Below are 72,089 nucleotides of genomic sequence, written 5' to 3'. Positions count from 1 at the left end.
GATTTTTGTGGGGGTGGGAATAGCCTATGTTCCCATGAGTAAATTTTTCATATCATTCATTTAGTTGCATGGATTGCATTAAAATTTTTATGGTATTCTTTGTTTTTAATTAATATTTTTTTAATTTTGGATTAATATTTTTAAGTCATTTGATTCTACTTATGTTATTAATATCACATTTTTACACCTTTTTAAGAAAAAAAATTAATATTTTATTTTTTAAAGTAAGAATGTCCATTTTCACTTTCTTTTTTTTTATGTTTTCTAGCCATTAAACATTTTGCTATGATTTATGATTTTGTTGATAAAAATGTAATTTTTAATTTTCTAAATTTAATTGTTGAATCTATAAATGGATTTAATTTCTTGAATAATTCTAATTCTACCTGCAAAAATTCTTCTAGCTTAATTTTTGTTAAAACCAATTTTAAAAATGTAATCAAAAATGTTTGAAAAGTATAATATATGGACTACTAGAAAGAAAAAGACAAGTATAAACATTTTATATTTTATACCTTTAAAATATGATGATCTAACTATGTGTGACATTGTAATTGTCAATTTATAAACTACATTTTTGAATGCGTAAATGGATTTAGCACCATTAAAAACAACCATTGCACTTTAATGAAAAAAAATAGTGAAAAAATACTCCAATAAAAGTTAAGAACAATAATGTTAAAATATTACAAAGAAAACAAAAATTCCTACACATTTTTTTTTTTTATTTTTTTCTTACTATCAATGGTGAAATCTAGCTATCCATTTGATGGTAAAAATGTAATTTTATCTTTCTTTAATTACATTTTTGCATGCATAAATTAATTCATCACCCTTAAAAATATTTATTTGATCACTATTATGTAATCTCAAACATTAATATCTTGAATTTTAGCAATTATTTTAATTTTTCCGCCAGAAGTTGTCAGCAAAAAAATGTCTAAGCTGTTACAAATCAAATGAAAATTTAAAACATTTTATATTCTAAACTATTTTAACTATTATTTTTGAAATCCAACTAAATTTTTATTTTCCATTGTTTAAATTACATTTATTATTATTAGTAGTATGTATAAACCAATTCATAATCCTAAAAATCCTCTATTTTACCAAAATTTACCTTCAACCACAAATATCTACAATTATGAAAATTTATATAATTTTTGGACCTAATTTTGAGAAAACTTATGTAGAAAAATATTCCCATAAAAAAATTCAAAAAATAAGATTTTTATCTTGCTACAAAGAGAAGGAAAAATATAACATTCTATTGTATAACATTTTATAATGATATATAATGAAATCCTGCTATTTTCTAACCATATATAATGAAATTCGACTATGTAACAGTTTGAAATATGATAATTTTCATTGAATAAAGTAGACCTTCTTTCACTTATATTATCTAATCTCAACCAGTGATATAAGTAAATTCCAAAAACTATTTTCACTATTTTCGACATTTTGGAAAAACGTAGTTGGAAATATGATGTATGAGGTTGGTGAAAATGGGGTGGTAGTTTGGAATTAGACTACTAGCTAACATTGTAACCAATGAGATGCACGTTGATGGATCTTATATGTGGAATTTCCCCCTGAGGGTCCCGCTTATCTGACCAATCACTATCAGCCCTTCTCTCACTTTCCCTTTTGTTAAGAGCTTCAATCTGTGCCATTGATCTCACTTCACGAGATCCAATAGATATCGCATCGTTCTCTCACCAACTTACTTGAATGATATCCACCGTAGATGTCACGTAATCTCACGTGGATTCTTGCACGAATGATATAAGGACGAGAGTGCGCAAGAAAAGTGGTTTTCTTGTGCTACGTGTCGACCGCTAAGGTTGATTGCGTGAATTTTCCAAATACCATTTACGATCTTTTGGGCGCATGAGATGCCACTTCCCGTTTATCAAATACAACCCACGTGCTTAATTCATACTTTAAGGAAGATGCGTAAGGAAAGGTTTAGCGCTTAAGCTCAATATTAACTCTTAATACTAATTGACTGTGAATTATAAATAAAATGTTTAAACAGAGGAAAATACCCAATTAGGGTCTAGAATTCCATTACACAGTCATAAGAGAATTTATACACCAGAACAATGCTTCCACACCACACTTCAATCAATTATTCAACAAAATCAAAATTAGAGAGTCTTGGCCCTCCTGGCTCGATTACAATAGTCTGTTTGACTTCTGTTCAATCTCAAACCCTATCTCTCACTCAAAAACTCTCGCTTACTCACCATGTTATCGATTATCTAATCTCTATCATTACATTCTTTCTTCTTTTATGAATCAAATCCTATCCTAACTTCATTTACAACTCGATCCCTATTTTTAATAGTCTAACAATCAAATCCCTATTTGCAAGCTTAGTGACACACCTATACTAACAAATTATCTCCTATTCTAAAAATAATACAATAATCTAATTATTACAATAATTGAGATAAAGATTAATTCAAGAGTTCCAACCCTCTCTACTTATAATTGATTTTGACCACTCAGGTCAATGAAATTGATTTCTTGTTAGCCACAAAATGTGAACATACAATCATTTTGCTAGCTAAGTCCATATGCTCCTGCATTAGACTCCTGAGGAAGGAAATAATCCTTCAGACTTTTAGGATTTACTCCATACTTTTATAACTTTGGTGCTGTCAACCAACTAACATCCTTTATTGGTTGTCCATTCCATTTGACTAAATACTTAAAATAAACATGTCCTTTTGTTCTTTTAGTAACTATTTTCTCCAAAATAGCTTCCACCTCTTTCTTGACTGTCTTTGGCATTTGTTCTTCCCAATTTAAAGTTTGAACTTTATCTCCTGCATGTTCCTTTTATAGTTCTGACTCTGTCTCCTTGTACGGATATAAATCTACAACATTGAAGGTAGGTGATATTCCAATCCCTTCTGGAAATTCAATTTCATAAGCATTAGTTGAAAGCATCCTCACAATTCTACATGGCTCTATCTTTTTCATCTTTAGTTTATTGCAAGTCCCAACAGGAAATCTTTATTTTCTCAAGTATACCATCACTAGATCTCCCACTTGGAATTCTTTTTCTTTCCTCATCATATCAACTCTCTCTTTGTATTTGCTGCTACTTTGCTGCAATCTAGCTTTCACATCTTCTTGTAGTCTTTGCATCTGCTCTGCAAACTCTTCAACATTTTCATTTCTTGTCTCCTGTTTTCCAAAACTTTTGAGCTCATATGCGCCTCTTGGATTCATTCAAAAAATAATATGAAATGGCCTCATCCTAGTACTGCGGTTTGGAGTGTCACTATAAGCAAACTCATCTTGAGCGAGTGCTAAATCCCAATGCTTAGGATTGTTATATGCTATACTTATCAATATGTTTCCCAAGCTTTTGTTTACCACTTCGGTCTGTCCATCTATTTTAGGGTGATATGGTGAACTAAAACTAAGGTTGGCACCTAGTTTATCCTAAGAGTTCTCCAGCAATTCCCAACAAACTTTGTATCTCTATCAGACACAATACTTATAGTTAATACATGTAACCTTACAACTTCTGAAAAAAATAGATTGGCAAGATGTGTTGCATCACTTGTCTCTTTACATTCAATGAAACGTGCCATTTTAGAAAATCTATCTATCGCAACATAAATGGAATCATTCCCTCTTTGGGTTCTAGGTAATCCAAAAACAAAATCCATACTAATTACATCCCATGGTCGGTCTGGTATTGGAAATGGTTGATACAATCTTGTATTTTGGCTTCTCCCTTTAGCATGCTGACAGATCCTGCATTTCTCGACAAATCTCTTAACATCAGTTTTCATCTTTGGCCAATAGTAAAAATCATTTACCTGCGCAAATTATTTGTCTTATCTAATGTGACCAGATAATACTCCACTGTGTTTCTCCTTGATTATGTTTTCCCTCATAGAACATTTGGGAATGCACAATTTGTTACCTTTAAACAATAAACCTCCTTGGATAAGATAATCTAACCACTGGCTTCTATTATGAACTACCGGATTTTGTACAACTACATAAATATCTTTGAATTCTGCATCATCTTTATATGTATCAACCATTTCTTCAAATCCTACAATGCCAACTCTTAATTCTTACAAAATGAAATTTACCCTGCTCAAAGCATCAACAACTTTGTTCAACTTAACACTTGTGTGTTTTATCACTAAAGTAAAACTTTGTAAAAACTCTACCCACTTGGCATGATTCTGGTTAAATTTTGGTTGATTGTTTATGAACTATAATGCATGATTGTTAGAATACAATACAAACTCCTTTGGTAGCAAATAATGCCTCCATTTTTTTAAAGCTTGCACAATAACATAGAATTCTTTGTCATAAGAAGAATACATCTTCTTAGGTTAATTTAGTTTCTCACTAATGTAGGCTATTGGTCTTCATTCTTGACTCAAAACTGCTCCTATTACAACTCCACTAGCATAAGTTTCAACTTGGAAAACATTCCCAAAATTAGGTAAAGCTAAAACTGTTTTCTCTATAATTTTCTTCTTCATCAACTTAACATTTTAGTCTACTGCTTCTGTCCACTTGAATGGCGAATTAGTCTCTTTTATTGTTTCAAAAATTGGTGCACAAATCTGACTAAAACTTCTGATAAACTTTTTATAAAAACTTGCAAGACCATGAAAGCTTCTTACCTCAAATATGTTTCTTGAAATAGGTCAGTTCCAAATTTGCTTGGACTTTCTCTAGATCCATTTTCAAACCTTCTTTAGAAACTACAAATCCAAAATAGATTAATTCTTCTTTCATGAAACTACATTTCTTCAGATTTATCAGCAATTTCTCTTTCTGCAGATTTCTTAAAACCAACTTAAGGAGCTCCAGATGTTCTTTTCTTTTAGTAAAAAGTAAAATATCATCAAGATAAACAATGACAGAATTTCCTGCATATTCTTTCAAGACTCCATTCATCAATCTCATGAATGTGCTATGTGCATTGGTGAGTCCCAAAGGCATCACTAACCACTCATATAGCCCACTGTTTGTTTTAAATGCCGTCTTCCATTCACCTCCTTCTATAATCCTTATTTGATGATACCCACTCTTCAGGTCTATCTTAGTAAAATATGTTGACCCATTTAAACAATCCATCAAATCATCCATGTGTGGTAAAGGAAAATGATACATGATTGGGATTTTGTTTATCACTCTGGAATCTGTACACATATGACATTCACCACCTTTCTTTTTACTGAGTATTGTTGGTACAGAACATGGACTGAGACTCTCTTTGATTAATCCCTTATCCATTAGTTCATGTATTTGTCTTCCAATTTCTACATTTTCTTGAGGAGTTAACTTGTATGTTGCTCTATTTGGAAAACTTTCTTGAGGTATTAGATCAATATGATAACTAATACTCTTGACTGATGGCAATGCATTTGGCAACTCATGCACAATAATATCAACAAAATCATTCAACAGAGTTTTGATTTCTTTAGATAAATCATCTATGTTTGTGGAAGTTAAAATTACCTTAGGTCTCATCGTGATAGTAAAATGCATTTGTTCATCCTTCTTGACTTCTTGCAGCAATTCTTTCCCATTCATCATGATAACATTGTTTCCAAGTGCTTCTTTGTCTACCTCATCCTTCAATGGCAGTAGTGTGTGTTTATTTCCATCCTTCTCGAGAGTGTAAGTATTTCTTCTCCCATCATGAATAGCTTTTTGATCAAACTGCCAAGGTCTTCCCAGAAACACATGGCATACATCCATTAGCGTTACATCACATAATATCACATCCTTGTAAGTACCAATCTGTATCTCTACCTTGCATTTTTTTGTCACAATAAGTTGATGTCCTTTTTGCGACCATGATACTTTGTAAGGAGTAGGGTGTATTGTTCTCACTAGTCCTAACTTGTCCACCATTTTTGTAGAAATAAGGTTATCAGTGTTTCCACTTTCAATTATCACTTTACAACATTTTCCCAGTTTCCGTATATGCACACATCTTCCGTATATGCCCAGTTTCCGTATATGCGCACATCTTCCGTATATGCCCAGTTTCCGTATATGCACACATCTTCCGTATATGCCCAGTTTCCGCATATGCGCACATCTTCCGTATATGCCCACATCTTCCGTATATGCCCAGTTTCAGTATATGCCCAGTTTCCGTATATGCGCACATCTTCCGTATATGCCCAGTTTCCGTATATGCTCACATCTTCCGTATATGCCCAGTTTCCGTATATGCACACATCTTCCGTATATGCCCATTTTCCGTATATGCACACATCTTCCGTATATGCCCAGTTTCCGTATACGCCCAGTTTCCGTATATGCACACATCTTCCGTATACGCCCAGTTTCCGTATATGCACACATCTTCCGTATATGCCCAGTTTCTGTATATGTGCACATCTTCCATATATGCCCAGTTTTTGTATATGCGCACATCTTCCGTATATGCCCAGTTTCCGTATATGCACACATCTTCCGTATATGCCCAGTTTCCGTATATGCGCACATCTTCCGTATACGCCCAGTTTCCTTATACGCCCAGTTTCAGTATATGCCCAGATCTTCCGTATATGCCCAGTTTCCGTATATGCCCACATCTTCCGTATATGCCCAATTTCTGTATATGCGCACATCTTCCGTCTATGCCCAGTTTCCGTATATGCACACATCTTCCGTATATGCCCAGTTTCCGTATATGTACACATCTTCCGTATATGCACACATCTTCCGTATATGCCCACATCTTCTGTATATGCCCAGTTTACGTATATGCGCACATCTTCCGTATATGCCCAGTTTCCGTATATGCGCACATCTTCCGTATATGCCCAGTTTCCGTATATGCACACATCTTCCGTATATGCCCAGTTTCCGTATATGCGCACATCTTCCGTATATGCCCAGTTTCCGTATATGCGCACATCTTCTGTATATGCCCAGTTTCCGTATATGCGCACATCTTCCGTATATGCCCAGTTTCCGTATATGCCCAGTTTTCGTATATGCGCACATCTTCCGTATATGCGCACATCTTCCGTATATGCCCAGTTTCCGTATATGCACACATCTTCCGTATATGCCCAGTTTCCGTATATGCACACATCTTCCGTATATGCCCACATCTTCCGTATATGCCCAATTTACGTATATGCGCACATCTTCCGTATATGCCCAGTTTCCGTATATGCGCACATCTTCCGTATATGCCCAGTTTCCATATATGCACACATCTTCCGTATATGCCTAGTTTCCGTATATGCACACATCTTCCGTATATGCCCAGTTTCCGTATATGCGCACATCTTCCGTATATGCCCACATCTTCCGTATATGCCCAGCTTCCGTATATGCGCACATCTTCTGTATATGCCCAGTTTCCGTATATGTTCACATCTTTCGTATATGCCCAGTTTCCGTATATGCACACATCTTCCGTATATGCCCAGTTTTCGTATATGCACACATCTTCCGTATATGCCCAGTTTCCGTATATGCACACATCTTCCGTATATGCCTAGTTTCTGTATATGTGCACATCTTCCGTATATGCCCAGTTTCCGTATATGCGCACATCTTCCGTATATGCCCAGTTTCCGTATATGCACACATCTTACGTATATGCCCAGTTTCCGTATATGCACACATCTTCCGTATATGCCCAATTTCCGTATATGCGCACATCTTCCGTATATGCCCAGTTTCCGTATATGCCCAGATCTTCCGTATATGCCCAGTTTCCGTATATGCGCACATTTTCCGTATATGCCCAGTTTCCGTATATGCGCACATCTTCCGTATATGCCCAGTTTCCGTATATGCGGACATCTTCCGTATATGCCCAGTTTCCGTATATGCGCACATCTTCCGTATATGCTCAGTTTCCGTATATGCGCACATCTTCCGTATATGCTCAGTTTCCGTATATGCACACATCTTCCGTATATGCCCAGTTTCCGTATATGCACACATCTTCCGTATATGCCCAGTTTCCGTATATGCACACATCTTCCGTATATGCGCACATCTTCCGTATATGCCCAGTTTACGTATATGCGCACATCTTCCGTATATGCCCAGTTTCCGTATATGCGCCCAGTTTCCGTATATGCGCACATCTTCCGTATATGCCCAGTTTCCGTATATGCGCACATTTCCGTATATGCCCAGTTTCCGTATATGCACACATCTTCCGTATATGCCCAATTTCCGTATATGCCCAGTTTCCGTATATGCACACATCTTCCGTATATGCCCAGTTTCCGTATATGCGCACATCTTCCGTATATGCCCAGTTTCCGTATATGCGCACATCTTCCGTATATGCCCAGTTTCCGTATATGCACACATCTTCCGTATATGCCCAGTTTCCGTATGTGCGCACACCTTCCGTATATGCCCAGTTTCCGTATATGCACACACCTTCCGTATATGCCCAGTTTCCGTATGTGCGCACACCTTCCGTATATGCCCAGTTTCCGTATATGCGCACACCTTCCGTATATGCCCAGTTTCCGTATATGCGCACACCTTCCGTATATGCCCAGTTTCCGTATATGCGCACACCTTCCGTATATGCCCAGTTTCCGTATATGCGCACACCTTCCGTATATGCCCAGTTTCCGTATATGCCCACATCTTCCGTATATGCCCAGTTTCCGTATATGCCCACATCTTCCGTATATGCCCAGTTTCTGTATATGCGCACATCTTCCGTATATGCCAAGTTTCCGTATATGCCAAGTTTCCGTATATGCACACATCTTCCGTATATGCCCAGTTTCCGTATATGCCCAGTTTCCATATATGCGCACATCTTCCGTATATGCCCAGTTTCCGTATATGCACACATCTTTCGTATATGCCCAGTTTCCGTATATGCGAACATCTTCCGTATATGCCCAGTTTCCGTATATGCGCACATCTTCCGTATATGCCTAGTTTCCGTATATGCGCGCATCTTCCATATATGCCCAGTTTCCGTATATGCACACATCTTCCGTATATGCCCAGTTTCCGTATATGCACACATCTTCCGTATATGCCCACATCTTCCGTATATGCCCAGTTTCCGTATATGCCCAGTTTCCGTATATGCCCACATCTTCCGTATATGCCCAGTTTCCGTATATGCGCACATCTTCCGTATATGCCCAGTTTCCGTATATGCGCACATCTTCCGTATATGCCCAGTTTTCGTATATGCGCACATCTTCCGTATATGCACACATCTTTCGTATATGCCCAGGTTCCGTATATGCGCACATCTTCTGTATATGCACCATGTTCCTTTCACCATAAATCCGATGTATGATACTAATTACCAATTAGAATGATATCATAATAGTCAATTGATTCATATGCAACAAACACCATTAGCCTCTATCATGCAAAGCATAACTTATACTAGTTAATGATACCAATTCTCAATGCATAATCTCATACTCAAATATTGACTTGAGTATACTCCCCTTGTGGTCATGCTCCCTCTTTGTGTTAGGAATAAGACCTCTTTGTGTTAGGTCCCTTTTGTTGGCACCTTTCCTGTTATCCACCATAAGACCGAGTCATGGCGACCATTGGCTTAGGCCCTAGGCACTAAGCCCTTTTAAGTCCTATAGGAGGCCTTTTTGCTTTGTTAATGGCTCCACGTCATTGGTCACGTTTTTAGACGAATGACCACCCATCAACCCAAAGGACGAAGCTCCCTATTTGATAGCCCCTTTATTTATTATGTGTTTCACTCCTTCCTTTCTACGCGAAACAATCCAAGGAGCTAGTGCTTAGATGCTCCTAGAGCCTCTGCGACTCTTTTCTCTATGCCCAAGATATTATTTCTATGTGAAACAAGTCGAGGGTAGTGTCCAGGTGCTAAGCTCGAAACTCCCTTATCCACGCACTTCCCTCTTGTGCATGTTAACAAACTCATCGGGGTTTGCCTTCCGAGTTGACATGTCCCATGGGGACTGCCCGAAACGCTCCCCATTGGCCATCATTGTTGCCTGTTGGTGCTGACGTATCCCAATGCCTTTTCTCTTGACACTTTCATTTTCATGACCTCCATACCTCCCTTGGGGTCGATCTGTGGGTCGATGTGTCCAATGGAGACCGCTTGGTGATATGTGATTGGTTGTCTCCCTCCGTATATGTCAATTGTCGTGTTTGGTTATTCTACCAACTTTGGCTATGCGCTAAAGGATCCTCCATTCACCTTTAACCATGTTATTTTACTTTGGGTTCATATAGCTTTGGCTCGCTCTATCTTTCAATCCAAGAGGCCATTTTAGGGCTTCCAAACCATTGGAAAGCTCCTTAGAGATCTATCCAACTTGCTAGGTTACACCTGCATTTGAGATGATATGGTGCTAAAAAACTGGCTCTGAAGTATATGTACTATTCCTTTGCCACCAATGATTACCATGCTTTCCTCTGCCTTTGCTTTGCCTATGCCACCTCTACTATTGCTTTTTCCATAAATCTTTACCTTGATCACTAATGAAAAAATATTTACCAATGCAATTTTCTTTACCAATCTTTGCCATTTCCTTTGCCTTTGCCTTTTCCATCAATGACAACATATGTCCAACAAAGGGAGGACCTGGTTAGAAGGGTAAGGAAAGGACCTGTTGAGACCACCCCAAGTTAAGGAGTTTCGTCTCCAAATTTATTGAAGAAAGCCTCAAGCAACGTGTAGAATCTTAATGAGGCATCCATCGATGACTCACCATTGAATGTGATGGAATGGACAGGATTGTTGTGGGATGGCTTCTGTGTGAGCATAGTACTGTAACCCATTACTTGCCTTGGTATATCTCTTGAATTTCTTGTTCACATGGGTGGCCCACTATGGCAATGAATGTAGAAAAGGCATGTCGAGTGGCACCTTGCAATGACAATTTTGTTATACATCGCTTAATTGCTATCCAGGGGGCATGTTGTCATGCCCTACCAAGTCGTGGGCAAGTGGGGGTCTACCTGGATTCCAACGCTAGTGTTTGTGGAAGAGGTGGTGCTCCCGTTCCTTTGCTCCGGCAAATCACAATCCTCACGATCTCCGTTACTCAGTTTTTCCACCCGGCGACCTATGGTACATTCCCTCACTTTCCAAAACGCAGATTGGAAATAATGGTTGCCGTTAACTAACATCTCTTTTGTGGATGCTCCGCGCCTGCAGAATTCATTCCCATCATTGCGTGAAGGCCTTTAAGTTTCCGGGAGCCCCAGGATCGAATCTCGTCGGCCTAAATCGATTCATTTTAAGTTTCGAGAGCCCCAGGATCGAGTCTCGTCGGCTTAAGTCGGTCCAGTTTATGCTTCAGGGACGCCCAGGATCAAATCTGGTTGGCCTAAATCGGTTCATATGTTACATGGGAATCGGGGCAAACAAAGTTGCCCCGGTCGACTTAGAAATTATCACCAAAAGGATACCGACTTAGAATTTGTATACATACTTCTTCATTTGAAGTATTTTGGGTGGATTAAAAAACATTTCTGTTGACTTTTGTTTTGAACTAAAGGAGCTATTGTAATCAAGGCTGGGACTAGTTTACTGGATTGAATAAAGCTGAGGACATTTCACTCGATTCATGTGCACTGTGGGAAACAAGTAAGTATCATTTCTCTGAGTTTGATTATTTTTTTCCTTTATGTTATGAAATATCACATGTGTTTCTTATAAATAGTAAAAGAAAACAAGTAATATCATCAAAATTAGCTTAAGTTCTCTCTATTTTAACTATTTGATTATTTAATGTTTTCTACTAAATTGATTAAGTTTCGAAATTCTTAGTTTCTCTCTTACTTCTGTAATTCATTCCCTATATTGGCCCCTAGTATAGGATTCTTAATTTCCCTTGCTACTTGCCAAACCTCCCTTCTTCATCTTAACCCCTATTAAAGATTCTTCATTGCCTTTAGCCCTGGTTAAGATTTTTATCCATTAAGACTTTCAGATTTGTCCTTGTTGTGCTAGCTTGCCTTGTGAACTCTTACCTCGGTGATTAATAAAATCGTGATAAACCTTTCCTACTTGACTCCATAGCCCAATGGCCTAAATATTTGCTCTTCCCATCTATTCCCTTAATTCCACCAAACAAATCAAAACAAATTCATTAAGCATTAATAACTAGCCTAATATCATATCAAAACAACACTAAATCATAAAGAGAGAACCCTCTCTGAGTGTATATTGGCTAGGATATATACTCAAAATATTGGTTTGTGGTTACCTCAGAAATTTCTTTCTTTAACCTTGAGAAAAATCTGAGTGATAACAGGGTATTGGTTAAGGAAGAGAAAGAGATAGGAGAACCAGCTCAGAGGAAGAGTTTATTCAGAACCACATGCAAGTCCAATGGAAAATGTTGTAAAGTGATAATTGAAAGTGGAAACACTGATAACCTTATTTCTACAAAAATGGTGGACAAGTTAGGACTAGTGAGAACAATACACCCTACTCCTTACAAAGTATCATGGTCGCAAAAAGGACATCAACTTATTGTGACAGAAAAATGGAAGGTAGAGATACAGATTGGTACTTACAAGGATGTGATATTATGTGATGTAACGCTAATGGATGTATGCCATGTGTTTCTGGGAAGACCTTGGCAGATTGATAAAAAAGCTATTCATGATGGGAGAAGAAATACTTACACTCTCGAGAAGGATGGAAATAAACACACACTACTGCCATTGAAGGATGAGGTAGACAAAGAAGCACTTGGAAACAATGTTATCATGATGAATGGGAAAGAATTGCTGCAAGAAGTCAAGAAGGATGAACAAATGCATTTTACTATCACGATGAGACCTAAGGTAATTTTAACTTCCACAAACATAGATGATTTATCTAAAGAAATCAAAACTCTGTTGAATGATTTTGTTGATATTATTGTGCATGAGTTGCCAAATACATTGCCATCAGTCAAGAGTATTAGTTATCATATTGATCTAATACCTCAAGAAAGTTTTCCAAATAGAGCAACATACAAGTTAACTCCTCAAGAAAATGTAGAAATTGGAAGACAAATACATGAACTAATGGATAAGGGATTAATCAAAGAGAGTCTCAGTCCATGTTCTGTACCAACAATACTCTATAAAAAGAAAGGTGGTGAATGTCATATGTGTACAGATTCCAGAGTGATAAACAAAATCCCAATCATGTATCATTTTCCTTTACCACACATGGATGATTTGATGGATTGTTTAAATGGGTCAACATATTTTACTAAGATAGACCTGAAGAGTGGGTATCATCAAATAAGGATTATAGAAGGAGGTGAATGGAAGACGGCATTTAAAACAAACAGTGGGCTATATGAGTGGTTAGTGATGCCTTTGGGACTCACCAATGCACATAGCACATTCATGAGATTGATGAATGGAGTCTTGAAAGAATATGCAGGAAATTCTGTCATTGTTTATCTTGATGATATTTTACTTTTTACTAAAAGAAAAGAACATCTGGAGCTCCTTAAGTTGGTTTTAAGAAATCTGCAGAAAGAGAAATTGCTGATAAATCTGAAGAAATGTAGTTTCATGAAAAAAGAATTAATCTATTTTGGATTTGTAGTTTCTAAAGAAGGTTTGAAAATGGATCTAGAGAAAGTCCAAGCAAATTTGGAACTGACCTATTTCAAGAAACATATTTGAGGTAAGAAGCTTTCATGGTCTTGCAAGTTTTTATAAAAAGTTTATCAGAAGTTTTAGTCAGATTTGTGCACCAATTTTTGAAACAATAAAAGAGACTAATTCGCCATTCAAGTGGACAGAAGCAGTAGACTAAAATGTTAAGTTGATGAAGAAGAAAATTATAGAGAAAACAGTTTTAGCTTTACCTAATTTTGGGAATGTTTTCCAAGTTGAAACTTATGCTAGTGGAGTTGTAATAGGAGCAGTTTTGAGTCAAGAATGAAGACCAATAGCCTACATTAGTGAGAAACTAAATTAACCTAAGAAAATGTATTCTTCTTATGACAAAGAATTCTATGTTATTGTGCAAGCTTTAAAAAAATGGAGACATTATTTGCTACCAAAGGAGTTTGTATTGTATTCTAACAATCATGCATTATAGTTCATAAACAATAAACCAAAATTTAACCAGAATCATGCCAAGTGGGTAGAGTTTTTACAAAGTTTTACTTTAGTGATAAAACACACAAGTGTTAAGTTGAACAAAGTTGTTGATGCTTTGAGCAGGGTAAATTTCATTTTGTAAGAATTAAGAGTTGGCATTGTAGGATTTGAAGAAATGGTTGATACATATAAAGATGATGCAGAATTCAAAGATATTTATGTAGTTGTACAAAATCCGGTAGTTCATAATAGAAGCCAGTGGTTAGATTATCTTATCCAAGGAGGTTTATTGTTTAAAGGTAACAAATTGTGCATTCCCAAATGTTCTATGAGGGAAAACATAATCAAGGAGAAACACAGTGGAGTATTATCTGGTCACATTAGATAAGACAAATAATTTGCGCAGGTAAATGATTTTTACTATTGGCCAAAGATGAAAACGGATGTTAAGAGATTTGTCGAGAAATGCAGGATCTGTCAGCATGCTAAAGGGAGAAGCCAAAATACAAGATTGTACCAACCATTTCCAATACCAGACCGACCATGGGATGTAATTAGTATGGATTTTGTTTTTGGATTACCTAGAACCCAAAGAGGGAATGATTCCATTTATTTTGTGATAGATAGATTTTCTAAAATGGCACGTTTCATTGAATGTAAAGAGACAAGTGATGCAACACATCTTGCCAATCTATTTTTTTCAGAAGTTGTAAGGTTACATGTATTAACTATAAGTATTGTGTCTGATAGAGATACAAAGTTTGTTGGGAATTGCTGGAGAACTCTTAGGATAAACTAGGTGCCAACCTTAGTTTTAGTTCACCATATCACCCTAAAATAGATGGACAGACCGAAGTGGTAAACAAAAGCTTGGGAAACATATTGATAAGTATAGCATATAACAATCCTAAGCATTGGGATTTAGCACTCGCTCAAGATGAGTTTGCTTATAGTGACACTCCAAACCGCAGTACTAGGATGAGGCCATTTCATATTATTTTTTGAATGAATCCAAGAGGCGCATATGAGCTCAAAAGTTTTGGAAAACAGGAGACAAGAAATGAAAATGTTGAAGAGTTTGCAGAGCAGATGCAAAGACTACAAGAAGATGTGAAAGCTAGATTGCAGCAAAGTAGCAGCAAATACAAAGAGAGAGTTGATATGATGAGGAAAGAAAAAGAATTCCAAGTGGGAGATCTAGTGATGGTATACTTGAGAAAATAAAGATTTCCTGTTGGGACTTGCAATAAACTAAAGATGAAAAAGATAGAGCCATGTAGAATTGTGAGGATGCTTTCAACTAATGCTTATGAAATTGAATTTCCAGAAGGGATTGGAATATCACCTACCTTCAATGTTGTAGATTTATATCCGTACAAGGAGACAGAGTCAGAACTATAAAAGGAACATGCAGGAGATAAAGTTCAAACTTTAAATTGGGAAGAACAAATGCCAAAGACAGTCAAGAAAGAGGTGGAAGCTATTTTGGAGAAAATAGTTACTAAAAGAACAAAAGGACATGTTTATTTTAAGTATTTAGTCAAATGGAATGGACAACCAATAAAGGATGTTAGTTGGTTGACAGCACCAAAGTTATAAAAGTATGGAGTAAATCCTAAAAGTCTGAAGGATTATTTCCTTCCTCGGGAGTCTAATGCAGGAGCATATGGACTTAGCTAGCAAAATGATTGTATGTTCACATGTTGTGGCTAACAAGAAATGAATTTCATTGACCTGAGTGGTCAAAATCAATTATAAGTAGAGAGGGTTGGAACTCTTGAATTAATCTTTATCTCAATTATTGTAATAATTAGATTATTGTATTATTTTTAGAATAGGAGATAAGTTGTTAGTATAGGTGTGTCACTAAGCTTGCAAATAGGGATTTGATTGTTAGACTATTAAAAATAGGGATCGAGTTGTAAATGAAGTTAGGATAGGATTTGATTCATAAAAGAAGAAAGAATGTAATGATAGAGATTAGATAATCGATAACATGGTGAGTAAGCGAGAGTTTTTGAGTGAGAGATAGGGTTTGAGATTGAACAGAAGTCAAACAGACTATTGTAATCGAGCCAGGAGGGCCAAGACTCTCTAATTTTGATTTTGTTGAATAATTGATTGAAGTGTGGTGTGGAAGCATTGTTCTGGTGTATAAATTCTCTTATGACTGTGTAATGGAATTCTAGACCCTAATTGGGTATTTTCCTCTGTTTAAACATTTTATTTATAATTCACAGTCAATTAGTATTAAGAGTTAATATTGAGCTTAAGCGCTAAACCTTTCCTTACGCATCTTCCTTAAAGTATGAATTAAGCACGTGGGTTGTATTTGATAAACGGGAAGTGGCATCTCATGCGCCCAAAAGATCGTAAATGGTATTTGGAAAATTCACGCAATCAACCTTAGCGGTCGACACGTAGCACAAGAAAACCACTTTTCTTGCGCACTCTCGTCCTTATATCATTCGTGCAAGAATCCACGTGAGATTACGTGACATCTACGGTGGATATCATTCAAGTAAGTTGGTGAGAGAACGATGCGATATCTATTGGATCTCGTGAAGTGAGATCAATGGCGCAGATTGAAGCTCTTAACAAAAGGGAAAGTGAGAGAAGGGCTGATAGTGATTGGTCAGATAAGCGGGACCCTCAGGGGGAAATTCCACATATAAGATCCATCAACGCGCATCTCATTGGTTACAATGTTAGCCAGTAGTCTAATTCCAAACTACCACCCCATTTTCACCAACCTCATACATCATATTTCCAACTACGTTTTTCCAAAATGTCGAAAATAGTGAAAATAGTTTTTGGAATTTACTTATATCACTGGTTGAGATTAGATAATATAAGTGAAAGAAGGTCTACTTTATTCAATGAAAATTATCATATTTCAAACTGTTACATAGTCGAATTTCATTATATATGGTTAGAAAATAGCAGGATTTCATTATATATCATTATAAAATGTTATACAATAGAATGTTATATTTTTCCTTCTCTTTGTAGCAAGATAAAAATCTTATTTTTTGAATTTTTTTATGGGAATATTTTTCTACATAAGTTTTCTCAAAATTAGGTCCAAAAATTATATAAATTTTCATAATTGTAGATATTTGTGGTTGAAGGTAAATTTTGGTAAAATAGAGGATTTTTAGGATTATGAATTGGTTTATACATACTACTAATAATAATAAATGTAATTTAAACAATGGAAAATAAAAATTTAGTTGGATTTCAAAAATAATAGTTAAAATAGTTTAGAATATAAAATGTTTTAAATTTTCATTTGATTTGTAACAGCTTAGACATTTTTTTGCTGACAACTTCTGGCGGAAAAATTAAAATAATTGTTAAAATTCAAGATATTAATGTTTGAGATTACATAATAGTGATCAAATAAATATTTTTAAGGGTGATGAATTAATTTATGCATGCAAAAAAGTAATTAAAGAAAGATAAAATTACATTTTTACCATCAAATGGATAGCTAGATTTCACCATTGATAGTAAGAAAAAAATAAAAAATAAAAATGTGTAGGAATTTTTGTTTTCTTTGTAATATTTTAACATTATTGTTCTTTAACTTTTATTGGAGTATTTTTTCACTATTTTTTTCATTAAAGTGCAATGGGTGTTTTTAATGGTGCTAAATCCATTTACGCATTCAAAAATGTAGTTTATAAATTTACAATTACAATGTCACACATAGTTAGATCATCATATTTTAAAGGTATAAAATATAAAATGTTTATACTTGTCTTTTTCTTTCTAGTAGTCCATATATTATACTTTTCAAACATTTTTGATTACATTTTTAAAATTGGTTTTAACAAAAATTAAGCTAGAAGAATTTTTGTAGGTAGAATTAGAATTATTCAAGAAATTAAATCCATTTATAGATTCAACAATTAAATTTAGAAAATTAAAAATTACATTTTTATCAACAAAATCATAAATCATAGCAAAATGTTTAATGGCTAGAAAACATAAAGAAAAAGAAAGTGAAAATGGACATTCTTACTTTAAAAAATAAAATATTAAATTTTTTTCTTAAAAAGGTGTAAAAAATGTGATATTAATAACATAAGTAGAATCAAATGACTTAAAAATATTAATCCAAAATTAAAAAAATATTAATTAAAAACAAAGAATACCATAAAAATTTTAATGCAATCCATGCAACTAAATGAATGATATGAAAAATTTACTCATGGGAACATAGGCTATTCCGACCCCCACAAAAATCTCCATACCATTAATATTATATTCTATGCCATATGTATCACAAAGATATTCTACTCTACCAAAATCTTAGTGGGAATGTCCACATAAAAAGCAGAGTGGGGATCTTTCATATTTAAATGGCGTTTAAGATGTGTCTATGTCCACACAGGGTCTAGATGGTTTGCATGACCGAATTAATGATAATAAGATTGAAAATTTTAATAATATTAATAATTAAAATGAAAACGAAATTACATATATACCTTAAAAGTTTGAGCTCAATGATTTCATTAATAATGTAAATATTACTATGTTAATTCTTGTGTGACTTTTTCTTTAAATATTAAGGCATGGTAAATAACATTATTTTCAAAATCAATATATTAATGAAATATGCAGAAAGCCTCAATTTTCAAATTGGATATCAAAGTTACATTACATATCGAAGTTAAGATCATCTTCGAACAAAGTACAACATTCATAAGGGAAAACTAACATTCATAAACTGAGGAAAACTATCATTCATAAAGTTTCAGGACTCTAAGTCTTAGCCACTAGGAGCAGCAGTTGATCGTGACTTTCTTTCACGTGAAAGTAGCTGCGCAAACCTGCCAAATCAATACAATATTAACGGTGAAACCAATTCACATGAACCATTTTCTGTCATAAAACTTGATTTAGCAATTTTCATTGAAATTGACGTATTCAATAAGAACTAAAATGACCTGATCAATGCATCATGGTTGGTCTTCCAGTCTTGCTCTGGCGTTGGCTCATAGTAGCCCGTCTCGATATTGACACTTGAAACAGGCTTGGCCAAGAGATCGCTACCTATCGTTTTCAAGGCTTTTAGATTCTCCTCCGTCGACAGATCCAAGGAGCTAGTGTGATCTCCCAGCTGCGGTTCCTGATCACAATGAGGCATTGTGTTAAATATCTCGAATATAGATTTGTTCAACTTCACAAAATCTATGGGTGAATTATATATGGAGGGTGCAAGAAAAGTACCTGGATTCTGAGATACATATGCATGTTAATGGTTTTGAACCAGAAGAATTCGTGAATGTCCGACATATCCGAACTTGATTGCAATAAAATATCAATTAAAGGTGATCTACCGTCCTTAGTTAACCATCCAAATAAGCCCCATTTTGCAGCGTCGGTGGCCTTGTAACGAGCTACTTTTTGTCCTGTTCCAAGAGAAAGAACCAGAAGCTTGCTAGACTCGTTCTCGATCAAATTTAAATCAATACTTTGTTTCGACAATGGTGGATTCGAATTGCGAGCGGAAATTTCTTTCAACAAATGGTTTACTGCAAGTAATGTCTGCAAGAATATGTTACAGGCCAACAAATTAATTGCGCAACCCATTAGGCAAAACTGTTACCCAGTGACTTTGAAAACTGAAATACAATTTCTTTCGACACATGGTTTACTGCAAGTAATGTTTGCAAGATTATTTTAGAGGGTAACAAATTAATTTCACGGCCCCTTACCAAAACTGTTACGCTGTGACTTTGAAAACTGAAATGCTCCAAAAGTTTTTGAGATCGCTGAATCCATATATACAGTAAAAAAAAACTAATTTAAACAATACAAATCAAGATTTGACCACCACATCTAAACTCCAAAAAAATTAAACTACTCCTAACCTGTTATATAAAATTTATTTTAACAAAAAATAAACATATTTCTTAACTACAAAACGCGGTTTCTTGGCCAGACGACAATAAGATTTCACAGCGACGCTAATCATTATTTGACAGACTCGCACGTTTCTCTCGCAGGTCTGCGAGTTTTTCACTCAACACAAGTTCAACACATCATCAGCTAAGGGTCAATTCAAGGGGGGATTTGTAACAGAAAAGAAATCAGCTACAAGGGCAGAATGGCACTCATGAACAGAGTCGCGATTCATGGCTAGTCTTTCGCAAAGCAGATTCCAATTAAACCCAGAGGTCACGATCTGAGATGGAAAATGATTTTCTGGAAAACACGAAGCAATATTATTATATTACGGACAAAATAGTCTGGAAAAGCGAGATATCTGTAAAATGGACCATTTGTTTTGGCCCAGGCGACCATTTCACCTCATGCTCGGAACAACGTCACGAGAAGGACTTCTTTTCTGAGGAATAAGGCAAATGATCGTGGTTTCTTTGTGTTCAGATAAATTGGGGATTGGAATGTAATTTTCAACCATAATTATTCCCCAAATATGATACAAGGCCTCCAGAGTCCAGATATACGCATGATTAATAGTTCTGTAACGCAAACAAAGCATACCATAGAAATAACAGAGTGGATTGCTTTCTTCATTCGAACCCCTTTAAATCTCAAAATTTAATGACTAAATTGAGTAATGGTTTCATTGTGTGCATGCTTACATTTTCTCTTGTTCTATCCAACCAACAAGGAACTCATTTCGTCATAATAATAGATGAGGTTCAAACCTATGTACACCTTAATTGCCTAAAGTAATAAAGGGAACGTATATATATTTTGAACAGAAATTTGTTAAAAACTTACAAGAAAGAAATATGTTCGAGAAGTAACTACCTTGTCAAATTCTGCATACAAATTTTCGATGACAACTGATTTTCCATGTGATAAGTGAAAAGTATTTAACAAAACCCCATAGGGCCTGTAAACAAATACTTCATTGGATTGGGCAACTCCATTCTTGTTTCGTTTATGTTAGGGAGAAGAAAAGCAATCCATGAATTGCTCGGCGCCCTGAGCCGCAACGGTTAGGAATCTCTCTACATTTCTGCGGAGGCATTCCTTCTTACGCTTCTGCCGGATGCGCATGAGGAGAACGGTCGCGTCCAGGGGCTCCTTTAAAAACAGGCACTCGGTCACCTCCATCGTTCCACCACTCTTTTCCTCCTCTTGTATTCCTTTTTCTTCTTCTGATATCTTATGCTTCGCCAGAACATGAGTAAACTCAGCAGGAGATGCCATATTGGTACGTTGCCACTTCAAAGTCTTGAAAGCAAATCAGAGTTTGTGTGTGCGCGATTTCGATCCCGGGACCTTCGCTTGCAGTGAATTGCGTGTAAGAAAAAGAGCGTGTGATAAGGCCCGTGATATCACGACTCTGTCGGAGTATTGCAACTTGGAAGGGCAAAACAGGCCGCTGCCCGCACAGCAAATGGTTTTGCATTTATTTGTTTATTTCATTTCGAAACCCGATATTATCTCGTATAGTACAAGTGGTAGCATGTACTTTTTTAGTTTATTATTATTTCCGTACTTTAAAATCCTATCTTTAGGTCTCTACTCTGCTTTTTCGAGTTGAAAGCGACCCGCCTGCAGGACGCATCTGACAATGGCTGACACATGATGAGATTTGTTCATTTAAATGAAATCCGTGTGCAGAGGAGAATGTAAGCGGGCAGGAAACTCCTATTTCATAGACAAGATATAGGGTAGTGACAAGATATTGTTGGCTCTAAAAATGGTTTTCTTAAAGATAACGTGGATTGCAATTTCAAATGTGGAAGTTGAAATGGATGGATGATGACAAGTTGCCTTTAAGTGTGGTTGAATTCATCGATATTAAACGCCACGTAGACAAACCACCACTAACGAAGTGGCTTCCGTGCATACCCACCGAACTGACTGAAAGTAGTGTACAAAGAGATGATCAGTAGAGTAGTTTTCAAGGCAATTCCTATTTCTACCTCCATAGCAAAGTTAATGCTATGGAGGGTACCTCTGTCAGAGTCTCACAGAGCACGGCGACGGCATGGACCATACCTTTCCGGCTGCCCAGCAAAAAGCCCCCGGCGACCCTGCCCGCAGCCAACCTTGCCCTCTGACAGGCTCCTCCGCTCCCCCTTAATATATTCGATGTACTTAATGCAAGTGGATGAAGTTAATGCAAACGAAACCTCAGCGCTCGGCATTTGAAACCCTGCAGTCCCGCGCAAAATTTGAAATTAAATTTAAATGAAATGTGGGAGGGTCGGTAGCGCCGCGCAATTTTTTAAATTCCCCACTTGTACCATAAACGAGAACAAAGCATTCGGGAGGCGAAAGACCCTGTGATTCGTAGCATTCGTGGCCCGTCAGCTCCACCATGAGAGCTTCCAAGGGCTTTCGCAGTTTGTGTATTACATTGAATATCAGGGGTAGCATGTTGCACGAGCTCCAAGGATTTCTGAGTCTAAGTTAATTGATGGCGTGAATATGACGCTACAGGTTAATAAGGTTACTCAGAAAATCTTATATGCTGAGGCAGCAAACGACTTTGTGGATCTTCTCTTAAGATTTTTAATTTTCCTGTTGGTTCTTTTATAAAGTTACTCTCAATGCTGGTTCGTGTAAAAAAACGTGGCTTGTCTCAAGAATCTTTACAAGTGTAGAGATGCTCCAGCTTGATTTGTTGACTGCAGATAAAAAAATCCCTCTAGTCCCCAGGATAGATTTGTGGCAATCCCGGTTTGCTATAACAAAAATAATTGGGCAAGGTAACGTTTCTATTTTTTACAGAATTTAAAAGAAAAATAATAATGGATGAATTGTATCTCCACTGCTTTATTTATTCTAGCCACTATCAAGTCTTTACTGTCTTTCCAGGCCTGGAATCTGATCTTGAACATGTCAGTGAAAGTCTGTATGAAAAAATCTTGCTGGAAGCATTTAGAGCGGATGGTTTGTAAACTTAAACAACTTTTCTTCTTGGTCGAAACATTTTTCACATTTACTCTGAAGTCATGCTGAGTTGATTGATATATTACAGTAAGAGAAAAGGAGACTATCAAGTTTTCGCGTTTGCTTCAGTCGTTGTTTCACAGATTTAAATATAATGATATTAATTTCAAATTTAAATATAATGATATTAATTTCAATAAGCTTCTTTGATTGAAAAATTACATGTTACGCTTTTGCACAAATTTAAAATTTAAATACATTCTGTGTGTTAAGTTTATATCAATTTCAAGAAGCTTATTCGATTAAAGAATAAACTTTTTAATTAAACATTTATATATTATATAATAAATTTTCTTCTCCTTTCTTGTTGCAATTATTAATCAGGATTTATGTTAAAGGAGTGTATGTTGTATTATAGCTTGATGGCTTCCATAGTAGAGGTGGTTGGGATCTTCACATGATACTCAATTCTTAGGCACTGGAAATGTTTCTATATATTTTAGATCCAAGTCAATATATACAACCTTTTCTCTCTGTCCCGAGTTTTGACATTGGGCTTCAGTTAATTAAATCACCGAATGTTTCTATATATTTAAGATTCAAGCCATATATATACAACCTTTTCTTTCTGTCGCGAGTTTTGACATTGGGTTTCAAGTAATTATATTACCGAATAATGAGGATGTGGGCATGAATTGCGAATTTGAAGACTGGTTTGAGAAAATTAGTAATACTGAATAGTTTTCTGAAAGTGATGGCAAAGACTTCTGTAACTTTCAATTACATTGCAATTGGTTCTGCCATTTTATAAGTTATTTTATTTTTTCATTGATTATTGATCTTTTAAACAGTTAGACACAGATTTAGTTTTTGAAGAATTTTGATATATATTTCATCTAACATTTTCAAAATAATAGTTACCATATGGCTGTAGGTTTTGAGATTTTGATATATAGTTCATTTCGCATTTCTAAAATAGGCGAGAAAAGAAAATAAGTACAAGATCACCCAGAACAACTCTATTTGGATGGAAAAGAATGGAATTTTGAAGTTTGAGGGTTGTCTAATTTTGTGTATGACTGAGGTGGTTTTTGTGAATAATTTTCATTAAATTAAAAAAAAAAAAAAAGATTTTAACTAAATATTTTTTAAATTTTTCTTTAAACAAAATAATTTTTGGTTTGATAATTTTTAATTAAACTAAACAATATAACTATTGATGTTTTTTTCTATATATATATATATCACTTTTATCGAGGTGGAGAATTGAACCCTTGATTTCACATCAAAGAGTGTCTTCACAGACTACCACCTGTCTATCCAAAATTAAAATTAAAATTAAAAAAAAAATTAATTTTAAAAATAACCGCAGAAAAACATTTAAAAAGTAAATTTCCCAAAACAAAAATCTAATATATTTCTATTTTAAATGATAACCACGCTAATATAAAAGAGCAACAACAAAGTTAACTTTATCATTATTTAGATATACATCCCATTAATGATTCATCTCTAGTTCTTTAAGCATTTATGAAACATGATCTCCCCATCTTAAAAATGAGAAAGGAAAAATATTTAAAAAAGATTCTATATAAATTTATATTTCAATATTTATATTGCCTTTTACCAATTTAATAAATATCATTGGTAACATTAAATCTATATGTTGCTCTTCTTTTTCCTTGATTTAAAGTTATTTTGTTTTTTTCATAGTGATAGTGTTATATTATTTTTTATTTTATACTTTAATTTTTAATTAATGATTAAAATTATTAAAAAAATATATTTTATTATTCATTATTTTAAGAAATATATATATATATAGTTAGTAAATTTTTTTAAATATAAATTCATGGGGTGCAAAACATATTGGCACAAAAATTACTAAATTGTAATTTTATTACTATTAATAATTATAAAATAAATTAATTTATGAATTAAACATATATAAGCGTGTAACAAGATTATACTATGGGCTAATACTATGGTTATAGATACTATGTCTAAAAAACTATAATTAATTTCATATGGTATTGGTTCATATGACACTTTTTAAATTAATGATTTAATTTACAAGGTAACAAGGACATAATTATTTTTGAGATAAATCTCAAATGTTGATTAGACTATCAATAACTAAAAATATTATAGAATATTCCACCTAAAATAGATTCTTATCATCTATTTAATAATTATTCATAACTAAATTAAAATTATGAAAGTTTTAAGAGAAATATGTCAACTCCAAGTTGATCATGGACAAAATTACACATCACCATCACGTTGGGCTTTAGAATGAGCACCTTGGCTCAAAAATAATATATTTAAATTATTAATTCAAAGAGAATTTTTTCATATATATATATATATATATATATATAAATTCCTTCCTATTATAATGGTAATGTTGATGAAATATTAAAATATCCTACAAAGTTAAAAAATAATTATTAATTAAAATCAATTCCTATTTACATTTTATTAAATTAGCATTGAAGAGAGTCAAAGACACTGTTTAGAATAGTGTGCTTAAAGTTATATTTTCAAAATAATATTTTTAATAATATATATTTTTTGATAAATTATTGTTATAAATTATTAATTAGAGTTATTTCTGGGGTTGGTTACAATGGTTATTATCTTTTTTATTCATGTTGAAATTTTCATTAGTGATATGATAAATTATAAATTTCTTAATAAATATTGTTGTTTCTTGTCGATGGATGTTGTTATATTGGATTCAAGCTTTGTGAACTCTTTTTATTTTTTTTAAATATTTAATTTGATTAAACTTATATGTATTAATATTTTTAATATTGTGGATAGCTTGATTCTTTTCTATATTCTCCAATAATTTAGTTAAGATTTTATATATTGACGTCATTTTAGTTTTAGCCACAAAATAGTTATATACACAAGTCATAATCATATTTAAATTAGACCAAAAAATTTAATTAGATAAGTAAACTAATTATTAAAATAATAATAAATTACTTTATTATATATATGTATATATATATATATATATATATGGAAAAAACAATATATAATATTTAAAATAAATAATAATTAATATAACTTATTGTTAAAAATGAAAAGATACACCTTTTTTAAATCACATTCATAAACCCTATATCTTATATCAAAAAAATGACTTAACCAATATACGTTGTATTATTTATACATATATTTGTTTTTGTTTTGTTAATTGATATTTTTATTTTCTCACACTATCATCTTGTTAGACCAAAGAACATTGTTTAGACTAAGCCATATCCCACTGCTGATATCTGGCAAATATCTCGATATATCATAATTGAAATACCAGTTACTACTAAGTACATAATTCTTAAAAGAAACAAATATCTCGGCTTATTCTATTGAAAGTAAACGACATGAGCCGAGAGGCTAGATACAACATCAAGTATTTGATGAAGTGATTAGGGATGGATCCTAGGCACTTGTACTTGCTAGGGCTATAGGCTTTAGGCTACACTAAAGATGGCCATCTATGTGGACAAAATATAATAGAAACAGAAGAACATGCATGCATAAATAAACCCAGCAACAATAATTGTTGGTAGGTGAAAAGACTAGAAAGTTATGTCACTTGTAAAAATAACTCAAATATTGAAATGAAACTTGTACACTATAATAATAATAGAAAAGCTAGTAATTCAAATAATAATTGTGCAAAGCGATACTCAAAAACACAAAAGCGACATAAAAAAGCAACAAGAAACAACACTTGAAAAAATTACCCGAAAAAGCATTGCAAACCAAATCCAAAGCTCCTTGAACTCATGAAGATGGTTAGAGATCCAATGTGAAATGTGGGAATAACTCGACAAGCCTCCATTGTATAGATTTACTCTCACGATATAAGGGTTATAGTTTATGATGAGCATGCATAAAATCAAGGAGGAATCGACACTTGTCCAACGATGCCTATATATAGAAGTTGCATCTATATAGAGGTTGAAATTCTACACAACTTCCTTATATGCACATATATTTTGTATATGCACAACTTCCATATATGCACATATCTTCAGTATATACACAACTTTCGTATATGTGCAACTTCCATATATGTGCATCTACTAGATATGTGCAACTTCTAAATATGAACATATACAAAAGAAACACATATACGGAAGATATGTGCATATATGGAAGTTTGGCATATTCAGTAAATACACATATACATAATTTTTGTGCAACTTCAACCATTGTATATGCCCAACCTCCGTATATGTACAGTTTCTGTATAAGTGCAACTTCCATACAGCACATATTTGTTTGTGCATATGTAGAAGATGTGCATATATAGAGGTTGAATTTCTACACAACTTTTGTATATGCGCATATCCTCTATATATGCACATATCTTTTGTATATGCACATATCCTTCGAATATGCACAACTTGTTTATATGTGTTATATTCTATATATGTGCAACTTCTTTATATGCCCATATATTCCATATATGAGAAACTTTTGTACAATATGCATATATACAGAAGTTGTGATATGCAAATGAGTGCACAAATTTCGTAATATGAATATACAAAAACCTCCATATATGCACAACTTCTGTATATGAAAAAATCTTCTATATATGCACAACTTCTGCATATGCGTGTATACTATATGTGCACATATACAAAATTTGTGCATATATGGAAGATGTGAATATACGTAATTTATGTTCGACTTCAACCACTATATATGCATAACCTCCATATATGTGCAACTTCCGTATATGTGCATATTAATTTGTGCATATATAGAAGATGAACCTAAACAGAGGCTAAAGTTCTGCACACATTTTGGAGGAAATTCCTAAATAATAGGAGCCTATTTCCTTAGGAATTGCACAAGGAAAGAGGGGCTCAAGCAGAGGCAGAAATTGACTAAGCTTGGGTCAGAGCTTCTAAGTGAGCAGAGAGATAGGTTATTCACTTGCTAGTTGAGCTCAGATTGAGCTAGGAATTGTAATACATCTCTATTTCATCTGATTAATGCAAGAGGCATTGGATCAAGAAGGGGTATTTAGGAGGATGTGTTTAAGGAGAGGTGGACATATGACAAAGGTAATGCATACCTAGGATAACACAAGCTTCAAGGCCCTTGATCTAATAGATCTAGTGATCTAGAAGGTGAGGTGGTGGAAGTTCAAGTAGTTGAGTTGGGGGGGATGTATCACTAATGGAAATGAGTTTAATTTTGGCCTAAGTGAATCACATGTTAATGAGGCCTTATAAATTATTCTAAATCTACATAATCCAGTGTAAAAATTCGATAATGAGAAGAAACCAATGAAGGGGGTAAGGTCTAGACAACGGATTATCACAAGCCCCCTTGTATCTCTCAATGCTTGGTAGAGGATCTAGGTCCAAATTTGTTAACCAAAAGCTGAGATTCAATCATTCTGATGAGCCCCAAAAATTGGTAACTTATTGGGCTCATTTTGCCTATTATTCTCGATTAATCCACCATTCTTCATGGTTTTATGCATGCTTTTGAATATATTTATGTTAATTGAATGAATGAGAATAGTCACTTGACCACAAAGTCTAATACGTGCTTATTACAGATTTTTGGACATCTTTTGGACCAAGGTCAAGCATTTATGAGCCAGTTGACAGCCAAATATGAGGGAACAAGGCTGAGGATTGGTAGGAAGGGTGTCTCCTGCACTAAATGACCCCTTCCTCAAGTTCTCCACCATCAACTCGGAGTTCAACATCCCACCAAAGATGATTTCCAGGGGCAGCCAAGCAGATTTTGTGAAGTGGTTAATTAACTACAGTTTTGAGCAGCCAAGCCCCTCAAGTTAAGGAGGGCTGTTGGGAGTCCTCGTGGTGCATAAGTAGGAAGCCTTCAAGCCTTGGTAGTTTAGCTATTGAACAGTTGTTTTTCAAACTTTAGTGCTGTTCTATCTTTCAGCTCATTTTCGAGCTCTTGTTGTAAACAGTTTTGTGACATGGTTATTTTTTGAGTAATGGAGATAAATTTCACTTTGCACCAGCTTTGAGATTTTCTTAGGAGGCTATAGCTCTTGGGGTTGGGCCCACATCTCACAACATTCCAAGTTGTCGAATTCGTTTATTCGATGAACATGCTACCGAAAAAAGATCTAGCATTGGGAACACTGCTTCAGCGATTAACACCCCAATATCCTCCCCAAGGGTGCTCCCCCCATTGTTGAACCAATTAAGATGTATCATCGCCCACACCCACCACCTCTTTCCTCCACAAATTCTTCCATGCCTATAACCACCTCTGTAATACCTTCCCAATGCTCACCCCTACCCTTCAATCATCCACCATTCTCATTTTTTCAATCGTCCACCCTTAACATTCCAATTTCCCCCCCTAGGTTAATCCCCCGGCCTACAGTGATTCCCACTATTGTACAACCGGTGGGGGTGTATCGTCGCCCGCACCCACTACCTTTTCCCTATTTCACATCCACCATGCCTTTATCCAGCGCCCCTGAACCATGCCTATATCCGTCACCAAGTGCTCCGCCATCTACCCAGGAAGGGTTGTCTTCTCCATTGCCTCAAATCCTCACGGTGAGAATGAGTATTTGATCAAAATATCATCATGAATTAATGAAATTGATTATATGCCTTTCAATTTTTACAACTAATTGATTATTGTAATTTTTTGCAGAGACATCAATTTGGAAATCCACCTAGGAGTGCCTCATGGGACGAGGGTGACTTAGAGACCCATACGGTAGATCGATCATGATGTTGTTTTTCCATTATATCATTGATGGGCACGAGATTCCATTATTTATGTTGGAAATGAAGTTCTATTTTGTAAAAAAGAAACATGTATAGTTGGACCTATTTTGAATAAAAAATACATAAATTTATATTTGTGTTTATGGCAACATCTCCATTGAATTTTAAATCCTTATGTGGATGTGATGTTATATTCTATCAATGTTACATTACTTTTTGATGAATAGTTGTAACGGATTTTGTTTTTATTAGTTACAAATTATCAAGTTTATAAGTTAAGTGCTTCAACTAACCTTGTAATATCAATTAAACCATCCTTCAAAATAATTATTTGAGCTTTTCAATGGTTGGAAAATATGTATTATAGACTTCCCCATTATTCCAAATGAATCCCTCTTTTGATTTTCTAACTAATGTTTAATTAGATAACGTTTTAGAATTAAAATAATAAAGTATTATAGTGAATTACAAATGTATTGAAAACAAATATCAATTAAACCAACCATTAAACAATTGAAAACAATTAATTAAACCAACCATTGAAAACAATACAATTAATAAAACAAATACAATAGTTTGAGCTTTTCAATGGTTCAAAAACTTATGTTATATTGAAACATCCACAAATGACTCCAATTTTAATAATTGTATTTTGGGATGGACCTTCATTGATTTTTGGAGAAAGTTTATTTAATAAGGAAATAAAAATATTCAATATTCTTTTTCAAACTTTTGATTATGAGTTGATTATTCTCTTATTTATTTGAAATTTTGAAAATAAGATTTGTTTTTTTCTTTATATATAACATTATAAGTTAAAATGAGAAATCTAAAACATTTCTCATTAAAATACTAACAAAAACAAAAACGAATATTTGACTTTAACAGTGAAGACATATTTGACTTTAAGAGTAAAGAGATTAAAATACCTATTTGACTTTAACAGTAAAGACATATTTGACTTTAAGAGTAAAGAGATTAAAATACCCGGTTCCCGGAGCTAAATATGATCATAACTATAATGTATCTAGAAAAGTTTTATAATTCCATTTATAAAAATATAATTGAATAATAAGTATCACTTAGTATTTCATTAATCTTTTTGGAATTACTAAAAAGCTTTTTAATAATAAGTATTATTATTAATATTACATAAGTCTTTTTTGGTCCTGAAGATGATGGGAGGTAAAGAGAACTATTTAATATTAATAATGAATCTTATTAATAAAAAGTTTTAAAAATTTCGGAAAATATTAATGAAATGTTGAATGACATGTAATTATTTCATTTCACTGTATCATAGTTATATCATATTTATTTAAAAAAAATGTAACTTCTAATGTATTTATTGCTTAAATTAAATATTCATTTTTATGAATATTTCAATAATTTTTAGAAATAAAATTTAAAAACTTTTTCTCAATATATTAAAATTATATCATATTTATTTAATGAAAAATGCAATTTCTAATGTCTTCATTGCTTGAGTCAAATATTCATTCTTGTGAATATTCCAATAAGAAATGTTATGGATTTTGCATTTTCCCATATAAAGTTGTGTAACCTTTGAAAAATGAAAATTTAATTATAACTAGCAATTGCACTAGATGTTGCAAAGGAAACTTAGTTAGGCATAAATTCGAAGAATCGTGATATATAAAAGATCAATATATATAAAAAAAAAAAAAAAAAAATAAAAAAAAATAAAAAAAAATCAATGCAAACAAAATTTTGAAAAATAAAACATATAATTACCATTTTATCATTAGAAATATCTTCTACATTCTACATCTCCATTCTTTACCCTTTTACATTACAAAGTTATCAAATTTATCTGAAACATTTCTAACATGAATCATATCCCATAATATAAAAGAAATTTAAAATAGAAGAAAAATTTAAAAATGGACAACTTAGGCCATCATTTTATTTTTAATTTTTAATATTATTTTATTATTATTATAAATAAATAAATTTTTAACTTCCTTTGAAAATTATTCTGTGTGAAATAATTCATACTTCATTGAAAATCCATCTTCAATGCAAATTGTAAATTTATTATTTTATCATTTTTTGATGAAAAACATCTCATATTGAATTGGATTCACTCTCATTACATATTAAAAAAATTAAATAATTGGTAAGTATTGCATTAAAATTATCATTTGAACCAAATTTAATAATTTTCATATTAGATTTTGAAATTATCATTATATTAAGTAATATTGGAAGATAAAACCTTATCACCAATGGCAAATAAACAATTTTCCATTCCAAATTACCATTTGTAGATGAGTGGACCATCTCTGTGGGAAATATCAAGAGAGCACAATTTCCAGATGGGTGGACCATTCGAGATCTATTTTTGGGAAATATTAAGAGAGCACAATTTCCAGATGGGTGGACCATTCGAGATCTATTTTTGGGAAATATTAAGAGAGCACAATTTATAGATTCATGGAGACAAGATTGATGAATTGATTCAAACACTTCATACATATGGATAGATCCTTAGATAAGACCTCAATCTAAATGAGACCACCTATCCATCTACAAATAATGGGTAACATGTCTTTTCATTATTGATTTGTTAACAAACCCTGGATACCATGTATAATGTGTCATTTCATTATTGATTTGCTAACAAACCCATGCTTTGTTTGCCTATTTCAACTTCAAGGCCCAAACTGTGACAGTATGAGATAAGGAAATCATCTCATCCTAGGATGGGGACAATGGGGACAAATCTAGACAGTGTAATTGTACACCATCTTGAAATGCTTACAAAAAAAATGTGTATAACATGTAAATTCAACATTACAATCCTATAGTTTGCTATTTAATTTTAATTAAAAGGAAAAAATGAAAAAACGTATTGCATTTTGTGTGATGTGATTACATTTGCACTTAGTTAATCACAACTGCATATAGCATTCTAATCATGATAGAACAAAATCAAGATATAAATCACAATCTTCCTGAAAGCGAGACTTTATTACAAGTAGAGGGGCACATTGAACTACAGAATATTTGGTTTAGATATCCATCTCGAAAACAAATTGTCTTTCAATATTTTTACCTTTCTATTCATGCTGGCAAGACAATAACACCTGTTGGTCATAACGGATTTGGAAAAAGCACAATTATTTCCATATTTAAACGCTTCTATGATCCCTATGCAGGTCATTTTCAACCCTCTCCTATCAATGAAAACATCTCTCAATAGCCACTCTCTTTTCCAAAATAGACAAATACTAGACATCATTCAACAGATAGAAGTGAAATATGAGAAAAATTCCAGTAGTTGATACTTCCATACCTTGGAAAGAAAATACAACATGCTTAAATTTGGTACATAATTATAATTACATTTATATTAAAACCAGTTCTAGAATAAGAAAGTTCAGACTTTGGAAAAAACTGCCATGAGGAGTCACCAAGGAGATGAGGTTCACAAAGATAAAAAAAAAAAAAAATACTTTGTACACGTATCCAATTTTACATATCAACTAATTACCAATATGTAAATCCAATAATGTGAACACCCACCACCAGGAATTTCTTGGCATCAGAAGGTTGGAATAGTTTGAAGGTGTTGATGATGCTGTAACGTTATTAGAAATATCAACAAAAGATATAGCAGACAACAAATTACAGAGACTATAATCTATGTAATCCTAGTGCTCAAAAGGATTTTCAAAGAGTTGAATCCATTTATACATTCTAAAATTCAATTTAAACTATGAAAAATTATATATATGATGATGACGATGACCACTGAAATCTATCGAATCTTCAGAAAAGAAGGTTGGTAGTGTGTCAAACGTTTTGGAAATAGACCAAATTCGAGTTTCACTTCGAAACTCATAGGATTACGGAGGATATGCGCATGTGTTCAATGATCTTGTTGAAAATATCCCTTTTATCATAGGCATACAAACAAAGTGGATGTGTTCAATGATGCTGAAATACTCTCACAATAATATTATCCCAATGGATTCAACCTTTAGTACAAATAAGTACGGGGTGAGTACATATTTATCCTAAATCCGATTTATTTATTTAACCTCATATATATGCATGTATCTTCTGTATATGCCCAGTTTCCGTATATGCCTACATCTTCCGTATATGCGCACATCTTCCGTATATGCCCAGTTTCCGTATATGTGCACATCTTCCGTATATGCGCACATCTTCCGTATATGCCCAGTTTCCGTATATGCCCACATCTTCCGTATATGCGCACATCTTCCGTATATGCCCAGTTTGGGCATATGCGCACATCTTCCGTATATGCCCAGTTTCCGTATATGCACACATCTTCCGTATATGCCCAGTTTCCGTATATGCCCACATCTTCCGTATATGCCCAGTTTCCGTATATGCCCACATCTTCCGTATATGCGCACATCTTCCGTATATGCCCAGTTTCCGTATATGCCTACATCTTCCGTATATGCGCACATCTTCCGTATATGCCCAGTTTCCGTATATGCGCACATCTTCCGTATATGCGCACATCTTCCGTATATGCCCAGTTTCCGTATATGCACACATCTTCCGTATATGCGCACATCTTCCGTATATGCCCAGTTTCCGTATATGCGCACATCTTCCGTATATGCCCAGGTTCCGTATATGCGCACATCTTCCGTATATGCCCAGTTTCCGTATATGCACACATCTTCCGTATATGCACAGTTTCCGTATATGCCCACATCTTCCGTATATGCGCACATCTTCCGTATATGCCCAGTTTCCGTATATGCCTACATCTTCCGTATATGCGCACATCTTCCGTATATGCCCAGTTTCCGTATATGCGCACATCTTCCGTATATGCCTAGTTTCCGTATATGCGCACATCTTCCGTATATGCCCACATCTTCCGTATATGCGCACATCTTCCGTATATACCCAGTTTGGGCATATGCGCACATCTTCCGTATATGCCCAGTTTTCGTATATGCACACTTCTTCCGTATATGCCCAGTTTCCGTATATGCCCACATCTTCCGTATATGCCCAGTTTCCGTATATGCCCACATCTTCCGTATATGCGCACATCTTCCGTATATGCCCAGTTTCCGTATATGCCTACATCTTCCGTATATGCCCACATCTTCCGTATATGCGCACATCTTCCGTATATGCCCAGTTTCCGTATATGCCTACATCTTCCGTATATGCGCACATCTTCCGTATATGCCCAGTTTCCGTATATGCCCACATCTTCCGTATATGCGCACATCTTCCGTATATGCCCAGTTTCCGTATATGCGCACATCTTCCGTATATGCCCAGTTTCCGTATATGCACACATCTTCTGTATATGCCCAGTTTCCGTATATGCCCACATCTTCCGTATATGTCCACATCTTCTGTATATGCGCACATCTTCCGTATATGCCCAGTTTCCGTATATGCCTACATCTTCCGTATATGCGCACATCTTCCGTATATGCCCAGTTTTCGTATATGCCTACATCTTCCGTATATGCGCACATCTTCCGTATATGCCCAGTTTCCGTATATGCCCACATCTTCCGTATATGCGCACATCTTCCGTATATGCCCAGTTTCCGTATATGCGCACATCTTCCGTATATGCCCAGTTTCCGTATATGCACACATCTTCTGTATATGCCCAGTTTCCGTATATGCCCACATCTTCCGTATATGTCCACATCTTCTGTATATGCGCACATCTTCCGTATATGCCCAGTTTCCGTATATGCCTACATCTTCCGTATATGCGCACATCTTCCGTATATGCCCAGTTTCCGTATATGCGCACATCTTCCGTATATGCCCAGTTTCCGTATATGCCCAGTTTCCATATATGCCCACATCTTCCGTATATGCGCACATCTTCCGTATATGCCCAGTTTCCGTATATGCGCACATCTTCCGTATATGCCCAGTTACTGTATATGCCCACATCTTCCGTATATGCGCACATCTTCCGTATATGCCCACATCTTCCGTATATGCCCAGTTTCTGTATATGCGCACATCTTCCGTATTGCCCAGTTTCCGTATATGCACACATCTTCCGTATATGCCCAGTTTCCGTATATGCGCACATCTTCCGTATATGCGTACATCTTCTGTATATGCGCACATCTTTTGTATATGCCCAGTTTCCGTATATGCCCACATCTTCCGTATATGCGCACATCTTCCGTATATGCCCAGTTTCTGTATATGCGCACATCTTCCGTATATGCCCACATCTTCCGTATATGTGCACATCTTCCGTATATGCCCAGTTTCCGTATATGCGCACATCTTCCGTATATGCCCAGTTTCCGTATATGCGCACATCTTCCGTATATGTGCACATCTTCCGTATATGCCCACATCTTCCGTATATGCGCACATCTTCCGTATATGCCCAGTTTCCGTATATGCGCACATCTTCCGTATATGCCCAGTTTCCGTATATGCCCACATCTTCCGTATATGCCCAGTTTGGGCATATGCACACATCTTCCGTATATGCCCAGTTTCCGTATATGCGCACATCTTCCGTATATGCCCAGTTTCCGTATATGCCCACATCTTCCGTATATGTCCAGTTTCCGTATATGCATACATCTTCCGTATATGCGCACATCTTCCGTATATGCCCAGTTTCCGTATATGCGCACATCTTCCGTATATGTGCACATCTTCCGTATATGCCCAGTTTCCGTATATGCCTACATCTTCCGTATATGCGCACATCTTCTGTATATGCCCAGTTTCTGTATATGTGCACATCTTCCGTATATGCCCAGTTTCCGTATATGCCCACATCTTCCGTATATCCGCACATCTTCCGTATATGCCCAGTTTCCGTATATGCGCACATCTTCCGTATATGCCCAGTTTCCGTATATGCACACATCTTCCGTATATGCCCAGTTTCCGTATATGCCCACATCTTCCGTATATGTGCACATCTTCCGTATATGCCCAGTTTCCGTATATGCCTACATCTTCCGTATATGCGCACATCTTCCGTATATGTCCAGTTTCCGTATATGCGCACATCTTCCGTATATGTGCACATCTTCCGTATATGCCCAGTTTTCGTATATGCCTACATCTTCCGTATATGCGCACATCTTCCGTATATGCCCAGTTTCCGTATATGCGCACATCTTCCGTATATGCCCTGTTTCCGTATATGCCCACATCTTCCGTATATGCCCAGTTTCCGTATATCCCCACATCTTCCGTATATGTGCACATCTTCCGTATATGCCCAGTTTCCGTATATGCCCACATCTTCCGTATATGTGCACATCTTCCGTATATGCCCAGTTTCCGTATATGCCTACATCTTCCGTATATGCGCACATCTTCCGTATATGCCCAGTTTCCGTATATGCGCGCACATCTTCCGTATATGCCCAGTTTCCGTATATGCCCACATCTTCCGTATATCCGCACATCTTCCGTATATGCCCAGTTTGGGCATATGCGCACATCTTCCGTATATGCCCAGTTTCCGTATATGCACACATCTTCCGTATATGCCCAGTTTCCGTATATGCGCACATCTTCCATATATGCCCAATTTCCGTATATGCCCACATCTTTCGTATATGCGCACATCTTCCGTATATGCCCAGTTTCTGTATATGCCTACATCTTCCGTATATGCGCACATCTTCCGTATATGCCCATCTTCCGTATATGCGCACATCTTCCGTATATGCCCAGTTTCCGTATATGCCCACATCTTCCGTATATGCGCACATCTTCCGTATATGCCCAGTTTCCGTATATGCGCACATCTTCCGTATATGCGCACATCTTCCGTATATGCCCAGTTTCCGTATATGCGCACATCTTCCGTATATGCCCAGTTTCCGTATATGCACACATCTTCCGTATATGCCCAGTTTCCATATATGCCCAGTTTCCGTATATGCCCACATCTTCCGTATATGCCCAGTTTCCGTATATGCGCACATCTTCCGTATATGCCCAGTTTCCGTATATGCACACATCTTCCGTATATGTCAAGTTTCCATATATGCCCAGTTTCCGTATATGCCACATCTTCCGTATATGCCCAGTTTCCGTATATGCGCACATCTTCCGTATATGCCCAGTTTCCGTATATGCGCAGTTTCCGTATATGCCCACATCTTCCGTATATGGGCACATCTTCCGTATATGCCCAGTTTTCGTATATGCCCAGTTTCCGTATATGCACACATCTTCCGTATATGCCCAGTTTCCGTATATGCCCACATCTTCCGTATATGCGCACATCTTCCGTATATGCCCAGTTTCCGTATATGCCTACATCTTCCGTATATGCGCACATCTTCCGTATATGCTCAGTTTCCGTATATGCGCACATCTTCCGTATATGCCCAGTTTCCGTATATGCCCACATCTTCCGTATATGCGCACATCTTCCGTATATGCCCAGTTTGGGCATATGCGCACATCTTCCGTATATGCCCACCGTATATGCCCAATTTCCGTATATGCCCGCATCTTCCGTATATGCCCAGTTTCCGTATATGCCCACATCTTCCGTATATGCGCACATCTTCCGTATATGCCCAGTTTCCGTATATGTCTACATCTTCCGTATATGCGCACATCTTCCGTATATGCCCAGTTTCCGTATATGTCTACATCTTCCGTATATGCGCACATCTTCCGTATATGCCTAGTTTCCGTATATGCGCACATCTTCCGTATATGCGCAGTTTCCGTATATGCCCACATCTTCCGTATATGCACACATCTTCCGTATATACGCACATCTTCCGTATATGCCCAGTTTCCGTATATGCGCACATCTTCCGTATATGCTCAGTTTCTGTATATGCCCACATCTTCCGTATATGCCCAGTTTCCGTATATGCGCACATCTTCCGTATATGCACATCTTCAAATTTAATAAGGTGTAAATTTTGTTTAGCATTTATTTCAGCATATTGAATGATAAAAAAAGTGTGGTCTAAACATGTTACAATTCAGACTTGTTTTAGCTACGTTTTTCCAACCATTTTTTCCCAAAATCTAACTAAAAAATTATAAGAATTGTTAGAAATTTAAATATTAATTGTTGATATTGCATAATCCAAGTGCAATAGGGTTTTTGAGGATATTGAATCCCTTTATGCATTCAAAAACACAATTTCAGTAATGAAAAAGATGCAATTTGATCAAAAAATTATATATCCAAATTACGGTGATGAATACCAAAAACAAAATTCAAACTGTATAATGTTTAAACTTATTTAAAAAAAAAGATACACTAATAAACTTGATCCCTCTCAATATTTAATAGATATGGATTTAAGAAGGATCTATGTGTATTAAAGAAATTCAATCCATTTTAATACTTGATAAACATGGGTTTAAAAAGAATCTACATGTATAAATAGTAACCATAGCTTAAAAGACACCCATAAAGTATACCACTAATACTAAATGATACATAGCTAATTCAATTTACATGTGTTACCCTTCTTATAAGTTTAACATTTATAGAAGCAATGTGGATGTGTTAATACTGATCCAAAAATGGGCCAAAATCAATTACTGATCCTCAATCAAATTGCACATTAAGAAAAGTTAATACATAGTAACAATTAGTAATTATTTATGGGTGCTTTGAGAAACCTTAATGCCAATTGAAAAACTTTATTCTAAGTGTAATGGATACCCCCTTCAAAGGGGGTTGCAATCCATTCTCGATGCTAAAGGTCTAGCTTTTGAAACCATGGTTACTACCTACACTAAGATTTCCAAATATCAACTAAACATATTTGTGAAGAGAATTGAGAAAATTCTAGTAGCCATGCTATATCCTACCATGTGAAGATACAAAATCTTGGCCCTTGTTGATCATAGACTTATTGGGCAACTCACTATGATTTGGCTCTTTCACAAAATTATGAAAACTTGTTTGAAGAATACCTATAAGCCTCATATCAAAAGACACAATGTTGTTGATCTCGTTTCCCGTCAATGATAAAAGTCAACATCCTAGGGACTTTTATATATTCTATGGTGTTTTTATAGAGGTGATACTCCTCTTTCACACACTCACATTTTCTGATTAACTCAAAAATGTGGAATTAAACATTCAACATATTCACCTTTGAGTGGACCATGTGATTTTAAAGAAAATAAATAAAAACAAAAAGAAGTAAATACTATCTAATTAAGTCATTCCATGGCACATATCCATTCACATATCATGAGGGAGACACATTTGAAACAAATACATAGACAAAAAATAAAGAAATTGCACATTAAGAAAAGTTAATACATAGTAATAATTAGTAATTATTTATGGGTGCTTTGAGAAACCTTAATGCTAATTGAAAAACTTTCTTCTAAGTGTAATGGATACCCCCTTCAAAGTAGGGTTGCAATCCATTCTCAATGCTAAAGGTCTAGCTTTTGAAACCATGGTTACTACCTACACTAAGATTTCCAAATATCAACTAAACATATTTGTGAAGAGAATTGAGAAAATTCTAGAAGCCATGCTATATCCTACCATGTGAAGATACAAAATCTTGGCCCTTGTTGATCATAGACTTATTGGGCAACTCACTAGGATTTGGCTCTTTCACAAAATTATGAAAACTTGTTTGAAGAATACCTATAAGCCTCATATCAAAAGACACAATGTTGTTGATCTCGTTTCCCGTCAACGATAAAAGTCAACATCCTAGGGACTTTTATATATTCTATGGTGTTTTTATAGAGGTGATACTCCTCTTTCACACACTCACATTTTCTGATTAACTCAAAAATGTGGAATTAAACATTCTAAACAGTGTCTTTGACTCTCTTCAATGCTAATTTAATAAAATGTAAATAGGAATTGATTTTAATTAATAATTATTTTTTAACTTTGTAGGATATTTTAATATTTCATCAACATTACCATTATAATAGGAAGGAATATATATATATATATATATGAAAAAATTCTCTTTGAATTAATAATTTAAATATATTATTTTTGAGCCAAGGTGCTCATTCTAAAGCCCAACGTGATGGTGATGTGTAATTTTGTCCATGATCAACTTGGAGTTGACATATTTCTCTTAAAACTTTCATAATTTTAATTTAGTTATGAATAATTATTAAATAGATGATAAGAATCTATTTTAGGTGGAATATTCTATAATATTTTTAGTTATTGATAGTCTAATCAACATTTGAGATTTATCTCAAAAATAATTATGTCCTTGTTACCTTGTAAATTAAATCATTAATTTAAAAAGTGTCATATGAACCAATACCATATGAAATTAATTATAGTTTTTTAGACATAGTATCTATAACCATAGTATTAGCCCATAGTATAATCTTGTTACACGCTTATATATGTTTAATTCATAAATTAATTTATTTTATAATTATTAATAGTAATAAAATTACAATTTAGTAATTTTTGTGCCAATATGTTTTGCACCCCATGAATTTATATTTAAAAAAATTTACTAACTATATATATATATATATTTCTTAAAATAATGAATAATAAAATATATATTTTTAATAATTTTAATCATTAATTAAAAATTAAAGTATAAAATAAAAAATAATATAACACTATCACTATGAAAAAAACAAAATAACTTTAAATCAAGGAAAAAGAAGAGCAACATATAGATTTAATGTTACCAATGATATTTATTAAATTGGTAAAAGGCAATATAAATATTGAAATATAAATTTATATAGAATCTTTTTTAAATATTTTTCCTTTCTCATTTTTAAGATGGGGAGATCATGTTTCATAAATGCTTAAAGAACTAGAGATGAATCATTAATGGGATGTATATCTAAATAATGATAAAGTTAACTTTGTTGTTGCTCTTTTATATTAGCGTGGTTATCATTTAAAATAGAAATATATTAGATTTTTGTTTTGGGAAATTTACTTTTTAAATGTTTTTCTGCAGTTATTTTTAAAATTAATTTTTTTTTTTTTAATTTTAATTTTAATTTTGGATAGATAGGTGGTAGTCTGTGAAGACACTCTTTGATGTGAAATCAAGGGTTCAATTCTCCACCTCGATAAAAGTGATATATATATATATATAGAAAAAAAATCAATAGTTATATTGTTTAGTTTAATTAAAAATTATCAAACCAAAAATTATATTATTTTGTTTAAAGAAAAATTTAAAAAATATTTAGTTAAAATCTTTTTTTTTTTTTTTAATTTAATGAAAATTATTCACAAAAACCACCTCCGTCATACACAAAATTAGACAACCCTCAAACTTCAAAATTCCATTCTTTTCCATCCAAATAGAGTTGTTCTGGGTGATCTTGTACTTATGTTCTTTTCTCGCCTATTTTAGAAATGCGAAATGAACTATATATCAAAATCTCAAAACCTACAGCCATATGGTAACTATTATTTTGAAAATGTTAGATGAAATATATATCAAAATTCTTCAAAAACTAAATCTGTGTCTAACTGTTTAAAAGATCAATAATCAATGAAAAAATAAAATAACTTATAAAATGGCAGAACCAATTGCAATGTAATTGAAAGTTACAGAAGTCTTTGCCATCACTTTCAGAAAACTATTCAGTATTACTAATTTTCTCAAACCAGTCTTCAAATTCGCAATTCATGCCCACATCCTCATTATTCGGTAATATAATTACTTGAAACCCAATGTCAAAACTCGCGACAGAAAGAAAAGGTTGTATATATATGGCTTGAATCTTAAATATATAGAAACATTCGGTGATTTAATTAACTGAAGCCCAATGTCAAAACTCGGGACAGAGAGAAAAGGTTGTATATATTGACTTGGATCTAAAATATATAGAAACATTTCCAGTGCCTAAGAATTGAGTATCATGTGAAGATCCCAACCACCTCTACTATGGAAGCCATCAAGCTATAATACAACATACACTCCTTTAACATAAATCCTGATTAATAATTGCAACAAGAAAGGAGAAGAAAATTTATTATATAATATATAAATGTTTAATTAAAAAGTTTATTCTTTAATCGAATAAGCTTCTTGAAATTGATATAAACTTAACACACAGAATGTATTTAAATTTTAAATTTGTGCAAAAGCGTAACATGTAATTTTTCAATCAAAGAAGCTTATTGAAATTAATATCATTATATTTAAATTTGAAATTAATATCATTATATTTAAATCTGTGAAACAACGACTGAAGCAAACGCGAAAACTTGATAGTCTCCTTTTCTCTTACTGTAATATATCAATCAACTCAGCATGACTTCAGAGTAAATGTGAAAAATGTTTCGACCAAGAAGAAAAGTTGTTGTTTAAGTTTACAAACCATCCGCTCTAAATGCTTCCAGCAAGATTTTTTCATACAGACTTTCACTGACATGTTCAAGATCAGATTCCAGGCCTGGAAAGACAGTAAAGACTTGATAGTGGCTAGAATAAATAAAGCAGTGGAGATACAATTCATCCATTATTATTTTTTTTTTAAATTCTGTAAAAAACAGAAACGTTACCTTGCCCAATTATTTTTGTTATAGCAAACCGGGATTGCCACAAATCTATCCTGGGGACTAGAGGGATTTTTTTATCTGCAGTCAACAAATCAAGCTGGAGCATCTCTACACTTGTAAAGATTCTTGAGACAAGCCACGTTTTTTTACACGAACCAGCATTGAGAGTAACTTTATAAAAGAACCAACAGGAAAATTAAAAATCTTAAGAGAAGATCCACAAAGTCGTTTGCTGCCTCAGCATATAAGATTTTCTGAGTAACCTTATTAACCTGTAGCGTCATATTCACGCCATCAATTAACTTAGACTCAGAAATCCTTGGAGCTCGTGCAACATGCTACCCCTGATATTCAATGTAATACACAAACTGCGAAAGCCCTTGGAAGCTCTCATGGTGGAGCTGACGGGCCACGAATGCTACGAATCACAGGGTCTTTCGCCTCCCGAATGCTTTGTTCTCGTTTATGGTACAAGTGGGGAATTTAAAAAAATTGCGCGGCGCTACCGACCCTCCCACATTTCATTTAAATTTAATTTCAAATTTTGCGCGGGACTGCAGGGTTTCAAATGCCGAGCGCTGAGGTTTCGTTTGCATTAACTTCATCCACTTGCATTAAGTACATCGAATATATTAAGGGGGAGCGGAGGAGCCTGTCAGAGGGCAAGGTTGGCTGCGGGCAGGGTCGCCGGGGGCTTTTTGCTGGGCAGCCGGAAAGGTATGGTCCATGCCGTCGCCGTGCTCTGTGAGACTCTGACAGAGGTACCCTCCATAGCATTAACTTTGCTATGGAGGTGGAAATAGGAATTGCCTTAACTTTGCTATGGAGGTAGAAATAGGAATTGCCTTGAAAACTACTCTACTGATCATCTCTTTGTACACTACTTTCAGTCAGTTCGGTGGGTATGCACGGAAGCCACTTCGTTAGTGGTGGTTTGTCTACGTGGCGTTTGATATCGATGAATTCAACCACACTTAAAGGCAACTTGTCATCATCCATCCATTTCAACTTCCACATTTGAAATTGCAATCCACGTTATCTTTAAGAAAACCATTTTTAGAGCCAACAATATCTTGTCACTACCCTATATCTTGTCTATGAAATAGGAGTTTCCTGCCCGCTTACATTCTCCTCTGCACACGGATTTCATTTAAATGAACAAATCTCATCATGTGTCAGCCATTGTCAGATGCGTCCTGCAGGCGGGTCGCTTTCAACTCGAAAAAGCAGAGCAGAGACCTAAAGATAGGATTTTAAAGTACGGAAATAATAATAAACTAAAAAAGTACATGCTACCACTTGTACTATACGAGATAATATCGGGTTTTGAAATGAAGTAAATAAATAAATGCAAAACCATTTACTAGTGCGGGCAGCAGTCTGTTTTGCCCTTCCAAGTTGCAATACTCCGACAGAGTCGTGATATCACGCGCCTTATCACACGCTCTTTTTCTTACACGCAGTTAATTGCAAGCCAAGGTCCCGGGGTCGAAATCGCGCACACACAAACTCTGATTTGCTTTCAAGACTTTGAAGTGGCAACGTACCAATATGGCATCTCCTGCTGAGTTTACTCATGTTCTGGCGAAGCATAAGATATCAGAAGAAGAAAAAGGAATACAAGAGGAGGAAAAGAGTGGTGGAACGATGGAGGTGACCGAGTGCCTGTTTTTAAAGGAGCCCCTGGACGCGACCGTTCTCCTCATGCGCATCCGGCAGAAGCGTAAGAAGGAATGCCTCCGCAGAAATGCAGAGAGATTCCTCACCGTTGCGGCTCAGGGCGCCGAGCAATTCATGGATTGCTTTTCTTCTCCCTAACATAAACGAAACAAGAATGGAGTTGCCCAATCCAATGAAGTATTTGTTTACAGGCCCTATGGGGTTTTGTTAAATACTTTTCACTTATCACATGGAAAATCAGTTGTCATCGAAAATTTGTATGCAGAATTTGACAAGGTAGTTACTTCTCGAACATATTTCTTTCTTGTAAGTTTTTAACAAATTTCTGTTCAAAATATATATACGTTCCCTTTATTACTTTAGGCAATTAAGGTGTACATAGGTTTGAACCTCATCTATTATTATGACGAAATGAGTTCCTTGTTGGTTGGATAGAACAAGAGAAAATGTAAGCATGCACACAATGAAACCATTACTCAATTTAGTCATTAAATTTTGAGATTTAAAGGGGTTCGAATGAAGAAAGCAATCCACTCTGTTATTTCTATGGTATGCTTTGTTTGCGTTACAGAACTATTAATAATGCGTATATCTGGACTCTGGAGGCCTTATATCATGTTTACGGAATAATTATGGTTGAAAATTACATTCCAATCCACAATTTATTTGAACACAAAGAAACCACGATCATTTGCCTTATTCCTCAGAAAAGAAGTCCTTCTCGTGACGTTGTTCCGAGCATAAGGTGAAATGGTCGCCTAGGGCAAAACAAATGGTCCATTTTACAGATATCTCCCTTTTCCAGACTATTTTGTCCCTAATATAATAATATTGCTTCGTGTTTTCCGGAAAATCATTTTCCATCTCAGATCGTGACCTCTGGGTTTAATTGGAATCTGCTTTGCAAAAGACTAGCCATGAATCGCGACTCTGTGCATGAGTGCCATTCTGCCCTTGCAGCTGATTTCTTTTCTGTTACAAATCCCCCTTGAATTGACCCTTAGCTGATGATGTGTTGAACTTGTGTTGAGTGAAAGACTCGCAGACCTGCGAGAAAAACGTGCGAGTCTGTCAAATAATGATTAGCGTCGGTGTGAAATCTTATTGTCGTCTGGCCAAGAAACCGCGTTTTGTATTTAAGAAATATGTTTATTTTTTATATAAAATAAATTTTATATAATAGGTTAGAGTAGTTTATTTTTTTTTTGAGTTTAGATGTGGTGGTCAAATCTTGATTTGTATTGTTTAAATTAGTTTTTTTACTGTATATATGGATTCAGCGATCTCAAAAACTTTTGGGGCATTTCTATTCTGAAGAATTCACTCGTCAAACTTTTGATTTCAATAAATCCCTGCCAGATTAATTACAAATTAGATCAGAAAATAAACTTAAAAACTTTCCAAAAAATCCCAATATACCTAAAACTCCTGGGACAGTTCTATTGTGAAAAATTCACCAGATTAATCCCTGCCAGATTAATTACAAATTAGATCAGAAAATAAGCATAAAAACTTTCCAAAAATTCCCAGTAATAAATTATACTTCAACTCCTGGCGCACAAGCACTTTTATTGTGAAAAATTCACCAATCAAATTTGTGATTTCAATAAATCCCTGTCAAATTAATTACCTTTATTTTTACATACTTTGTAATCATGATTTTGTTTTCCCAATATAACTCGATTTTAAAGGATCCCAAGGCCATTGGCCGATGCGGGAAATTTATAAATAATTAGAAACCATTTAAATGAAAAAATTGAAAACAAAAGGAAAGCTGGTCCCGGTAGGAACCAGAATCAAATGGCCTGGAGTATGCCGTAAAACTGCTTCTGCTTGGCTAAGAGCTCGTCTTCCTCGGACGTAAGGAAACAGGTTAACGGCCCAAGACCCAGAGGCATCTGGCAGGAGTGAAAGCCTGCTCCCTTACGGACCACCAGCGGGTTATTCCAGGTGGCGTGGTTTTCCTTGATAACAGTGATGAGTCAAACCGACATTCGCGGATAGCAGCCAGAGATGGCTGTCCTCACTGTTGGTTTGACACCTGAGTTTGATAGGTTTTGCCACCTTCGGAAAAAAAAAAAAAGGAACCAGAATCAAATTAATCTATCCATTGTAAAGACACCATTCGAGGGTATTTGATTATAAATTTACATTATACAAAATTAAATTTCGTGAGACGGAATTAAAAATATGATTTCTATAATATCATTGTGTCACACAGATGCTACTATCCCTAAATTATTTAAAAACAGCATTTTACAACGATGTATATTCTGGTCAACAAATATATGGTTTGCTAATAGGTATTAAACTAGTGGGATTGTATATGTTTATTATTGTATATGGTTTGCTAATAGGTATTAAACTAGTGGGATTGTATATGTTTATTATTGTATAATTAATGTTTAAAAATTTTATTTATAAATAATAAATATATAACTTGTTAATAAATATTAAATTAATACCCTGGATGCGGGTGTTAGTTAGGATGGGACGGGAGTGTGTTGCAGGTCACATGCTGGTCATATGCCATCGCGTGGCAGACGTCGGAGCTAATGCTGGCACAGGCGTTATAGGTAGCTGGTATAAGTCTATGCAGCAGAGCATAGTAAATGTCCTGTACGGATATTCGGCTCAAGTGGAGGTTGCAGTTATGGCGGGCGCGTTCCAAGGTGAGGTAGCTGAGGCTATAAACCATGTCGCTGCGTCAGGTCAGGGAATGTTGCTGGTTCTTCCTTCTGGCAGGTCTCTGCAATCTCAGATGCCCTGCCTCTCCGTCTCCGCTGGGATCGTCTCGCTGTCTGTTTGGGTTATTCCGCAGTCTGTTCCTCACGCTGTCTGTTTGGATTATTCTGTGGTCTGTTTGAATTTCCTCTCCTCGACCCCTGTAAGGATGGTGAGACCTCGACAGCGTATGCTTAGCCGTCGAGGCACTTCCAGGGGAGGAACCTCTCGCAGTCACGTTGCTGATACTTCCGCCCACTGTTGTCATTGCCATAACATTCGCTCCACTGGAGCTAATCCCCTTCATTCAAGTCAATTCATGGACGCTGGTGCATCGAGCTCGGCTTCCTTGCCCGCCTTCGGCTCTGCTATTTTCAACTTTAGCAGTTCCATGAACAGCCCCCAGATTAGTGCGCACGTTTCGGTCCTGTTCATTGAAAATTCCCAGGAAGACAATGACTCTCTGGATGAACATGGGCAGGGGAAAGCTGACAGCAAGGTGCAAGAAGCAAAGGATCCTGATACTGGCCCGGAGAAAGAAGTAAAGGATCCTGCCTCAGACCTGGAGAATGTCTCGAAAAGCATGCTGGATCAGAGGGCGAGGACCAGCGAAGCAGAAGACACTGCCCCCACTGCTGCTGAAAGGGAGGCTTACGGTTGGTGCCGGGTAGAGGAGGTGCAAATGGACGAATAGCGATGCCCGAGCTCAAGGTTTACATGGCTCTTCTGTCTGGTCTTCTGGTCTCTAATGCTGTCTGTATTAGCTTAGTTTTGGCATCAGTGCTTTTTGTTTGTGTCCTAGAAACTTCGTTAATGGGCTGGATAATGTCAGTCTCCCCTGCGTGGGATAATTCAGATTTCTGGTCGGCGCCCCTGCGTGGGCTAGCTCTTTTGGATGGTTTAGATTCTCTGTTTGGCGCCCCTGCGTGGGCTAGCTCTTTTGATTGGCCTCAGCTGCTCCTGGATGATATTCCCAGAGCCTGGTTCTCTCTGTTTTGTTATGATGTAAATTTTGTCTTCTGTACATAATATATTAGCATAGTTTTACTGAGAAAAAATAAAATATTAAGTTAATAGAATTATATATATTCCAAATAACTGATCTATCAAAATTTATTTATAAGCAATAAATATGTAGCCTGCCAATAAACATTAAATCAGTAGAATTATATAGACTCATTAAATAACTGACCTACTAAAATCTAATTATGGCATTAAAAAACTACTAAAAAATCAAAATAATCATATTATTTTTTTATTTAAAAGATACTGCATATTTATATCAAAGCTATACAAAACTTTATCATGCAAACCACTTTGTATAAAATACCACTAATTTTTTAAATTAGTGGATGACACCTGTTTCCGGCGCCCGTTGATCGTGCCATGGGTGTCCGGCAGGAACTGCTATACGGCAGTCGAGCCCAAGGAACTACTACTCGCCGGCTTCCGTCAGATGCAGAAGAACCCTCTACTTATTGGATGGTAATTTTACAGCCTCTGTCTGGAGAGACCCTGAATCTGCAGAAGCTAGCAGCCTAACAGGGCTGAATACCTGGACGCTTTCACACCCAAGTCTGCATGAGGTGAGGAAATTATATATTGCATGTCTTCGAAAACTCAGTAGAGAATTCAATCTCTGCTCAACAAATTCAAATTCAATGAGAGAGCGACTGGACTTCGACATCGATCTCGCACCCTTTAGCCTGATGAGTACGAAGGCTAAAGAATTGGATGGAGACAATGTGCAGGTCACCAGCAGAAATACGAGTTAACTTGTAGATTCATATGTACAAACCCTTCGTAAGAACTCTCCATTCGTGTCCAGGAAAAAAGATTATAAATATTGGACTCTAGAAGATTGCCCAAATGGAGTGCCATTAATCTGAACTGCAAGAGGATGCAGAGTTGCCCATGTGTCCGAGACTGAGCATATAAGTTGAGGCTCTGGTATTGGATGAAAAGGAGGAAAAATGTGAAGCAGCAGAAGTTCAGATTTCAAGAACAGCACAGATATGTATGATCAAAGTATGTTGGAAGCAAATCCTGCCAATCAACTACTCAACCATGTCAGGTTTCTGCATGAGGTAATTTCACCGGTTCTCTGCTTTAGAAATGAAATTGTAATTTTATGATTTCCGCATATTGATTCTCCAGTGGATTTTGGGATATCGAGTTTGATTTAATTATGGGGTTTCATATATTATATGGACTAGGTGCAACATGATATTGTGGAAACAGAGGAATACTACCGAAGGGCAATGTTGCCAAGCCCGGAAGATGCAGAGATATTGTCACTCTAAGCCAAGTTCACATGGAAAATACATAACGTTGCAGCGCGGGCTGAATCTTGCTTTGCTCGAGTAGTGAACGCTGTCCCCGATGAGTGGTGGATGTTTCAGATCTCTTTCGTTTAGCTGTAGCACGATAATGAACAATGTTCCATAGCCACATCGGGTAAACCTCATGCTGAGAGGAGTTTTAATTTTGTTTTTTTCATGTTAGTAACGATCTTACTGAATTTATAGTATAGATTTAAATCATTGTGATCCAGTTTGAATTCCAATTTGTTTTGGAATTTATTTCCAATTTAGCGAAAGAACCCAACTAAATAAATTTGGTTAATATATTTTTATTTATTTAATTATACTTTTGGCTAATATATTTAATTAAACAAATTGGATTTTTTTGGTTAATATATTTAATTAAACAAATTGGATTTTTTTTCCAATTTAGCGCAAAAAAATCTCGTTAATTAGGCCGATAGGCCTTCCTATGCATCAACAATTGTCAACACTTTCACTCTCCTCCGTTGGATCAAGTGAGACACTTTCAACCGTTGATTTGAAGTGTCATGTGGCAAGCATGCACTGCACTTTCACTACTTTTTCCAAATATTGGTTGAGTTGTCTTCTTTTCACCTCCGAATTCTACTGTGCATTGAACCTGGCCCTGTTATGCAAAAACTACATAGAGTTCTTCTGCATCACTTTCCTGATCGCCTTTGCTGTCAACGACGGCAAAACGAGCAGATCGCCCTAGCCTAGGCGGCGCAATTTGCAACGAAGGACAGGATATTTGAGAAAAATTTTAATCTATTAGGTACTGGGGATGGAAACGATACTCCCCTGCTGCTGAAAGTACAGATTGTCTTCAAGTTTTATGCCAGCGGGCGCCGATAGTGCCAGGGCTTGTTGGCGACCATGGAGCTTCAGAGCAGACATGATCTGATCTCGAGGATGTATAATTCTATAGTGCCTTGTAAGGATGAGGTCAATATCGAGGTTTATATTAATGAGGATGGTATGGATGCTTTCGTATTTGCGCTGGCCAGGAAGAAGGCTGCCAAGAGTATGCACAAGGATACCAGGGATCTCCAACAGTATGCCAGCTTGCTTACGCCGCCTTCGAATCGGAAGTGGCTCAGCGAGGAGCTCGTTGGAATTGCCGAGTTTAACCTAATATTATCAACCATTTAAATTGGTGTTTTTTTTTCTCATTGTACTCAGCCCTGCCTCTGCAATTGCAAGTCTGTGGCACCCTCGCATATGTTTCTCAGACTGCATGGATTCAAACAGGAACGGTACGAGACAACATATTATTCGGACCCCACAAGGAGGAGCAGAAATATCAGGCGGTTATCTTAAAGTCTTCGCTGTACAAATATCTCCTGAATTTTTCCTTTGGTGATCTGACTGAAATAGGAGAAAGAGCTGTCAATCTCAGTGGTGGCCAGAAACAGCGGATACAGCTTGCCCGTGCTTTATATCAAGATTCTGGTATTTATCTTTTGGATGATCCTTTCAGTGTTGTTGATGCTCATACTGCTACTAGCTTGTTTAAGGTTAATATGGTCATTTCCTTTTGATATAAAAGGTTTTGAAATTATTATGTAGCTGGTGCTAATTTTGTGTGTTGCAGCTTTCTATAGCAATGCTTTTCGTTTTTCTTAGCTTCCTAATAGACATATTTTGATGTGTAGGAATATATAACGGGAGCACTGTAAAAAAAGACAGTAATTCTTGTAACACACCAAGTCGATTTTCTCCCGGCATTTGATGCTATTATGGCTAGTAAACAGTTATCCTAGTCATGTGGAAGCTGTTTGCTTGCTTGTAAACATCTTTTGGCAAAGTTTTCTGATGGATGGCACATTAAAAAAATTTCTGCAACTTTGATATATAATTTAATGCTAATAGTTTTGACCTCTTTTTTAAATTTCTACACTGAAGTTTCTCTCTTTTGCAGCTGATGTTGGACGGTGAGATTCATCAAGCCAGGCAATATCAGGAACTGTTATTCTCAAGTGAGGCATTTAGGGACCTTGTGAATGCAAACAAGAACACTGTTGGTTCCAATGAATCAGCAGCGACAAAGCCATCCACAAAAGATGAACCTGTCAAGGAAGAGAGAGATATTCAAAGCAGCAAGTCACAGACAGAAAAACTGATTTCAAATATAGCTTCTAACGGGGATCAGCTAGTTAAAAGGGAAGAGAAGGAAGTTGGGGACACCGGTCTGAAGCCATACATTGACTATTTGAAACAGAATAAAGGTTTCTTATATTGTGTATGTGCTGGTCTTGGTCATCTTATATTCTTGATTGGGCAGATTTTAGGAAATACTTGGATGGCTGCTAAGTTGCAAAGTCCTCAAATCGGTGTATTAAGGTTAATAATAGTGTACTCAGCCATTCGGTTCACATCTATATTTTTCCTATTCCTTCGGTCACTTTTCACCGTTCTTTTGGGGCTTAAGGCATCAAAATCCTTCTTTTCTGAGCTTCTGACTTCTTTATTCCGAGCACCGATGGCATTCTTTGATGCAACTCCATTGGGAAGAGTTCTCAGCAGAGTAAGTCATTTACGTAATTACGATAGGCTTCATTCTTTACGTAATTAAGTCTTTGACAAAAAGTGAAATTTAACATACATGAGGGTAGAAAGCTACTGACATTTATCTTGTCGACCTCCTTTTCCAGGTTTCTTCAGATTTCAGCATTCTTGACGTAGACATTCCTTTCAGCTTTGTCATGTGCATGTCATCTACCATGATTGCTTACAGCAGTCTTGGAGTTGTGGCTGTTGTGACATGGCAAGTTTTGTTTGCAGCCATTCCATTGATTTATTTGGCCTTTCGACTCCAGGTAAATCGCTAATTCACACAAGTTTCTTGAGAAGACTCTTTACTTGACTGCCAATATTGTGAGAGAAATTATAACTGATTTTTTGTTTGTTCAATTTAATCAGAAATACTATTTTTCTTTTGCTAAAGAATTGATGAGACTGAATGGTACAACGAAATCACCTATTGCAAATCATTTTGGCGAGTCCATAGCAGGAACAATGACCATTAGGGCTTTCAGGGTTGAGGATCAGTTCTTCAAGAAGAACTTAGACCTTATTGACAAAAATTCGAGCCCCTTTTTCTACGGTTTCTCAGCAAATGAATGGTTGATCCAGCGTCTAGAGATGTTAAATGCAACTGTTATTTGCTCCTCTGCTCTTGCTATGGTTCTACTCCCAAAGGGCAGCTTCAATCCTGGTATGAAGTTGAACAATGAAACTAAATGTCAACTGTGGGAGATTTCTGCTATTACTGGACACTTTTGTATATAAGTTAATCATGCCTAACAAATTGAACTGGTGCAGGTTTCGTTGGGATGGCCCTATCTTATGGTCTATCATTGAACATATCGTTGGTTAAAAGTATTCAAAACCAATGTACACTTGCAAACTACATTGTTTCTGTAGAACGCATCAAACAGTATATGCACATTCCTAGTGAGGCACCAGCCGTTATAGAATATCACAGACCATCAGATAATTGGCCTTCGCATGGGAAGGTGGAGTTACATGACTTGAAGGTATCTAAGTTGTGTTTTCTAAAAAGATGACTGTTCAAATTATAAATTTGAATGGTTAATGATGTTTTCAATCAAATATATTTGATACGTGTGCAGATTAGATATAGATCCAACGGTCCCCTTGTTTTACGACGCATTACATGTGCATTTGAAGGAGGGCAAAAGATTGGGATTGTTGGCCGAACGGGAAGTGGGAAAACCACTCTCATTAGTGCTATTTTTCGATTAGTTGAACCTGCAGGGAGTAGAATCCATAGATGGTTTGGATATTACCTCTATTGGGCTTCATGATTTGCGGTCACGCCTTGGGATTATTCCCCAAGAGCCAACTCTTTTTCATGGAACTATTCGCTTCAACCTAGATCCATTATCTGAGCACTCAGAGTTAACAATTTGGGAAGTATGTAAATTCTATTCAACATAATCTCTAACTGAGTTTATCATATGTAGAATGAAAAAATAAATAATGCCATGAATTTATTTTCTGCTTTGATTAAGGTTCTGAACAAGTGTCAACTTGGAGACATTGTAAGAGGGAAGGTGGATGGCTTAGATGCACCAGGTTATTTTTGTAGTAAATATATATTTTTGAATGCAATAAAATTCTTTGACATGGCCATGAATTTGGCTGTTAGATTTGGAAGTTTTTCGTCGCTCTAAAAGATCAATAAAATGCAGTGGGGAGTGATGGAGAGAATTGGAGTGTTGGGCAAAGACAATTGTTTTGTTTGGGACGTGCATTGCTAAGGAAAAGTCGAATACTTGTTCTAGATGAAGCAACAACATCAATAGATTATGCTACATATGCCATTCTCCAAACAATAATTAGAAAGGAATTTGCAGGTTGCACTGTAATTACTGTTGCACACAGGATACCTACTGTTATAGACAGTGACATGGTTGTTGCCATCAGTGATGGTAAGGCCCTATCATTCTATCTTATCTTTGTGTTGTATGCATGGATTGGTTTCATCTGAATTTGTTGTACTCGAGGAAATGGACGGTACTGAAAGTAGATCTATTCACCTGTATCTAATTTGAACTATTATGATCTTGAATTCATGCAGGTGAGATGGTGGAGTGTGATCATCCATTGAAACTGATGGAGGGAGAAGGATTGTTATTCAGGAGGCTGGTGACAGAGTATTGGTCCCACACATCAAATGCTCTTCTTCATGCAACAACCAATAATGAATAACCTTTCGATCTCTCCTCCTCGACCATAAGATCTTCGCTCGATGCTTTAATCCTTAGATGATGGGCTAATTGTACCATTAGTGACCTTATGTTGATGGTCGCTAAATTGATGTATTTTCTTGTCAGATAAGATCTCATTGTAAAGCCATTTATTTACAATTGGCTCATCCTTATTGTAACCTGCATTTTTTATGCACGAGCATCATATTAGATATTTTTTCCTCCACTTAGAGCAGAATTCTTCTTCTCTTTGTGATATTTTGATTTAGGGAATCTGGTTAGTTAGGAAGTTATGCCAGGGTGTCCTTAAGGGACAGATGTAGCAAATTTGTTAGGATTAGGTGGAAATAGCTTCTAGAAATAGGGACAGATGTAATTAGGGGAGACTGCCAAGATAATGGAAATGAGGGCAAATAGAGAGGTAGGAGGGCTTCTGAGTTTGTAAAAATTAATTGTATGTTTGTCTGTATTAATGCAATTGTTGGCTTGAATGTAGCTAGTATTATCAACGAACCCACAGCTGCAGCAATAGCTTATGGCTTGGACAAGAAGGGTGGAGAGAAAATATTGTTGTTTCTGATCTTGGCGGTGGCACGTTTGATGCCAGTGTTCTGACTATTGACAACAGAGTTTTTGAGGTTTTGGCTACAAACGGTGATACCCATCTTTGAGGTAATCTGTCTGAACTCTGTCTGGCAGTTTTACATTACGAATTTGAATACGTGCACTGTGGTTATCATTGACTTTTTTGGTTGGGTTTCGAGCTTTGAACTTATCGGGATGTACACTAATATGTAGGTGAGGACTTTGACCAAAGGATAATGGAATATTTCATCAAATTGATCAAGATAAAGCACGGAAAGGATATTAGTAAGGATAGCAGAAATAAAATAAGACATTCAATGTGTTCCTTGTAATATAGATATAAACAAAACATCTAAAGAAAAGTAATTGCACGATGATCCAGTCCAAGAAAACAAGGTTTTACACAAACCAATTAACTCTTCTAGAAATATTCAACAATTCCAATTTAATAATTCTATCGGCCTCTCTTTGTACCTTTTGGGACAATTGCTAGTTATGTCACATAGGTATTTAGAAGCTCTCGTCAACCAAACAAAAATAAATAAATAAAAACAAAAGTAAATAAATAAAAGTGGTTAATATATTTAATTAAACTCTATTATTATTTATTTCTCTCGTAATTAAAATTAATTAAAATTCGTCCATATCTATTATTCTCCTTAATAAAATAACATATGTTACAGTCAATAATTCTATTAACTTCATCTATAGGGAAATATATCTATATCTTATTTGGTTTGGTTTGACTTAATTATTAAAAAGTGTTTTGTGATAATCATATTCTTGAATAAGTGTTTTTTTTTTTTTCACCTAGGTGGAAAAACCTATCAACTCAGGTGTCAAAACCAACAGTGAGGACAACCATCTCTGGCTGCTATCCGCGAATGTCAGTTTGACTCATCACAGTTAGATAGGAAAACCACGCCACCTGAAATAACCCGCTGGTGGTCCGTAAGGGAGCAGGCTCATCACTCCTGCCAGATGCCTCTGGGTCTTGGGCCGTTAACCTGTTTCCTTACGTCCGAGGAAGACGAGCTCTTAGCCAAGCAGAAGCAGTTTTACGGCATACTCCAGGCCATTCTTGAATAAGTGTTACATGGTAGCTAGTACATGTAGCTTAGTTTAAATATAACTAAATTAAAGTAAAAAATAATGAAGATTTGTTGATGGATAAATAAATAAACTAGGATAGTACTATTTTTTTAAGTTTTAAAATTTCAATAAATCATATTTTCGCATAGAAACAAATATCTTTATTAACAACCCTGGGCATGAGAAGATATATTATACCACATAGTATATTTTTTGTTGCAGAAAATTTCTATTATAGTAACTATACCACATAGCATTATAGTATGAAAAAATTGCTCTTCTTATCATTACACAATTCTCACAAAATATAAATAAAAAATTAATAACTATACATAAATAAAATTACTCTTACTATTATATACCTATTATCATTATAAAATAAAAATCAACCAATCAAAATTAAAATAAATAAAATAAAATATTAAAAAAATGTGTAATAAATTTTTTTGATCAGCCACAAATTAATATTAATAAAAGTTCAAACAAAAAAATCCAATGGGTTAATAATGTACCAACACAATTGTCATTTCCTAAGCTGCAAATTTATCATCGTAAAGAGGGTTATTCATGAATTGCTTTCTTTATGGGTCCATTTTGCGTGGTTATTCATGAATCACTTTTGTCAAAAACGCTGATAAAATTCATTTGTTTGAAGAGTTGGCTGAAAAATTATATGGCGTCGAGGATTCAAATAGACATATCCACATGAATAGCGTTTGTTTCAAGAGTTGGCTGCAAAAATATATGGCGTTGAGGATCCAAAGAGGCATATCAACATGAATAGCGTTTGAACTGAATTTCGTCGGAATCTAACGGATTTGAGAACTTGCAAATACTTTTTATTTTGCCAAATTTAACATATTTCAGAAATATCAATGTTTTTTAATGGTTGAATTTGATAATTTGGATTATAATTGTTACTGTTAATTTAAGTATATTAACCACTTTAGTTGATAGATTGTGTATGGGAGGATTGATCATGGTTAATGAGAATTGATTATGGTTGATTATGGTTATTATGGTTGACGAGGGTTGGTCATGGTTAACCATGGGTGACCTTTATTAATTATGGCTGACAATGGTTGACCATGGTTGACTATGGCTAAATATGGTTAACCATAATGACCATTGTTGAGCTAGTTGGACAATAGTTGACTATGGTTGAACTTGTTGACCATGTTTAGCCATGGTTGAGCTTCTTTGTGTATGGTTAAATATGGATAAACATGGTTGTCAAATATTCTATTATTTTTATAAATGAATATGGTTGGCCATGTTGACCATGGTTGACTATTGTTGAGCATAGTTGATTATGGGCGACTATGGTTGAACGTGTTGTCCATGTTTGACCATGGTGACCATGTTTGACAACTACTTCTTTCATTTGTGATGCAAATTTTATTATTGAATAGTGTTCTTGAGTAATATCTAAGGGAGTAGGAAGGCAATAAGACCACCAATAACAATAATGGTGTTTTTCAACATCACCCCACTGATTATTGGACAAATGGGCTTGGGATGGTTCTAAGAAGTGTATGTAGTTGTTTCTTTATATCTTCATCACTTGCATGCCTAGATTCTTAACAGGACCATATGCTTCTTCTACTCATAAGTTGAAAGCCATATTGCTTTAAAGGATGTGTTCTTACCCCTTCACCTGAATAACCACATCATGAGAAAGGATAATGAATATATCTCTACTATGTTAAACTCCTAGTACGCTATCACAAGTTGAACTCTCCAAACCCTAAATAGGTCATCCTAAAAAAACCCTTAGCCACCAACTGCTCCTAGCAAAGGATCTCTTTCAACTAAAGGTTGGTGCTCCATGAGAGACCCACAACAAGAAACTATTATATCTCTACTATGTTAAACTCCTAGTACGCTATCACAAGTTGAACTCTCCAAACCCTAAATAGGTCATCCTAAAAAAACCCTTAGCCACCAACTGCTCCTAGCAAAGGATCTCTTTCAACTAAAGCTTGGTGCTCCATGAGAGACCCACAACAAGAAACTATAACACACTAAGTACAAGATTATCTCCTATTATATTCTCCATTTCAAGCACTCCAAACTAGGTTTCCAAATTCCACGAAACCTTTTCAAGATCAAGTGCTTACTTACTCTAATATTTCTCTTTGACTTTTCTTATGGTGATTTCATAGGACAAAACCTTAACCCTAGTATACCCTTAAATTTATTTAAGAATTCTAGCATTCAATTTATGGTTAATGGAAATTTTCTTCAATGTTGTTCGTAGCCAGAGTTAGATGAAAAACCATGTTTTGGTACAAAATCATTAGAGAAATTTTGAGGTCTAAAATCGGTCAAAACAAAAATGTAAACAAAAATCAACTTTATAAGAACCAATAGGATTCAAGATGATAATGTCAACCATGGGAGAGGATTCACCATTTTTGGAGTAAAAAAAAAAAAATCAACTCATATTTTTAGCTTATTTTACGATTGTACTCAAATTTCGAGCAGGAGCACTTGTTGGATGCAAAATTTAATTCTTTATCTAAAGAGTACCCATTTTGCATATTTTCGATGGACTTTGCTACAAGAATAATGAGAAATAAATGACCAATGTGATTGCAGTCATGCTTTTTTATGTATTTCTCATTTTTTGTCTAACGTGATCCATCAAAAGTAGGCAACATGGGTCCTCTTTCGTTAAAAAATTAAATTTTGCATCGAATGAGTGTTATTGCTCAAAATTTCAGTGAAATCATAGGGAGATCAGTTGAAAAAATAGTTTTTTAATTTTTACTTCTCAATTTTGATGATGTAATCAAATCTTATTTTATTATTTTATAATATTCCTTAGGAGACCCATTTTAGACCTCAAAATTTCTGTAATTAAGGTTTTCCACACTTATTTTAACTTTGATTCAAAAATTTAGCCATATGGAAAGTACAATTCATATTTTCAGGTACAAAAATGATGATTGAATTTCATGCATACACACAAAGCTTTTCTCTTACTATTTGAGTTGCTTTTTTATCTCTTTTGGAATCAAGTTTTGAATCTTGCCAGTCTTCAAACTTGAAATATCATGTTTTGTTGATGTAATATGCATCCTTTTAATATCCACATTAGTATCTTTGTAGCATATCATTTGTGTCCTTAGATTACATTTATTGTTTCTTGATTGTACTTGCGACCATACTTTACATCACAATTCCATCTTATTAAGGTATCAGGGTCTCCTTAGTGTCTAGCTAGCATCTTCATTGCATCCTACTTGCATTATTTTTTTATCCTAGGTGTCACATACTTGTCTTATATATGTTGTATTATCATCCTAATTGTTTTAGTTTAGAATCCTAATTGTCTCATCAATTTCCTTCTTGTATTCTAATAACATAACATACATACAATATCCTAAAAAGCATCAATTATGCTTCTCTATTTAGGTTTGATAATCCCAAGATAAGTTTGGTTGGTGTCTCAAAATGAGTCTAGAGAACAAGATGAAACTCATAATAAAATGTAAAAAGTGCAATGATCCAGGTGGATATTGGTGGCCACCCGCCTATTTCACCTAGGCCCCCCCAGTGAGTTTCATCTGTTTTCTTGTTCATTTCAGCATATACTATTTTTAGCAATTTTTCGGGTCCTAAACTTCCGAAGTAATTTTGACCCCTTAAACGATGTTTTTTTGGGTCCGCAGCAGGTCAATGGCTATTAAAAAGGGCCTGTAGCGAAACCTAGAGTATGCAGATAGACTTTTCCAACAAGGTATCGTACGTGCCAAACGAAGATAATATGACCAAGTTATGACCCCCGAAAGTTGGTTGCCCATTTAACCCCAACAGGGCCCACAAACTCTTGGTGTTACATCTCATGGGGTTAGGGTTTTGGTTGTTTAGGGTTTTTTCATGTTTTCCAATAATAAATAGGCCCTTGAGCCTCATTGTAACATAGTTCAAAGGCAAGTAACCACCACATCTCTTCTCAGAAATAATCTACCATCACTTGAGCTATCTTATTTCCATTCTGTCTGTAAGCATAGTTCAGTATTTTTGTATTAATGAAATGAAGTGTTTTTCCACTGCATCTCTGTGTTTATGATTATATTTGTAAGTTGTTTCATTCATGTTTAAATTCGGATTAGTGGTATCATAGCGGTCTGCTCTTTCTCTATTTTTCTTTGCATGTCCCCAACGAGATCTGGGTATAAGGAGTTAGGGCTTGATTTGGTTGTGAACCATTACAAGCCCAGCGTTGCAAAAACTGACGACCTCCCATGGCGGAAGAAAAGAAAGACAAGGGGCCAAGAGATCCTTTCAAAATGTTGCTCAAGGAAGCCCTCGAGCGACAGAGGGACGCGATGATGGATAGCTTTGCCCAGATCCTTCGACGAGTACCCACAAGCGATGCATCTTCATCCAGCAGCTACTTTGGAAGCACCACTCCTTTTAAGGTACAAGTTAACTTCGAAATTCCTATATCCGAAGGCATGATAGATGTAGACGTCGTAGGTAAATGGTTAAATCTATTAGAAGGATATTTTTCAATTCATGACTTTTTCAATCGGGAAAATATTACTTTTGCAATTCTTAAAGCCACCCCACACGTCAAGGATTGGTGGGAAACCCACTGTGAACAAAAAGGCGAGAGTGAACACTCGTTGTTTTCAGCTGCACCCACTTGAAATTTTTCCCGAGACGCCATCAAGGAACAATATTATCCTGTCGAGAGCTATGAAGACAAATACATAAAGTGGATCGTGCTACAACAACGAAGGGACTAAGATGTGCCAGAGTTCACAAATAATTTCCATACCCTTCACATGAAGTTAGGTATCAAAGATACTTAGCGGCGTTTGGTGCTCAAGTAACGTGACTATATACACAAGTACATCCAGGACGAGATGGAGTTCATGTACATTTCCTCGCTCGACATGACGTATCGGTACGCTATCAAGATTGAGTAGAAGTTTAAACAGAAGAAGCGAGACCTTGGATCTGCGAATCCAAAGTAAGGAAAAGGCGCCCCCAAACCACAAAACAAAGGACCAAACTACCCAGGACAGCCCACCGAAGCTGCAAGTAAAAAACAACACCTCTAAGACGAAGAAGGACACGGGAAAATGGTGTGAGTTCCATAAAAGCTCCACTCACAATACAGGTGAGTGTCGGGCCAAGCAGTCATTGGTGGTCGAGCTGAAAGATTCTAAATCAGACACAGGTTCCAACTCTGAATCAGAACTCGATAAGGGAACTAACAAAGGGAAGTAGATCATTGATGCGGAGCCTAGTGCTACCGTGGGCACCACCAAGATCTAGAAGATTGAGCCTGAAGATCCAGAGGAGGGGGAATGTCTCTTCCACTCATTGAATGAAGGTTTCTCCATTGTAGTTCATTTTCGATAACGGGAGCCAAAAAAACCTCATTTCAATAGAGGTCATGAAGCAGCTAGGCCTAAAGACTATAGCACATCCACAGCATACACCATTGGGTGGCTTCACCAAGGAAGAGATCTTTGCGTTAGGCAACAGTGTCACCTTCCCTACAGCATCAAGGCCTTCACGGATGAAGTATTGTGTGACGTTGCTCCTCTTGAAGTTTGTGATGTATTGTTAGGACAACCATACTTGTGGAAACGACATGTTGTATATGATTCTAGACCTCACTTTGTGATTATTACTTTGGCTAATAAGTTGTACAGGATACCGGAGGTAACCCCTCCTATCACCATCTCTTTGATCACTACAAATCAATGTAGTAAGATCATTTCCTAAACTAGGAATTTTTTTTTTTATGATTCGCCTTTAGGGTAGGAAGAAGGTTGTGGCCATGGCTTCCAGGCAGGGCTCCTCTGCACAACGACAGCAAATGGACAAGGTCGTGGAGGAGTGCATGGATATTTCCGCCTCACCCATAGGGGTACCTCTATACTGTCAGGTCAAACACTCCATCGATCTGACCCTGGGTGTGTCACTGCCCAATGGAACGATCTATCGATGCTCTGTTCCAAAGAACGATGAGATTAAGAGGCAAATAAATGATCTATTGCAGAAAGGGCACATCAGTCCAAGCGCATCACCTTGTGGGAGCTCGATTGTATTGGTACAGAAGAAGGATGGGCCATGGAGGCTCTGTATTGACTATCGGGCGCTGAACAAGATCACTGTCTGGAATAGGTACCCAATCTTGCGAATTGATGACCTTTTGGACCAACTCAAGGGGGACAAATATTTCAGCAATATTGACTTGAAGTTAGGTTATCACCAGGTGTTAATCGAACCCTTCGATGTGTGGAAGACTGCCTTCAAATCCAAGGAGGGCCTTTTTGAATGGTTGGTCATGTCGTTTGGATTGACGAACGCCACTGCAACCTTCATGAGACTGATGGATGACATCTTGCGACCCTTCACCAATGCATTCATGCTGGTGTATTTGGATGACATCTTGATCTTCATCTAGAGTTGGGAAGAGCACCTCCACCATATTCGACAGGTCCTTCAAACCCTGCACCAACACAAGTTGTGTTAATATTTGGAGAAATGCATCTTTGGCCTGACCCAAGTTCAATATCTGGGGTACATCATTGATGAGTAGGGTGTACATGTGGACCCATCTAAGATACAAGTCATTCGGGATTGGTCAGCCCCAACCACTCTAGCAGAGCTCTGCAGCTTTTTGGGTCTTGCCAATTTCTATCATAGGTTTGTGTTGGGGTTTTCTAATGTCACTTGGCCTTTAAGTCAAGTCACCAAGTGCGGAGAAAAAGCAAAGTTTTTTTGGTCGAAAACCCAACAACAAGCGTTTTCTGAGTTGAAGAATCGTCTCTGTTTTGCACCAGTGCTCACATTACCAGACCTGCAACAACAATTTGAGATTGAGACAGATGTCTCTGACTATGTTATTGGTGTGGTTCTTACTCAGCATGGGTATCCAATGGCTTACCATAGTGGGACAATTTTAGAAACAATTTGAAAATACCCCACTTATGACAAAGAAATGTATTCAATTGCGCAGGACCGCTGTCAATGGAAGCATTACATTCTAGGGAAGGAAACAGTCATCCACATATACCACCAACTTCTATGGTTCATACAGACACAAGGGAAGTTGCAGAACGATCGACATCAGAAATGGTCCACCTATTTGCAATAATTCCATTTGAACATCAAGTATAAGAAGGGCAACACCAATAATGTTGTTGATTGTCTCAGCAGACCACTGGTCATGGCATTGATCACTGTGCTAGACTCCTATGGGCATGAGACATCGGGGTGGCCACATCTTTACAAGAGTGATCCACAATTTGACAGCATATACTAGAGACTCCTGGAAGGGAAGCAAGTTCCAAATTTTCACCTTCAGGATGCACTATTTTGCCACCTAGGACACATCTGTATTCCTTCAAGTGAGCGTGCCAAAATGATTTGGGAGGCACACTATAGTTGGGTCGCTGGACATTTCGGAGTAGAGAAAACAGTGGTGGAATTGTAGAAGTATTTTTATTGGCTGAAACTTCATCGGGATGTTGGGAAGTACATTAGATCCTGCACTGTCTGTGCCATTTCCAAACCAACCATCAAGAAGCAAGGCTTGTATACTCATCTACCTACTCCTAACCAACCTTGGGAATCTATCTCCATGGATTACATGTCGAGCCTTCCTTCTACTAAGCACGACAACAATTTCATTTTCATGGTCGTTGATAGATTTTCTAGGATGGCCATCATGGCGGCCTGCAAGAAGAGTATCACAGCAGAAACCACCGTTAAACTCTTCTTTTAGCAAGTATGGGTACACTTTGGAATTTCAAATTCCATTGTCTCAGATTGGGACAACATATTTCTGAGTGCATTTTGGTCAAATATCTGGTCGATGTTGGATACAAAACTTACTAAGTCCAAGACTTTCCATTCCAAATTGATGGCCAAACAGAAGTTGTGAACAAGATGGTTGTACACATTTCACGCATGTACAACTCGAAACATCCATGCAAGTGTGATGAAAGTCTCCCCTATGTCCAACACAACTACAACAGAGCTCTCCACAGCTCAACAGGCCACAACCCCTTTTAGGTAGCGTTGGGATTCCAACCATTATGCCCCATTGATATGGCCATACTATTTGCAGCCACTCGGGTAGATTTTGCTTACGTTCACTCTAAAGCTGAAAGGGCTAACATCTTCATTGAGCACATTCAACACATCCGCTAGTAGGTCCATGATTTATTAGACATATCCAATGCTAAGTACGAGCAGTGCTATGATCAACATCGAGTGCTGCACAAGTTCTAGGTGGGTGACAAAGTTTGGCTACATTTGCAGAAGGACCACCTTGTTGGACCCCACCGCAAGCTTCGCTCGCTCTGATATGGGTCATACACCATCACCAAGGTCGTCGGTGACAATGCCTTCAAGTTTACCATCCCACCATTCCTTGATCTACACCTAGTGTTCAATGTAGATTGTCTTTGACCATACTTTCCACCATTGTTGGACACATCTGACATTACAGAACTCACCAACAAGGCTCAACTCGGACTGCATGGAATTGTTACATAGTAATTTGTCATTGTCCTCATCTCAGTCCCTTTGCTATGTCATGTATCAAATACACATGTCCATATCTTCCCACTTATGCAAAAAGATTAAACAGTGCTCTTTGATGCTGAAGAACTGACCCTTTTTCCTAAGTTTCTGCATCGTCGCTAATAAGACATTAAAAGGTGCGACGATCCCTTGTCATGAGCTGTCTCGTCGAGACACCGTCGTCGGTATACACATGTTTCTCGCAACGGTGCGATTTTAGGGCTCGGCGCGAGGCCTCCAGCTATTTGTTGCGACGATTGGTCTGAATGCATTGCCTCCTTGCGATGCCGTCGCTGAGACTTAGTTTGTGACTTGCGACGATCCAGAATTGGCGAATTTGTTCAAATAGTCGGCCTTCTGGATGTTTCTAGAGCTGGTTGTTCGGTCAGTTTGGGTTGCCTTTCGTCCTCCGGGATGGTGGTTCTGCCTCTTGTGCAACCTCCCTTCAGGATAAGCTCCCTCTCCCTCACTTCATGGAGGCTCGTCCTCCTATAAAATCACTCACCATTGCTATGATCTGCTAGTTCTTTAGTTCTGCAGCGTCGGTTAATCCTTTTAAGTTTTCTTTGAAACTAAGTAGATAACTTTGGTGTGAGTGTGACAAGTGTGGGATTGCTAATAGTTTAATAAGAGGTTGTGGAGTGTCGTAACCTTGTATTAGAGCTTGTGAGTGAGAGAGAGATATCATCTATTTGGGAGACCCATTTTTGAGAGTGAATGCTTGAAGAAACATACTAGTTGGACCCTCCGAGAAGGCTTGCGATGTTAAGACTTGGTTGTAAGCTTTGCTCTTGATTCATTTTAATACAATCAATGATGAGTTCCTATATCTTGTGTACAATTTACTTGATAGCTTATGATTTCTTGACTTTATAAGTAAATAGATCATTGTTGTTCTCGGCTACGTGCTATGTTGTTTTCTTGTGGTGTTTCAGGTTGATTGCCCATTGAGGAGAAAAAAATGAAAGCTGGAGTAGTGCAATGGAACTTCATCAACCATCGGTTTGAGGTAGGCCTCCAACGATGATTATTTAAGGGAATCAATTGTTGTTTTGTCTTTGCTGTGACTAGACCCACTCTAGGGCTAGAGGGGTTGCCTCTGTCCGCAGAGGGAACACTTTCCTTTATCACAAGTTGGTGACTCCGCTGGGGAGTCCTTTGTATGTTTTTTCTCTTGTTTTCTTTTGTTTGGTTTTGATTTAGTGTCTCTTGAATTTTGGGGTTAAACCATCAGTTTTTTGGGTTATCTGGGTCAATCTGGGAATTCCCCTTACTGTCTGGAAGAATAGCCTGGTGTTTGTTTGGGAGTTTTCACTTGTCTTTCCTTGTTTTTAAGCTCGTCGCTGGAAAAAGTCTGACAGTCACGACGACGTTGCCTTGTCCTCGTTTTGTAAACCTGTGCGTCACTGATTCCCTTCGTATAGTCGCGACTATTCCTGAAATCGGCACGTCGCGGAAGATAGGTGTACTCCTGCGATGACGTCACTCTATTGCTGCCTGCACCCTTGCGATGATTCACTTATCGTCACAAGCTGCTGGTTATATACCCGCGACGATTCCTATGCAAGTTGTTTCTACACCTTCACCTCCTGAATTCGCCAGTCTTGTTTATCCCTTGTTGTTTTCCTCTCTCCCATCAGCTTGTTTTGATTGCTTTTGGTTAAGGTACTGTCTCTTTGGTTTCATTGAGTGAGTCTTGTGTTTTTAGACCGTGTGACCTAGCTCTTTAGAGGTTTCGTCGAGAAACCGTTTGCTTGGGTTACTTGTCTGTCCAAGGTTCATCCACAACCGTCTTATTGATTTGCTTGAGGCTTTTTCGTTGCTTGTTTTCTTGCTGGTTGATTTTTAGTGTCGATTATTGAACCAATTTTTGATATTGATTCGATTTCTTCACTACCAAGCATAGATCACAATTGTTTGGATCGATCAGTTCACACTTGCTTGTTTGTCTCTTTAAATTCAAAACAAAAAAAATTAAGGGACTGCATTCATTTGATATATGAAAGTGAAAGTATATGTGCATTTCAAATTTTCATGTTTGAGAAATTGAAAAGCGAACTCTAAATCTTTCATTAGTAGTATCGATGCATTGTGAGATTAGTGTATTGATGCATTGTGTTTCTTAGTGTTTGCATTCGCTTGTGTTTGCTTGGGAATGAACTTTCTACCCTCCTTTAAGTAGGTGTTCATCGAAATGAAAGATGCTTTACTCATTCTAGTTGCATCCTAGGGTTTTTGATATACATATGGTAGGGCCTGGAAATTGAAACCTAATTCAAGATCAACTCTAAAATTAACTGAATGAACTTAACAACGCATTGGAACTTAATGCATATTATTTATAGGTCTAGGCTAAGGATGTGCTCCGGCGTCGTTAAACCTAGTCATTATTGCTTTCACTTAAGGTTGGGTGATTCCTCCTTCTGTGACTCAATAGTTGCTTAGTATGGACTTGTGCTCCCAGTACCGTCAAGTATATATTGGGAGACCCCACTAGGTTATCATCCTACATCCATAGGAAGCCGTGTCTACCGCCTTACGAACCGTAACGCACTGAACACAGCATTCAGGAAGATTGACTGCCGTACAGAAAGTCCTTGGTCATTTCTCTTTCATTTGATCACCAAGGTGTATATGTAATTTTACGGTTTGTCTGGTTAACCTTTTGCCTAGTTCTCCAGAGTAGTCACTTTCGTTCCTTTTTGACTCCCTAAAAGAAAAGGATCATCTGAGCACTTGTCCTTTCAGGCTCATTAAACCTCGAAAGAGATAGAGTCACCTTTTCGTCCTTTTCTCGACTCTTGAAACATGAAAAGGTCAAGTTTTGTTCCTGTGTCATAAAATTTATTGCCCACGAAATATTCTTGGTAATAGTTCGAGTTCTTGGTTACAGTACAAGTGTTTTTCAAGCTCGTTCCCGATGGCAACATTCCCCGAGTTTACCGGCCAAGGTCTTCCCCCATATGGGAACCCTAGTTCGTTTCCATTTTTTGGAAATGTCGGTGCTCCGTACATGGCAACATTGTCTTTCCCTGGGTTAACCATCGGTCTGACCGTTTGGTTGTTTTCAACCTTGGTGGTCCCAAGTGTCATGACCCCTGTTCCACCGTCTCCTTCGTCTGCATCACAACACGATGATTCCAAGGTTGAGCCTGCGCTTTCTTCCCCTATTTTTTCATCCTCCTCTCCTACTTCGCCTGGTGAAAGTTCCATATCTAGTAACCAAGTGACTAAGAAGAAGAAGACGAAAAAGAAGAAGAAGTCTGATAAGTGCGAGGCCACCTGTGCAACTATTGCTCCGAGTACACTTCAGGTCAGAACACCTTCTGCTCCTCCGCGGAAGGTTAAGTTTCCTTGTAGATTGTGCAAGGGTGACCATCTCTTCATGATTGTCCTGGGATTCCTAGGGTCTTGGAAGTATGGTCTCGCGATCTGGCTCGTCCTTCATCATCCTCTGAAACTCATGACGATGCTACCTTATCAAGTGGCAGTGGTAAGAAGAAAAGGAAGATTCGATTCCCTTGTAGGCTATGTGAAGGCAACCATCCCCTTCACCTTTGTCCACTCATGGATAAAGCTTCTGCCATTTTGGAAAGTCTTACAGCTTCTTCACCCCAACTTCCCGTTGGTTATCAGAGGCTATCTTCAGACCCTCTCCTGGTTGATAACGAGGTTAACTTAGATTCTTCTCTTGTCCACCCTTTTCTTCCCGAACCTAGCTGTGCTCAGCCTGTTCCTGACCAACCATTGGTCAGAAAGAGTGTCGACTTGGATTCACCACCTGTTGATCACTCCGTTCCGAAAGAGCATCATGATTACACTGCTCATGTTCTTCTCGTCTCGTCAGATTCTCCTGAGTCCGAGAATGACCCTCCTATCCCAGCTGATTTAGAGGGTCCTTCTTCGATCCTGTTGAGCATGGGGGTAATCATGTGATACCCCCACCAAGTAGTTCAGTGGTTTTCTTCCACTGGAGTCACTTGACTGCATTCCGCTTTCCATCCTATGTGCCTTTCTAGATTACAGTACATGCCTATAATAAGGCAGTACCTGGCATTGTCTTGGATGAAGGTGCGTCGGTTAGCCTCATGCCTTTCACTGCTTGGCAAGCTTTGGGCTCCCCACAGCTTGTGCCGGTCACACAGAGTCTGTAGGCATTTGACGGAGGAACCAGTGAACCTTTAGGGATCCTTCCGAAGTTCCCTGTTAATTTGGGAGGCAAAACTGTCTATATAGACGTGATGGTTGTCCAAGGTGCTTTAGATTTCAGTCTTCTCCTTGGCTGTGATTATATTTATGCCACGGGAGCTCTTGTTTCTTCACTTTTCTGTGTGGTTTGTTTTCCGCATGATGGAAGAATGGTGACTATTAATCAATTGTCATTCTTTAGTCACCCGGTGCCTTCTGTACCACCATCATCCCCCATCGGTTCTTATCTGCAAACAGTACCTTCCTTGCCACAGGTCCATTATGTGGCTACCCGTTTCGTATTTGTCTCTGCTGATGATCATGCAAATGGTCTCGTACATCATGTATTAGGGCATTGGAACCTGATCTGTCATTAGTGCCTAATGACATGTATTCCTCTCAGAGCACGGTTCTTCCATCTAGTGAAGATTTCTTGGGAGTCATGTTTTTGTATGACTCGTGAATCAAGGAGTTATGAGGATAGTTCTTTTACTGTGTCAACCCCATTAAAAAATGAAACAACTCCCTTTTCCAAATTGAGTTTTTGATTAAGATCTCATAAAATCCGAGTCGAGTCTTTCTAAGATCTTGAAAGTGAACCTTCATTCCATCCACCTCGTTGAATGCAATGACGCTTGGGGGGGATGTACTTTGATTTGCGTCATTATGTTGGGGGCATGCGAACTTATAACAAGCATAGTTTTTCGTTTCAAGCTTGTGTAAACATGAAACCAAATCCAAGCAGAGTTTTCCATGGTTCAAGCTTGTGTAAACATGAACCCATAGTTGATTTACATCTCGTGATCGCCGATTTTTATCCGCTAAATTTTGCTAGATGAGCCTTGGTTGTTTCATTCCATCGCCACCATCTCTTTGGCCGATCGTATGCTTTCACTTGGTTGTTTTTCCCTTCCTGAGGAACCGCAACGATGAGTGGTTTTATTAGCCAGCCTCTTGACCATTATATGTTTTGAGTAGTTCCACCGTTGTCGAAACCAATTGCTACTCTTTATACCACTCGTTCCTCTAGGACGAGTCACTTTTAAGCTCTTTTCTGACTCGTAAAATATGAAAAGATTTCCAAGTTTTTCCCTTTTTGACTCGTTAAACAGAATAAAAAGGCGGTCCACTTTCAGCTCTTTTTCGACCGTATAAACGTGAAAAGATAGTCGGACTTTTGTCGTTTCAAGTTTGATTGTGGTTATGAAACGACGTGTCTTCGATCGCTTTTTTACTTTTTCAGATCAGACCACTAATTATGAAAAGTACTGCTTGGTCGTAATGGTCAAGCGGTTCTCTCAAGTATTGTTTTCTACTTTTTTGGGCTCGACAGACACAAATTTACGAAAAAAGACCCCCTTGGAGTTTTCTTTTTCGTGTCTTTTTCAAACTCTCTAAACATGAAAAAGACTCATAGTTTTACCTGTGTCGGGCTTGTTAAACATTGACGACATTGGACTCGTCACCATGACGAGACTCGAGCTTCTCCTCCCTAAGGCTCGTTAAACTTTTACTAGGTTGGATTCTTCCGAAGGTCAAACTTATATCACAAGCATATGTTATCCCCTTCAAGCTTGTTTTTCAAAAAGAACTGGGGTACTCGCCGGCAATACTGGGGGAAAATTTGGAAGTCGTCACTGGTTACCTACGGCAGCTAGTCACTCTTGAACATTGACACTTTTGCTTCTCATTGGGTTGGGATATCTTCACATTGTCATTAGCCTTTCGGGGTTTTTTGGGTTTCCTTTTTGCCTCATTCCATCTGATCCATGTTGTTTCCATCAGACCTCCGATCACTTGGTACCAAAATGTTGCCGCATTCTGGAGTCGTGTTGCCGATATGTTCAAGAGTATAATCTTTTTACAGTTTACACCCTTACCTCCTCTTTTGATTCTCTGTTTCACCATCTACCACTTGTTTCTTATCTCGCGTCGTTGATGAGGGAAACATTATGGCCCTCCTGCAACAGATCGTCTCCTGTCGACACCAGCTCATTATCCAAGAGATTGATCTAAAGATCCCTTTCGATACTTTGGAGCTTGCATGTCTTAATGGCAAGTTCTTTGCACCTAACGACGGATTTTGGTCTTTGATTGGGTGATTCCATGAGTGTTCGACTTCAGCGCATTTTTCACACTTAGTGGATTGTACTAGCAGCACCTTGAGAGCCATTGGCATTATTGGTGGTTTCTCTTGCACTTGTTAACGGTTTTTATCATTAACCGGTAATCAAGTGACTTTCTATCATTCTCAACTTCAACACTTTATTCGCATGCTAGAATTTGTACTATGATCGGTTAGGGTTTCAAGACCTCGGACTAAGATTACATATGTTCGGGCTGCGTGGATTAGTTCATGATTACATACATGACTCTTTGATTGGATGGTTGCGACCATACCTGAGTCTTTATGGATGGCTGCTATCATACCTTTATCATTGAAATGGTCTTATCAACTGGGTGGTTGCTTCCATACCACAGACCTAGATGGTTGCGCCCATGCATGGACTACATGTATTTCATTATCAGAGATATCAGTTGTACTTGCGCCTGCAAGTTCTTCAAGGTGGTGTTCCAATTCGGTCATGGTTTCATAAAACATTTCACCCCTCCCACTCTCTTGGGCTTCATGCTTTAGGCAGCATCTGTTACACAGTAATTTGTCACTATCCTCATCTCAGTCCCTATGTTGTGCCATGTATCAAATACACATGTCCATATCTTCCCACTTATGCAAAAAGATTAAACAGTGCTCTTTGACACTGAAGAACTGACCCTTTTTCCTAAGTTTTTGCACGTCGCTAATAAGACATTAAAAGGTGCGACGATCCCTTGTCATGAAATGTCTCGTTGCGACACTGTCGCCAGTGTACACGTGTTTCCCGTGACGGTGCGATTTTAGGGCTCGGCGCGAGGCCTCCATCTATTTGTTGTGACGACTGGTCTAAATGCA

At 36.5% G+C, this 72,089-nt stretch overlaps 1 protein-coding gene and 2 pseudogenes across 3 annotated transcripts; 2 read left to right on the top strand and 1 right to left on the bottom strand.

Moving 5' to 3' along the window:
- Positions 1 to 18,759: 18,759 nt before the first annotated feature.
- Positions 18,760 to 19,633, bottom strand: LOC149261734 (patatin-like protein 3). 2 transcript variants are annotated; one of them, XM_089382277.1, is made up of 3 exons: positions 19,321 to 19,633; positions 19,038 to 19,219; positions 18,760 to 18,920 (listed from the first exon to the last, which is right to left on the bottom strand). In XM_089382277.1, the coding sequence occupies exons 1-3, from the start codon at positions 19,384 to 19,386 to the stop codon at positions 18,860 to 18,862; spliced, it is 309 nt and encodes a 102-aa protein (XP_089238403.1). In that variant the 5' UTR covers positions 19,387 to 19,633; the 3' UTR covers positions 18,760 to 18,859. The 2 variants fall into 2 exon arrangements, with proteins under 2 accessions (XP_089238403.1, XP_089238407.1); XM_089382281.1 differs by having other exon boundaries at positions 19,038 to 19,210.
- A 25,436-nt stretch (positions 19,634 to 45,069) lies between these two features.
- LOC149261732 (ABC transporter C family member 10-like) lies at positions 45,070 to 54,583 on the top strand (annotated as a pseudogene). Its single transcript, XR_016248488.1, has 6 exons — positions 45,070 to 45,198; positions 51,895 to 52,500; positions 52,628 to 52,792; positions 52,896 to 53,190; positions 53,298 to 53,512; positions 53,609 to 54,583. The product of XR_016248488.1 is annotated as an ABC transporter C family member 10-like (transcript).
- LOC149261733 (uncharacterized) lies at positions 48,343 to 50,114 on the top strand (annotated as a pseudogene).
- Positions 54,584 to 72,089: the final 17,506 nt, after the last annotated feature.

Source organism: Pinus tabuliformis, chromosome 6 (genome assembly GCF_031772625.1).
Source record: "Pinus tabuliformis cultivar Carrire ecotype Pingquan chromosome 6, CPIR1, whole genome shotgun sequence".
Taxonomy (NCBI): Eukaryota; Viridiplantae; Streptophyta; class Pinopsida; order Pinales; family Pinaceae; genus Pinus; species Pinus tabuliformis.
This window is presented reverse-complemented; position numbering and strand designations above follow the sequence as displayed.

Coding starts and splice junctions, on each gene's coding strand:
- LOC149261734 (XM_089382277.1), bottom strand. CDS start 19,386: ATGTCGGACATTCACGAATTCTTCTGGTTCAAAACCATTAACATGCAT. Junction 19,220..19,320: donor ATATGTATCTCAGAATCCAG/GTACTTTTCTTG, acceptor CATTGTGATCAG/GAACCGCAGCTGGGAGATCA. Junction 18,921..19,037: donor AACCATGATGCATTGATCAG/GTCATTTTAGTT, acceptor TTGATTTGGCAG/GTTTGCGCAGCTACTTTCAC.